Source organism: Callionymus lyra, chromosome 2, assembly GCF_982586985.1.
Source record: "Callionymus lyra chromosome 2, fCalLyr1.hap1.1, whole genome shotgun sequence".
Lineage (NCBI taxonomy): Eukaryota > Metazoa > Chordata > Actinopteri > Syngnathiformes > Callionymidae > Callionymus > Callionymus lyra.
This window is the reverse complement of record NC_141819.1, coordinates 33,015,007-33,082,871: the sequence shown is the minus strand read 5'-3', so window position 1 is coordinate 33,082,871 and position 67,865 is coordinate 33,015,007. Positions and strand designations below refer to the sequence as shown.

Below are 67,865 nucleotides of genomic sequence, written 5' to 3'. Positions count from 1 at the left end.
GTATTAGTTCTATTCATGTATGTATTGGTGATCTTTGATATCGTATACTTCACCCACTGTGTTCTAAAACTGCAAGAGAGAATTTTTTTCTCTTTAAGGATTTCAAAAGTACATCAGATTTTTAACTTGTTTTCTTATCCAGGACAGTTTTTTATAAGCACTTATATAAGGTCTTGTTATTTTGATTACCATCATTATTTTAACCAGTCAGCCAAAGGCTTCTGTTGACAGTCACTTGACTGTATTGATGTTGCTAGTTGTACCTTGTCTTTAACGTATGCTACTCTAAAGCGGATTTTGTTTTTCTTAGGTAATTACAGTGATGGTTCACATTGACTTTTGGTACAATTAGAAGATTTACTTGAATCAACCCTTGTATCATCTCAACGAAACAAATGTTCATGGTATCCCTTGTATTATCTCCTTGACCCAGAGACAACACAGAGATACCACAAACACACTTTGTTTTCGGGACTTCGGGTCACTTTGACCCAGAGGTAACACAAGGGTAATATCTAACAATAAACATAAAATTCTGTTTCCAACCACTCTAGTCTTGAATGTCCCAACATATAACCATAAGTGGAGTTAATAAAATGTCTAAATCTTAGGAAAGTTTACAAGACATGAAAGTTTTAGATGACAGGATGGAATTTAAACTCAGAAGATGTGTCTATCATCTCCCTTAAGACACATATATCTTGAAAAGTAATTATGGAATTTTTAAAAAACGAGTCGGCTTTCAACGAGTTGTGTCCTATTTTAGTCCCAAAAAAATGCTGGAGCGAATGGGAAAACCGGAGCTTCTTCTACCGCATGATGCACTAATTGAAGGCTGCCACTTGCCGCAAAAGCACAATAGACACTTAGACTCCAGTACTTGATGAGCTATCAGAGCACAGCTCAAGTACCCAGGAGAACAGGTGAGGAGGTGACTATCGACCCGATGTGTCTTTTTTCCAAGTGCGCTTTAAATGCTGAAGGCTGTAAGTGTCAGGGTGTTAAGAGTAACAAGAAACGTGCCAGCGCTAATGACAGCAACCATCTCCAAAAACAAGAAGCCTACCGCTGTGCATCTTTATTCAAAATGGAACACTTCTTATATTTTTCAAATAGAGCGAGAAAACAGAATTCATGAATAGGAGAGTGATCAAAAATAGAGATTCATCACATGGCGTCGCTTGAATGCTAAATATAAGATGAAGGCCAATGATTTTAGGGCAAGCCCAGACAGACTTGTCAAACTTTGTGCCATTACTATCCTTTGTCTTAGCACACTTGTCATGTTAGGCCTGTACCCTAATGAAATATTAATTCTGCATAATAACTTTCAAAGGGGAATAAAGCAGTGTTAATTATTAATAGCATGTGTATTCAAGGCATCTCCTTTTTTCAGATGCACCAAAATAATCCCCGACAGTTGCCACTCGAAGGAGGAGAATCCCCATAATACCACGCTAAGGAGAAAGTGACAACTGCTAAACAATGATGCAAGTTCCAGGAAACATCTAACCTACTTTTCACAGGTGTCAGTCGGGAACGTTTTGCATTTTCATGTCATTTCTCCAGCTGGGAAAAGTGAAGTCCCACCTCTTATTTGCATTTGAATACTAAAGTTAAAAAAGGAAGCATGTCAAAAGGCCAAAAATCTATTTTTTTTAACTTTTACTTTTACAAGACGGTGAAGTGATGCCAGAATGTTCTTGTATGTTCCCGTTATAAGACCCGAAGCTACAATGTGCACAACAAAGGTCATTAAAGGAACACCACAAAAAGCCCGTCTTCAAACTGCATGACTTTTTATTGTGATTATTAGGAGTGTACATTCGACAATCATCAGCATAGAAAAAAATGTCATTGGTTCGACGTTGAGACTTTAGAAATGTGTGTGATTAACATCGATTGTTTGTTTTTTTGCTAATCTGAAGTAATTTAGCTGAGATTGTTGTTTTAACCATCCAACCGAAAGGGCATACCTCAGACAGTAGAGTGTCTGGTTTGTAGCTAAACAGTTTTTGGTTTCGATCCCAGTTACCTGGATATGATTGGGCCATTTAGCCTAAAACCTTCTAGTTCTGATTCTTTTATCTGTTCTCCCTTCTCTTTCATTTTCTGCATTCATCAGTTCCCTGAAATACTCTTACCACTCACTTCCCTTAATAAGAGTTTACCATTCCTTTTGTTGATCAACCTAACCTCTGCTGCTCTCCCTGGTGATCCTGAATGCATCGTTCTTTTCTAGCCATCTAGTCTCTAATACAATTTAAATCACGTTAACAGTGGTAGAAGAAAAAAGTTTTAAACTGTACAAACATGAATCGTATGGGATAGGCCCCTCAATGTGAACATGTTGTACATATAGATTGTATTGGTTGAGGAAAAGTCGTGGCTAGTGGGTCTAGGTCAGCTCAGAGCCATAAACCCATCAGGCGTCAGTTAGGGGTGAAATCAAGCTAGCCACTTCTAAAAGAGGAAACATTATCCGCTAGACGATGGATATCTCATTTGCTGCATTTTTTGCCCCCATTTTAACACGATTTGCCTGGAGCCTGTTAATATGCACATTATTCTCCAGGGGGTGGGGCTCATCGGGGGATAGTGGTTTAAGAGAGGGCATCGGAAAACCATTTTAGTGTCAATTTACATCAGTTCTTACCGTCAGAAAAAAAGTGCTAGTACTTCCCATTTTCTTCCCAGATCTCTTTTAGTTTAATTCAATTCGGCCTTTCAACACCTTATTTATGACAGAGGAAGCGTCAGCACAATTGCATTATGGTGAGGGGGTGGAGGGGCGTAAAGACAGTGATTTTTTTAACGCTCTTCAGGACACCGCCAGATAAAACCAGATAAAAAGAGAAAAGTGTTTTTATTGTGTTGAGTGAAGAATTAAAGACACTTCATAACTTCATATTGCCGTTGTTCCAGACCAAACGAACGCTAACATGTTTTTTTGAACCAGGGTTTTCGGGCCAGGGATATGTTTTGTTTCTACTGTATGTGCTTTAGCAACGACCTGATAAACCTGGTCGAATTACAGGTTAGCCCATCACTGTTAGCTGAAGTATAGGTGCAAGAGCAAACAAAACTTAAATTTATATATGTTATTTGTTAAGCAAGTTTTGCCCAACTACATGACCAAAGCGACTTTACATCTTAAATTCATTCATTCATTTTCTGTCACTTATTTCCTTATGGGGATCATGGTGGGGCTGGAGTCTATCCCAGTTTATTAAATGTCATACCTTTGTTTTTCAGGTGTGCAGGTGTTATACAGTTTCATTTAGCAGGTAGACAGATTACAAGGTTACAGGTAACAGAATAGTCTGAGTCTATGTGTGGGTTTACTCCAACCACTCAACTTTCCTCCCACTGTCCCAAGACATGCAGAGTATTATTGGTAACTCTGTAATTGTCCCAAGCTGGGATGGACTCAAACCCACAGGACCCCATAATGGAATCGGCAGCAAAAAATTAAATGCATTCATTAATTGAACTCCGAGTAAGTAAGTAAGTAAGTAAGTAATATTTATTTATATAGCGCTTTTCGAGACCAGGGTCACAAAGCGCTTAAACAATCAAAAAAATACTCAAAAAAGTACATACTTTAAAGATCAAGATAATACTGAGAACAACACAGGAGTTCGAGAAATTCAAGGAAAAGCCTGAACAAATAGAAACGTCTTGTTAATAGTTCCTAGAACCAGGATCAATCTCGAAACCACTAATACGTGGTCACTATCCTTACTAGGGTTTGGTTTTGTCTTCGCTGGACGGGTTATGGACTTGTCTTAGGCTCATTAGATTTTGGTCTCAGCCTTGTCTTCGATTTGGTGGTCAATGTTCTTTTCCTGGTCCCCTATGTTTGGTCGAAATTTGGTCGAAATATTGGTTCTTCGTGTTCTTTTATTGTTCTCAACAGTCTTGGTCTTAGGGTTGGTCTTGGTCTTGGTCTTGGTATGGTCTTGGTCTTGGGTTCTCACCATCTTGCCCGTTCTCTAGCTGCAATAGTTTGCTGTAATTTGTTTACTGCTGGAACAGTCTTGGTATTGACTTGGTCTGTCTTGGCATTGAGTAGGTCTTGGCTGAGGCGCTCTTTACTTCAAGTCTAGTTTCAATAACAGGTAGTAATTCTACAAAAACTGTGACTTATTGTTGTCCCGACAGAAAATGGTAAACAGTGACGATTTTTGATACAATTGTTTTCTTGACAAAGGCAACAATCCCAGTACCCTTGTGACAGGATAATGGTTGAGGATTAATCAAACTGATCAATCAGTGCTGATACTGATTCAGCTTATCTTGTCTTCTCATGGATCTCAATCAATAAACCGTCACTAATGTCTCTGGTTGAGTGGGACGCCTGAATCCATATTTAAATTACAAGAAAAAGGGGAGGAGAGCACGAGCATCGTTTAAGTCACACATACGATTCCAGCTGTATGAAGATTTTAATTAGTTAAAGGATATATTTTCTGTTAATGATATGTAATACTTTCAACCGTGCTGGAATCAGCGGAGAGGAGGTTGCCAGATAAAACATAATAAAGTGACACAATCCCTCGCCGAGCGGCGCTGTCATGATGCCTTCAGGCGCTACCTTTGTCTCCATCACAGCGATGACTCAAATCAAGCATTGTAACATGACACCCCTGATTTCATGCAATATGGCAGATTATGGACTTGAATGGAGTCCTCTGCTATTTTTATTGTGTGTGTGCTCCTATTTCAAAATTAGGATTTTCTGCCTCCATAATGGCATCACGTTATTCTCTTAGTCGAATCAGCGGCAGCTATTTATACCAGCACTAATCCCTCACCCTACACTAAACTGCCAGACGTGAGCGATGGCTCTCAAAGAAACGTCGCTTGAAAAAAGAAAGAAACACCCTGGATAAATGCAGAATGGCTTTTCCGCCTGTTCGCCTCTGAGTCCGGGAGGCCAAGAGACCAAGAGTTTTCGTACGGCTCAGTCGGTAAATAACACGTAAAGCATGCTATCAGTTGAGATTATAATAAAAATGTTAGAATAAGCCTTCCCTCCTCAGTGCCAATTCCTCTCTGTCTTGCGTTTCAACAGATCAGGACATGAATGCCTGACAAGTAGGCTATGATCCAAGAGATCATTAAGCACAAGGGTTGAAGTGCCATCTTCAGTGCCATGGCAACAGGGTTGAGAGATGAGATAAAAACAATGCAAGGCAGGAGGCGGGGCGGGCGCTCCACGATAGCCACTGATCGATGAACCGCTCTCCCTCTCTATCTCCCACACGGCGCTCCCGTCTCTTCACAGAGGCCAGAAACAGGAAAAGCAGCTGGAATTGGACGTAGAGGCGGGAGGGGGGGCTCGGAAAGCGGTTGGGCTTCGTAGGTGCTACAACAGTGGGAACCATCTTTCTTCAAAGCATCAATCGTTTTAACCCTTTACGACCGATCTATTGAATGTGTCAGACTGCATTAACATGGCAATGATTATTTTTACTTTGTAGCTAGAGCTTGCCTGGAGACTTTTGCTAATGAAGATTAGCTGCCGCGTTCATTCTGTTAAAGTGAAACCAAAATATTTGCTGCTGTGTTGACAAACAGTTAACCAACAGTTGTTTCTAATTTGGAGTATATTATCATTACATTGAGCAATATATATCCTGCCACTGTAACGCTGTTTAAACTATTGATGGGTTGATGAAGAGGTCAGTAGGTTTTAAATTAGGAGAGGTTACAATACAATAGTTTCATAGAAAAATTACAGAGCAGAAAGTGCCATCTAGTGGACTGGAAAAAAAAGTACACTGGTTCATAAAGCTCCGTCAACCAAATCACTAGTTTAAATCCATTGTTAAGTAAGTAAGTAAGTAAGTAATTTGTATTTATATAGCGCTTTTCCAGACCAGGGTCACAAAGCGCTTAAACAATCAAAACAATACTCAATAAAATATATACTTTAAAGGTCAAGATAACACTGAGAACCACACAGGAGTTCCAGAAAATCAAGGAAAAGCCTGCACAAATAGAAACGTCTTAAGATCTTTCTTGAAAGAGTCAGTAGACTCCATCAAGCGCAAAGAGAGAGGAAAATTGTTCCAAAGTTTAGGAGCCAACCATTTAAAAAAAATGCTTTTAAAAAACCTGGGTTCCATCAAAGTGATAAACGCACACATAAGGACCTTTGAAACAATTGTTGAAGATTAACATAACAACAGATAATTAACAAAATCAAGGAAATCTATAATTTTATGTGTATTAGCAAATAGTACAAACACAAAAAATCAATACCACAGCATCATATGCCCTATATGGAGCCTCCTTATTGGTCAAGTTGTGCCATCCCAGATTCAATCTATATGTTTATGCATGCTATCAACATTATGTATGTATGTAATATATTTAACCTTAGCAGTGTGTGCTGCCAGTTGTATTGTTAGCTCCAGGTCATTAGCAGTAAAATAAAAAGATTCTTATCTGAAAGGGTTGACTTTTAGAATGTACAGTTCAGGCACTTTAATGTTTTTAATTTTAGTTAAAGTGGAAGACTATCGTTGTGATGATTGAAGATATGCTTGAGTGTTTGTCTACATAATTAAAATATTATAACAAGTTCATGTAAATTGAACGTGTTCATTGTTTTTATGCAGTGTTTCTCCTCTAATTTCAAATGTTCAATTTGCTGTGCAGCATATAAAGGCTGCCCTTATCAAAAGGCAGACGACCGAAGCCCTTTTAAATCGTTTGAGACTTTCCTTTATGTACCAAAAGAAAATTTGAAGCCTCGAAAGCCTCAAAGACAAGACCCTATCAGAGACATCTAGTGGTCGGCTGCAATTATCACAGTCATAAACATCCAACACTTAAGCATGTCAGTCAGTCTTAAATCCGAGAAATCATTCTCCACAAATGAAACTGTTGCATTTTGAAATGTCAATTTAATAAAACAAAATGGTGTCCTGTTTCTGCCTGTGATACTTGCAACATGATTTACATCGACGTGACATTTGGTGTTGTGAGGTGGAAAAATAGGAATTCAACATACGTGTTTTGTAGGTGTTGAGAAGTTATTGCTTTGGTTTGGTAGAAATCATTTGTGGTGATAATAGTCATAAGAACTTTGCTAGATTTGGGAAGAATATATTTTCCCGATTTTTCATTGAGAGATAATGCATCCTATACAAACAGGAAAATATGCAGTTCAGAAATTATCTGAATCTGTCTTGATCTCCATCGTCTATGGTTTCGGTCATGCCTTGGTCTCTAAGCTCTATGGTCTCAGTCTTGCTCTGATTTTCACGGTCTATGGTCTCTCTCATGTCATGTCTTGGTCTTAATGGTCTATAGTCTCTGTCATGTCTTTGCATCCATGATCTATGGTCTCAGTCTTGTCTTGGACTCCACAGTCCATGGTCCTGGTCATGTCTTGTTCTCCATGGTCTATAGTTTCATTCTTGGTTTGGTCTCCACAGTCCATGGTCCTGGTCATGTCTTGGTCTTAATGGTCTATAGTCTCAGTCATGTCTTTGCATCCATGATCTATGGTGTCAGTCTTGTCCTGGTCTCCACAGTCCATGGTCCTGGTCATGTGCTGAAGTCCATGGTTTATTGTATCAATCATGTCTTAGTGTCCATGGTCTATTGCCTCGTTCATGTCTTGGTCTCCATGCTCTATGCTCTCTGTCTATGGTCTCAGTCTTGTTTTGGTCTCCACAGTCCATGGTATTTGTCGTGTGTTTGTCACCATGATCTTTTATCTCCGTCTTGCTTTGGTCTCCAAGCGTGGTCTCAGTCTTGCTTTTGTCTTCGCGGTCTATGGTCTCGGTCATGTTTTGGTCCACATAATCTACGGTCCCTGGTCTTGGTCATGTCTTGGTCTTCATGGTCTAAACTCTCAGTCTTGCTTTGGTCTTCACGGTATATGGTCTCCCTGATATATGTATATCAGTGTTGTTAGTCTATGGTTACAGTCTTGTCTTGTTCTCTTAAGTACATGTAGTCTGGACAGATACACATTTTCCACTCCTAAATGTTATAATAGTAATTTAATTGATTTTCATAAAAGATAATTTATCTTGTGACAAAAACAAGACAAGACTAATATAATTATGTAGATATTGTCCATGGTGCATTCAAAAGCATAGGACAGTTACAATCCACAAGAGAAAATAAATGTTTACTGAATTAAACTCAACTGAACAAATGAACAAGTGATTTTGTTTTACAAATTAAAGCAAAAGACTATCAATTGACAATTGAAACAGCCTGCCAAAAAGATTACAGTGTAACTTTTGTTGTTCATTAAGAAAATGCATTTTATATTCAGGTACAAATCTATTATAAAGATTTTACAAACGCATAAATGCTTAATTTTAAATGGGAGAATCAGTGTACTCTTAATGAAGTGTTAATAAGTTCATTTTTTGTTGATTCACAATCTTGTTGGCTGGAAAAAAAAAATCACCTAGTGGACGAGACAAGATAACAGACCACTAGATAGCGGTCTCTGCACTATTTTTCAATGGTTTTGAACTGTTGTTCTAATGAAACATCACCTATTTTTTTAACTAATGGCGCCACCTACTGACCTCTAAACAACATGACACTGCTTCATTAAGCTTTATCAGCCCATCACTACAGAACAGTGGGAAACATTTGAATAATAGACAGAATGACTCACTTTAGGTTCAACATTGAGGCTGTACTAGAACATTAAAGGGACTATAAAAAGTTTTGACAAACCAGAATTTTTCCAATGAAGACCAAATTAATTCAGGTCTGGTGTTTTGGTTTCTGCAGAGCCAATGGAGAGTAGGTCCTGTAGAGGGGCCCCCGTCTTACAGGGGATTTACTAGAACAAAGTTTCATTGCAGCGTTTCCAGTTGTGTTGTTGACATGAAGCAATATCACTATCAGACATCTCTCGGGGGCCCCTGGCTACAATCAACAGTAATTAAGGGGGCCCACAAGGGGTATTTCTGGCATGTTTTTGTTGCAGTATCAGCACCAAAGATACATACTCATTTCTAATAGCCCTCCTTCAGGTGATGACTTAATACATTAAAAGGTGTTTTGTTTTTTTCCCCATGACCCTGATCACTCTTCTCTTTCCTCCTAGGGTTCAGAAAGTATTTTTGGAAGCTGATGAGTCAAAATTGTTCTGTTAATTTAGCAGTTCATGTCTCAACTTAAAATAAGATTCAAAATTAAATATATATTTTTAGAAACTTTTTATAGTCTTCATAGTTATTTAATCTTATTTTGATTAATTTCTAACAAAGACTTTTCTTCTGTAAAACCACAAAAAAATTATTTGAGAGAAAAACTGCGTTCAGATACGCCTACAGTAGTTTTCTTTCTTTCTCAAAACCCTCTGAGATTCATTTTTTTATGTTGTAATCCAAAACAGATGAGCGTCTATGAACTATCATTTCTGAAGCATAAGCACTTTTGTTGTGCTCGTGTGTGTGTGTTGCTGCGAACAGTATCTTTGCCTCCTCTCTGCCGACACAACAGCCATTTAGAGTGTGATAGAGGTGAGGTGAGAGGCTCTATTATCTTTTGCAGCTGTCAGCAGTGTTTTGTGCAGCAGCTCCACAGGGCTCCCTCTAAATGCCATCAGGTTATAAAACTGCCTTTTTTTTATATATTTTCGGAGGAATGCTTTTTGCGGCGTGTGATAAGTACGCGACACCTCCCGCCCTCGCCGTGGAAGCATCCTCACGGCTACCTGCATTCAGAAACCTCGACCCCGCGTCTCTACACATGCGAATCAATCTGCTGAAAGCAATCTGTCAGGAAATCTTTTGCTTTAAACAGTGAGAAAAGCGAACGCGGGCCTTTCCACGGGGCAGGGCACTGCAGGGACTTAGCTATAGCTGTCTTTACGCATTCCGGCGTGTCAATAAGGATTATGAGAGCAAGCTTTTATCTCTTCAAACACACAGACCAAGTCACTCATTTAAAATGGATGAACAATTCAAGTCAGCTCAATAAATAAAAAAAAGAATATACTTCCATAAATGCATTCAAATCCCAGCTCCATTGAAATTCCGGCGCCATATGCTTAATGTAAGATCTAATCTTCCTTTTTTGTATTCACGCAAGGAAAATCTTTTTACACATAGTTGTTTAAGACCTGGAAGGATAAACACAGACTACCTATTGTTGATGGCAGTGCACCTTTATCCTCAACTTAAGACCCTCAGTTCCTTTGAGAGGGCTGCTGGCAGATGCAGTATGCAAAGCAGGCGCACTGAGGGAAACACGCCCGACAAAGGAGACATTATTGCATTTCGCAACCTCCCAAAAAGACGAGTGCAATATTAGGATGACACGACTGTATTTACACATCGTTTCAATAGACCTAAAATAACCTGGCTTCTGTCTTGCTCCATCAAATAACAGGAGGCAATAAAAAAAACTGCAAAGAGAAGAACAAATAAAAGCAAATTTTGACATTTTGCTTTTTTGACGCCCTTCGTTTATAGGTCAGAGGAAACACCAGCCGACCTCTCTTTGTTTCTTAAATGCCATTTTTCTAGGGCTGGGAAGCAGGAATTAATGAATGCATGCTTAGCTGCCACTGTCAAGAGGCAGCACATTAAAAATCAATGATTAATAAATTCAAAACACACAACAAACTCAGCTGGGAGATGAAAATAGTATTGTGTGCTCCATAGGAAGCAGCCCCAGCACAAGTCCTCCCACCGAACAAGGCGTCCACTCAGATGGCTAATGGAAAGTGGCCGGTGACAGCTGTGTGCCTGTGAATAAAATCACTTTAATTAAAGGAATTACAATAGAAAAGGAACCGGGGATGTGTGGAGTAGTATCGACAGGAAGCTGGCTCTCTCACGTCAGACACGCACACACACACGCACACACACGTTATGAAATCCCATAAAGACTTAAAAGAACAGAGTGCCTTTGTGTTCGCATTATTAAATAGGCCTAATCCACACATGCTCTATTGTACTGAAGATTTACTCCAAATATGTCCTCCTCCGTCTGCTTTATACTGGATGATACAGATATTCTGCTAATGTCTCGGAGCATGACACTCGCTGAAATACGAACAAATAACAAATCCCTAAATACGCTTTATTAAAAAGGTATTTGTTTAATTAAGACGGGCATCAAAATAAGAGACGGGCAAATACTTGAAGCTGTTTGGCTGTCAACAATAAGGAGAGAGATTTATTCGCAATTTCTTCAAGGCTGTACCATCTTTCTCTTACTTGGTTAACAAATTTGGTTTAAGTTTTATTTATTGACTCATCTCCAAGTTTTAGAGGAAGGTTCATTTCTTTCTTCATGTGATACAGTTTATCGAAACTCGGTTGTCTTTCTAAGCACTGTTCCACTTGTACGGAATCAGCAAAGACGATCCCAGATTTGATATTTTCGTAAGTGGACTCACCCTTGGAATCCAGTGAAAATGGAATTGCCGCTGTGCGTTACTGAAGTGTTGCACTGTCACATGATCAATCAAAGTTTCTAGAAGACGAGCCCTGTTGAGTGTCTGGTACTTCCTTACATGTCACTGGATGGTATTTTTGTTGCTGACCACTTTTTGACAGTGAGAGCAGAGCAGAGTGGATCGTCCGGGAAGTGAAACACTTTCAAAGTAAAGCAAACTTTGGTTCACATTCACACATTTATTCATTCAAACAACACATCATATTGTGCGACACGTTCTCCGTACTAAAAGACATTATCACTTCAGGTGATACATGACATCGTGGACGATATGATTTTTGTGCAGGAAAAAAAGCAAAGTGAGCAAGACAACCAAGTGAAACGTTAGATGAACCAGTCTTATAACTACAAGTTAATTGTTCTTCTTGAACTTCAGTAACTGAGTGGTGGTTTCACTTTTGGTATAAACTAGTTTACGGCTCCATGCAATGCTGTGGCCATTGTTTCTGCTCCATAGTCTTTCACTGTTTTCAGCTGAGGAAGAGGACAGACTTTTCATTAGCTTTACAAGGAAAAATAATCAACCCGTTTTAGTGTCAATTTGGTTAAGTTGTAACACAATAATCAAGTCTCTCGTCTCTGACTTGATCGAAGTCTGTAGTAGATTGCGTGTGTGGTCAACCTCTTCTCTTTGTTTCATTTTGGGACTAAACACTGAGACACCACATTAAGACATGCTTCCAATGATGCTAAATCGTCCTTGACCGCTGCAGTACTCTACCGTTCCCGTACATGGCATGCATAGCTTTGACTTCCACTGCCTTTGACGTCCCATGGGATTTATTTTAGACGCAAACTAATATGGGATATTGTTCAGTTCTCAATTGGCCTGGACTGACATCGAGGATTAGTTGGATGCCACTTTTTCCAGCATCAATGGATGGATCTTTTGCAATGGGTTCGTCTTGTTTGCATTCTGGAAGATGCAACGTACACCTGGAAGTGTCACATGCCTGTTTCTTTATTTGCCATCACAGTAAAAAAAAATTTTTTGCGGTAACCCTCGTTTCTCTGTATGTAGTCATCATACTCTAATGAATACACCTACTTTGTTGTGGGTATATTCCAGCCATGTAAGCTGTGAAACCCCATAAAGTAGGGTGGCTAAACCTGATGTTAAGTACCTGAGTGTAGTTTCAAAGCCATTGTTGGCAAATTATCTGTGGGTAAAAAGCAGAAGACAGACTGATACTGACCCTTTTGGTGAACTTCCTCAATGATGTGATGGGTTCAAGGCAAGACCTGCTTGATGGGGTTCTTGCCACATGACACATTCTTGATGTCGATCCATGTCAGGAACGGGCCTGCTCCCCCTGGCTAAAGTCTTCAATTCCATAACTGCCAGATAAACTTTCTGTATTTTGGTACGATGAAAAAAGGAGAGAGAATTTCCCCTCGGTGGACTGTCGAAGGCGTCAACTGGATGATCAAGGGTAAAGAAGCTCTTTTAGAGTTATAAAAATATAAAAATAACTTCACTTTCTAGGCCCTCCAATTGCCTGAACATAGATGTGAAAACAGCAAACGTTAGCAGCATGACCTACAGTTGATCCTTTGATTAAAAAGAAGGTAAAATAAAGGAAATTACTTAGTCGTGTTATGGTTGTTGGGCTTTTGTTCACCAATCCTAGATCCGTCTACTCCCTCAGCAAAGAAAACAAACAAATGGGGTCAATATTTAGCCTTGACCATGGGATGGTCCTCTTGGAGGAACTAAAGAATTGGACAAGTGGTTTAAAAAAGAAATAATAATAATGTGTCATCGTTGATTCTTATTTACCAGAATCTGCTGTACCTAATATCTTGAGCATTAATCAGAATAAAAGCATTCCATTCAACAGACCGATGTTTTTTTTACATGCTTGGTGTCATATGGTGTTGTCTTTAATCTGATCAACCTGAAAGACTAACTAACTATGATCACATGTGTTACCCATGAACACATTGGCGTGTATTTGTTGGTACTCAAGTGCAACAAAACGATTATAAAGTCGATTACCTTCAGTTATTCAAAGATATCGACATTGCAAACAGTGAAACACGTTATTTATGTAATGAATTATTGATACATAACAACGGCAGCATTTTAAACAGAAAGCAGGTTTGCTATGTCAAAAATAATATTTTCGGATGTGAAATAATGTCAGCTCAACAAGAAACATTTCATATCACATAGAAAACTACACATTTAAAAAGGACATGTTTTACTGTCCCACAAGTGAAAGAGTAATATTTTGTGTGCTGTTGTTCCTCATGCAACACAAGAGCGAGAAACAGAAAACCACCGGGGTTTCAACCAGAGTTGCCACAAGGGGGAGGCAGAGGTCAACACGAGTCATGGGACCCTAAGAATCAATTCAACACATTCTGTGTTTCTTTCATGGTTACTGATCTTCATATACATTCCACTGCCTTGTTTGCTCCCCAAGAAGCATAAGACGAAGTCACATTATCAGCATTAATAAGTCAATCAAATATTTAGGAGGAGACATCAAAGTGTGTGCTAATACACAGCGAGGAGGCTTGTTTACATGGGATGGTGGCAGGGCCCTGAGGGAGGTCTGGCCTGGTTCTGACTCTACTCAACACCAAGAGAGGCGTCAACACGGGGAGGAAACCATCCGCTGGAGACAAACAAGGCGGTGGTTGAGAGGAGTATTGGTGTGGTTGTTGGTCTACTTTCTGCCTTGTTTAGTGGAACAACTAGTTCTCCTGACGCCCGGTTTCACTTTTCAGACACATGTTACAAAACACATGTATTAAAGAACATGTCAGGTTAGATTTTTTTTTTTAAAGCAGCCTTCCTGTCGTGATACAGACCCAAGGCACATCTACTGATATTTGTTGGGGGTATTTTACATTTGAAAGTGATGCTGTGAGAATTATTTAAGCTTTTGTAATAATATTGTTCATGGAAAAGGTGTTTTATCCTACGTTTGGAACAGTGATCCATTACTTAAAACATTAGATTACTTATATTGAACTAGATTATTTTTTAACAACTGGAAAAAATATATATGTCTATTTGTATGTATATGTGACATTTTTAAACAGTTTATTTGTAATTGATTTTAGGGAAAATGGCCAAGTCAATTGTCTTAAAAGCGTTTCTTTTATAATTATGATACAATAGTGCTGGTATATCACGCCTTACCATCTCCATTTTTAAAAGCATAATTAAAACAAGCTGAATTTAGTCGGATTAGCTGGAAGAGAAACTAAAGGTCATTGTCTGGGCTTTTGTGTGAGACACACAGAAGTTTATTGTGATGAATTGGTTTGGTCAAAACAGGTTAGACGTCAATTACTAAGTAAACAAAACTGATGGGTATTATTGGTTGAATGTCGAAAAAAAGAACGACTTTGATTTTTGTCGTGGTAAACAACACATTCAACTATTGACTCGTTTATGCTGCTTTAAAATAATTTGTTTGAAATTCAGAGCTGCCAGCTGTCAAGTCTGGATCTATTACTCAGCATTTTCCTGACATCTAGTGGGGGAAGTATGAAGTGCATGTGCAAAAGTAAAATAAAGCGTCTCCAATGGATACAAGTTGAATACAGTCATGCAATAAATGGTAAATGTGATATACAGTATATATATATAAATACACATTTATCATTGATAACGTGACTTGATATCTATTTAATCACAGTTCTAAAAAAATGATTCTAAAAATAATGAAACAAAGTTAAAAATAATAGATCACAAAAAGCCATTAATTCAGCCAATCTAAAAGAAACTGTAAGCAACCATATCAAATGACAACAAAATTATCATTAAAATAATTCCTGTAAAGGTAAACCTGAAGTGGTCAAAAGTGAAGGGGATAATAAGCAAATTCAGGATTATTAGTGTCAAGCTTGTGTGGTCATAATAATTGAATTTCAAATATTAAAATTAACGCAGTTAAACTTTGACATAAAGTCAATGTCTTTATTTCGAAAACAACTTTATTACAAAATATAAAGCAACAATACATTTTACAAGAGAATGGTCTAATGATGGAGGATGAGACGTTAAATACAATCAATACATTAGCTTCTGAAGCCCGGATTGTTTGGAATCCCTGTAGGCAGCACAACTACTGGTCCCTCAGAAATATGGCCTGGCATCGGAAAATATCTCAAAACAAATTGCGGAACCGCAAATATGAACATGCCATCTTTCTCAAACATACACGCACACACACACACACACACACACTGTAAAGCCCACTTTTTTTAGCAGCACAGAGCCTTTATGACTCCAGTAATAGTTTTTGGGCGATAATATCTCTATTTTACAAAAAAAAAAAAAAAAAAATGGGGGGGGGGGGAGCATACCAACTCAGTCAAGTATTAAAACTAATAAAATGCCCTTTTCATCTGCCCTCTGCATAGAATAGAAAATAATGGCTACCACTTGGCAGTGGTGTGTAAAATGAATGCAGGCATTTGGGTGCAAAGTTTTTGGAAAAAAAAAAAAAAAAAAAAAAAAAAAAATTATATTTCCGTCCTGAGCAGTGGCCACCTTGGTTTGTATGCAACTTCCAGGAAATCCATTATTAAAATCGTCTTTGGGAGGTTGGCAAAGTGAGAATTCAGCTCATGCCATCTCAAGACTACTAAACCGAGTTCCAACACTACGCGATTCATCATCTGTTCGCTCTTGTGCCGAGGCCGAGGACGAAAACGCAGGGGGGAAAAAAAAAAATCCAGGTGACCCTCGTGTTACTGCTGCGGAGATGCTGGGCGCATCCTCGGAATGATCCTCACAGCTGCTGCAGGGTCTACATGGGTGGACTCCTCCGTTTTCTCAATGCTCAAGGGGGGAGTCAGCACACCTGACGGGACATGGCAGCTACGTTGGCTCTCCAAATCCACATCCCTGTAGGAATACGCCTTCTCCTGTGAGGACACAAAGATCATATGCTTTAGAAACTTTGTCTCAGTGACTCGTGTAGAGAAAACGAGTGTCACAATATCCGAGAGCAAACTTGTAAAACAACTCCTCTCCCCCTGTGTTTGATGGATCTACCGACTCCTTCAAGAAACATCTTAAGACATTCTTATTTGTGCAGAATTTCCCCTGATTTTCATCTTTTAAAAAGTGTACATTTTAACACTGTATAGTTTTTGATTGCTAAAGCGCTTCGTGACCTAGTTACTTACTCACTTATGCCCATCCGGTGTAGAGAAGGTCTGTGGGATAAGATTAAAGGTCGGACCTGAATAACCCATTAAATCTAGGCTGCTCACTAGCAAATCACCACGTAAATGTCTGTCTGGAGTAGGGGTGTAAAATATGTATACACTTAAATCATACAATTCCTTTTTTCACAAGTCTGTGTAAAAAGGAATCATTTATTTAATAACAAATGACACCACAACAAACGCCATGAATAGTTGCAATTAAACCTCCTGGACCACAAGATGGAATTTATTTCCCAGTTTGTGTGTCATCTTATTTCATTCATTCAGCAAGTGTCAGACCTGGTTCTTTACTCACCAGCCATGTCATGTAGGCAGCGTGGGTCTGAATGTTGTGCATGTCATCCGCAGCAATTCCAGGGAATGTTCTCATGCTGGATGCTTCACGTTCCCGTAAAGCCATGGCAAAAGGCACCATCCACCGGACACATTCCTCCACCTCCGACCTCTTCAGGGCTTTAAAATAAAAGGCGTACATTAGTATACATGCAAGAACAGAACAAACAAACAACACTCAGACATTAGGAATATTGGTATTTACCCGAGACAGTTTCCACTAGCTCCAGCGAAGAGAAATGAAAGAGCGCAGAAGCAGCAAGGACACCATTGGAAAACTCAAAGCAATGTACGTCAAGCATACACAAATCCAACAACTGTGGAAAAAGAACAGGAATATTGTTAGGAGCTGATGAACACCAAGTGGATTTCCAACACTTATTCTCAATACTGCAGGCCAGGGCCAGAACTCTCATTTAATATCAAACAATAGTTTAAAAGATGTTTTCAGCTTCAAAATAAAACATGCAATACATAATAATAATGGAATTAATAAGATACCAAGTTAACCATCTAGCAGCTGAGAAACTCTTCCTATTGAGCCTTCATTTTAAGAGTGTCCTTACAATTAGATTATGGAAGATAGTGTTGAGTTAATAAAATCAATATGCCTTTATTCTTCCCCTATTTGGGAAATTTGAATCTGGCTGCAGATTCAAGGCAGTGCATCACAACGCATCACTACTCCCACAGGCCTAGTTCTTGTTGAGCAACTTCTTCCACATGAAGAAAACATAAACCACCATGTTGTTGAACAAGTACCTCAGCAATCTGTGTAAATGTGTCCTGTGGGTATTTGGGGATGAGCAACTCATTGCTCTCTTTCAGGTAAGCCACTTGCATGTAAACGTTCAGCCAGGAGATGGGAGTTTCGGGGCTCAGGGTCCAATTTAACTCCTGTGATAAAAGAGCAAAATCGGGTCACTTTAGGTCAAACACATCATGAAAACATTTGACAAACAGTGACATATTTAGTCAACCAATGAACCATCCTAAACACAAATATCTATATAAATGACGGCTGCAGTTAAACATATTGATGGTTGAAAATGCGGTGGTTGTCATCATTTTTATTTATTTAAAGTTTCTCTGTAGCCTATCCCGGGGACGCTTGCTCAAGATCAAGCCTTAGTAGCCTTGTAACTGGCGCTACAAACCAGATTAATTTCAACTATAGACTTACTTTTTTTTTTTTTATTAAACAAGTTCTCATGTTGAGACTACAGTACAAGAGACACAGGTATTTGGAAGTTTTGGTTTGGTTTGTCTTTTTCAATGGATAAAAGTGAGCTACGGTCCCTTAATATATATGGATATACATTGCTGCCTGCAACTAAAAAAAAAGGATAACTCTAAAAATAATCCCAATCCTAAATTGCCATCTGAATTTTGGAATCACTATTAGACTTTATAACGCTGAATTTGTGGGCAGGAGCAGAGATAAGGGATGATGTAGTCCATGTGTATCCTTCTAAGATCTTTGATCTTTAGTTGCACTTTGCAATTTCATTTTAACTTGTTCTTTTTGTTTGGGCTTGCTTTTAGGAAACTTGCTGTATCTTCCATCGTCTGCCCTGTACTGGCAATCTAATTTGCCGAAGGAGATCTCCAGAGGGATTAATAGTCCATCTAATCTAAAGGTATGACTGAGCCACGGATGCAGACCCCTGGCCTAGAGTGAAAAGCAGGGGGCATGCTGAACAGGTCACCAACGTTACAGGGTACATGGAGAAACAATCAATGATACTCAAACTACCTATGTATGTGTTTGGACTGTTGGAGAAATCCTAAGAGCAAGTAGGTTACCCATTCAAGAAATGCTAGAACTTATAACCTCGTACAGGATGGATGCAGATCGTCTCGGGTGGAAGTGAACGAGCAACCTTATACCTACGATAGCACCGTACACCCCCAGTTGTATCAGTATATACAAAATAAAAAGAGCATTCATCAAAATTAATGTCACACTTCAAGAGTCAAAGGTGGGCGGCAGTGAAATACGTACGTGTGCAACTGAAATAAAACGATTCTGAATGCAGTTGTGAGCGTCAAAACCAGATCAAAGTTGTTTGGATTTGGCCATTTGAGAATATACGGCAGGAGAAGAATTGAACTACTCAGATTTCGACTGCTATAAGTCATCATTTACCAAGGAACTCTACTGGGCCAGGATCACTTACCTTCATGATGATAATTTCCATGCTGAGAATTTCATCTTCAGTGCAGGCTTCATCAGTAACGTAGGCAAACTGGTGCACCTTGGGTGGATACATTTCCTAGAGGACAAAACCACACACAAGACATGAACATCTTTACGCCGAATGGAAATGACCAAGTGATCACCAGGCTGCCCGGTCTTACCTCCACTTTAGCAGCAATGAAGAGACAGGTGATGCCAATGAGCTGTAGTGTCGACTTAGAGACGTTTCTCTGTGTAGCCATGAAGCGATCGAAGTAATCCTGAGCTAGGTGATACGTCTCCCTGTGCAGTTTGTACACTTCACTGACCTGGAACAAGAAGAGTAGGTTGTGGTCATACTCATGTTAATGTGTGTGAAATACAATCATGATCAAGGAGCGTCAGAAACCCTTCTCCAAGTCTCACCTCCATCAGCCAGTCCAGGAGAATCGCCCTCATCTTTGGCTGCAGATGAGGATGATTTTCCAGCATCTTAACGTCTCTCATATACGTCTTGTCCTTGTTCAGCATGTTTTTCCAGACCACGTCTTTACTTGCCCAACTGATGAGGGGGGGAGTGAAGGGAAATATTGAGTAATTTGGACTTAAACTGTCTCACAAATTACAGTTTGTAAGGTTTGTTGAAAACATACATAGTCAGTCTTTTTAATTATTTTTTTTAAATCTGATTATGCTTTAAGTATATGATGAACATATACATTTTGCTTTTTGGTAGTACCTAGAAGAATGAAAGGCTTTATATGATCAAACACACTCACCACAGAGTCGGCAAGGGGGCGCAGTGTATCGGAGTTGAAAATACATTGTTGAAGTTGTAGTGGGGGAAGCCAGCGTTGATCAAGGTAATCTGTTGCACCTCTTCATGGTCTGGTGTTGGGATCCATCGCTGGGGACTTTTGCACGCAGCACCTTTGCTCCAGACCACCTGAACAAAGAAAAGACGTGACATTAGTAAACCAGATCTACGGAAAGGATGAATGAAGATGTTCAACGTTGAGCAACTTAGTTGAAAAGCCATGACGGAATGACTGACCTCAGATTCGCGCTGCTTTTTCTTTGTCATCTCTGCTACCTCCTCATCAACATCTGTGAGATACTAGAAAACAAAAAAAAATTGTTTATTGCCCAAGTTTAAGAAGACAATGTTAATAAAGAGAGACATTTTATCTAGGGAAAAGTTATTGTTTTAAAATAGATGAATTAAAAAGGAAACCGGGTGCCTATAAGACCTAGTTAAAATGGATCAAATCTAGAAATGTTAAAAGTATATAATTATGACTCATTAGTGATCAATTGGGTTAGCACTGATACTTACAATGGCCACATCTGCCTTCCTCTTTCTCGTTCGTACTGTATTTTCTTTGGGCACATCGGGAGGAGCAGACGTGGGTTCTGTCTCTTCCCTACAAATAAAAAAATTCAAGACGACATTGAGCTTCAAACACACGAATGTTCAGACAAATATAACGCTGTATAAGCTGGGGATAAATCACGATTAACACCACATCAAGGATCTCTAGCATCGGGGCTAACCTAGCAGCTAAACGCTCATCAACTTTTCCTGGAAGTTATAGTGGCAAAATAAATAAATACTGAACTCACCGTCTTCCTAGCATTATCCACAGACTGGTCGGTGATTGTTTCGGAGTTAACCTGGTGAATGAGAATTTGTTTTAAGCTTGCATTTTATGGTTTAAACAAACACTCTTTCACTCCCAACCCCCACTCACACAAACTCCCTCCTGACAAAGCCTCAGCTCGCCCAGGCGCGGGGAAATGGAACGCAATGTTTTAGCCCTTGCTAGTGTCCAAAAGAGAACTCGTGTCAGCCTCAAACTCACTCCAGTCCGAGGGTACATGTTGTTCTTCAATGTGACCAGGTCGTATTGAAATATTTTTCGCGGGAACATAGTTAGTTTCGGTGTTAAACTTCCACAGCTGGCTCAACACATAATGGCCGAACTGGAGTAGCAAGTAGGTCGCCGACTTATATTGACAAATAAAACCACGACATCCGACAAAACACAGACTATACTCACACTTGAGGGGTTTTTATCACCAAAAGCTGTTGGTATTAATATAAAATACGCGCGAATTTAACCAGGAAGAGATAGTAAAGCCGCACTAACTTTGGTATAATGAAAGTAAGCTCGCTTTACTCACCTCAAGATCGCCCCTTGAAGTTCACTCTTATATGCGTTTGAATGAAAATGTGATGTATTGTTGCAAAAGTTCGGGTATATAATGTAGTCGGAGGATTTCGGGTCGTGTGTGTCGAGGCCGGGCGACTCGTCAGACTGAGCTGGCGGGTTCCTGGAGCATCAGAATCAGGGAGGAGGCGATTTAACTTGGCGCTAAAAAAAAAACCCCGATCGACCACCAATGTTGCGATTATATTTCACCGACGTCCACTTGTGTTTTTAACCTCGAGATCACTCTGACACGCTGCGGTGCATTAATTTATTAAAATAGTGGGAAACAGAGTAAAAATAAGTTTAAAATATTGCCGGGTCTACCGGGAGGCGGTGCCGCGCAACTGACAGCTGCAGGGGCGGAGCTTAGCATTAGGAAGCGCGCCGGCACCGCGTGGCTAGTCTGTCAGATGTAAACAAAGCCGATGAACTCGAATTTAAGCCCTAATATCTTTGAAACGCGGTCGAAAAGTGGTAAACCTTAAACGCCATTACCTCCTACACCCCTTCGAGATTCGTATAAATCGCTGTCAGCGATGACGCACCGGTTAGTTTGAAATATATTAACTATCTTAGCTTAAAACCCCGCCGATTCTGGCGCCCATTTCCGCCAAGGTTGCCATATCTGCTCGTATCCTGCATTTTCAACCCCAATAGCGTAACCCAGATAATAATTGAAACAATATAGAAAGAATATGGTATTTTAGTTCCAGTTTTTAATGATGTCCATTATTTAAAAAAAAAAAAATTATTATGTTTTATTAAAACATTTTTTTTGTTAACCTTTGACCAGTCACCCGGTTCCCTTGCATGTCGAGCAAATAAACCCAAAGTCAAATATCGAATAGTCGAATATTCATGTCAAACTAAACTTCACTGCGGTAACTTCGTCCTGATCACTTTGAAAATGAAGTGGTTAAACCTCTTCGGGCGTTTAAAGTCAGTTGTTTTGGGGATGATTCACGTGAAAGCCTTACCAGGTAATGCATTGTTTTCGTATGAGATTTGTAACCTTGGGTACCTGTACTAGTATTCTCACATAGTACAGTCCCCGAAATAACTGAAGAATCTCAGTTAAAATGAATGTTGAATAACATCCTATTCTGTCAATTCTGATGAAGGGACATTTTGTGAATGGAGTCAAAATGAAATACTGATATATTTATTGACGTCCTGTTAACATTTGCATCTCTTCAATGTATTCTTAGGCACACCTTTGTGTCGACTGAGAATATCCCAGATCATTGAAGAAGCATGCAATGAGGCGACGATCTACCGTGATGCAGGGGTTGTAAGTAGATCCTTTGACTATAGATATTTGTTCCCAATGAGTCATGAGGACAATGTTTATGACAGCTAACAATTTGTTTATTATATTGACTCAAAACGCAACTGTCTTAAGCTATTTTGTCCTTGACTTCCTGTCCTTTGTAAATATTTCTTGCCACGAATAAAAATTGAGATTTCAATCAATTATTTGATTTACAAAAGTATTTGATTGGCATATATTTTATCTTTTTTTCCTCACAAAAGTTACAATATATGATGTGGCCCCTGAGGAAATGTTATCGCTAACCCCTTTCCTCAAAAGTTACTTGTTACTGTTTCACTTAATAAAACCCTTCTCTTACAGGATGGTATAATCATCGAGAACATGCACGACATTCCGTACACTTTCTCGGTGGGTCCAGAAGTCTGTGCCAGTATGACGGCTGTATGTACCGCAGTCCGAAGCGTTTGTCCATCAATGCCTCTTGGGATTCAAATCCTGACCTCCGCTAACCAGCATGCAATAGCGGTTGCTCTGGCTTCAGGTGTGTTTTCAATGTGAATAGCATTTAGCAGTTCAGAAACACAAACACATTATGAGTTAACCGCGACATATTGACCCTGTATTGCCACAGGTCTGGATTTCATCAGAGCTGAGGGTTTTGTTTTCGCTCACGTCGCTGATGAAGGCGTCTTGAATGCATGTGCGGGAGAGTTGCTGAGATATCGTCGTCATATTGGAGCTGATCATGTGCAGATCTTCACCGACATCAAAAAGAAACACAGGTGACTGATGAATTGTTTTTACAATCAACATGACTAACTTTTGTGTGACGAGCAGTGTTTTACCATAACAAGCAAGTGTAGGGTGACAGTATTCTGAACCTCCAAAAACAAGATACTACTACTTGGAGTAGAGTTGTTGGAGAATTTGAAGTGTTTTTCTCATAGTGTTTTATTCTAATTAAGGCATATTCCCCAATGGACACTTAAACAATGATGGTAGTTGTTTAGGGTTTATTTCACAGTTGGTGAGAGTTTTATTTAGAGGGATGGCGTTTCACATGCTGTTTGATTTACTAAAGTTCTAATAAATGACTGAATGTGTCTTCACTGAAAGTCAATCTACTAGTCATGGTTTCAGAAAATACAATTATCTATGATTTCAAGATAAACACACACAGCTTTTTTAAACACATAAAAAAAAAGAAGCAAATATACTCAGACTGACATCAGTGAACAGAGAAGTCGTTGGAGCGCAAGAATTATCCTCGTAGATGAAACACTAATGGACTCAAGGACTCATTCCTCCTGCTATTGGAATTTAACTCTGAGTTTGGGTACAGGAGCAGAGAGAATGGATGCTGTAGTCTATGTTAACCTTTGTATCCCTTTTATGATCTTTGTGTTATTTCCTTTGATCTATGCTCTTTATAGTTGCACTTTATCTCTTTGCGCTTGTTCCTTTGATTTGCACTTTGATCTTTCTTTTATGAAACTTGCTGTACCTTCTATCGCCTGCTGTGTACTGGAAATCTTATTTACAGAAGAAGATCTCCAGAAGGATTAATAAAGTCAATCCAATCTAATCTAATATTATGATTCAATAATTAAGGTTGTTTTTTTTTTGTTTGTTTTTTTTTAAACATGCATCTACATCCAGCTCCCATGCCATGACATCAGACGTGAGCGTTGGGGAGACAGCGAAGGCAGCAGAGTTCTTCCTATCCGATGGAGTCATCATTACTGGAACGGCGACTGGAGTGCAAGCAGACCTTTGTGATCTCAGAGGTACATGCATTTATCTTGAATAGTGTTTAGACCTATACGAGTCAAAGCACAGGAATTGCCAATTTTTCCTTTTTTTAACATCTGTGTATCAGTTGCAAAGAAATATAAATATTAGTAAACGCATTTGACAGAGTCTACTAAAAACCCTCACTTGCATGTGACTATAGTGTCCAGCAGGGGGAGCTCTCATTTGGTTGCTATAACCAGCAACGGTCTAGTCTTGCCTGGAGCAGTGATCATAGATACTGTGGTCATCTAAGGACACACATCTTTTGCTGAACAGGCACTTCGTGAAAGCATACAGAGCAGAAGCAAGTCGTCCCATGATGTTGTATTTGTGTGTCAAACTATCATGCTATAGAAAATGCAATTTAAAAGACTCGTCTAGAGTTCTCAAAATAAAATAATTAAAACATATGCATTAAGTAAGCAAGACTGGTCATAAGAACTAATGCAATAAAAGACAAGTGAGGTTGTGATTGATAAAGTAATTTTCTAGTCAAATAGTGAATGATTTAACAAATATTCTGGAAATGCAGCATTGCTTAAGGGGCAACAGCAGAACTCCAGAAAAGCCTAATGGCTTATGATATCTGGAACATCTCTGCCTCACTAAAGCTATTTCTGGTCCTGTCACCAGCTCAAAACTATACCAGCGCACTTCAAATACTTTCAGCTACACAGTGACCAGAAGCTGCAGAAACATACAAGCGAAGTCCCACGAGAGGAAAAAAGAAAGGTCAACACGTATTGTTGTTTTTTTTTCGAACCTGATTGGTCAGTATTTCTGGAAATAAAATGAGCCTTCTAAAACATATTTTTTTCAAAAGTTAAATAGGAAAAGAAAAACAGGTATTTGGTGTAAACCACTAATATAAATAAGAAAAGTTATGCATTTTAAAATGATAAAGCTAATTTTTTAGTCTGAAACTTTGCTGCAATATTGAAATAAAGCATAAAGTTAACATATAGTTGTATAAGTAATATATATATTTTTAGATATAGTTCATTTATTTCTACTTAATTCTAATTAATCATAGTAATGCTTTTTTTTCACCTCCATAACTTAACGCAAACTGTCTATATCAGGACAATGGAAATATTTCATGTTTGGTTGTGGTCTAACTGTTGGTGTGAGTCCACGCAAACAACCATTCACACTATAGTCAGACCTTTGGACATTTTCGTCTCCATTAACCACCAGAGTCTTCGTTTTTCAGCCTTGATGATAGACATTGTTGGTCCCCATGGTCCTGTGTTAGTCTGAGCTGACAAATGTCCCTCTTTGTCTATGTAGATGTTTCCCAGGCAGTACAAATCCCAGTGCTTATTGGCTCTGGAGTGACTCACGAAAATGTACATCAGTACCTGGAAGCGAACGGCATGATCGTGGGATCTCACTTCAAGAAGGACGGCAAGTGGGCCAACGCCATCGACCCCGAACGTGTGAAGCGCTTCATGAGAAGAGTTTACGATCTTCGGCAATGAACCATTTCGAGGAAATAAATCAAGTCTACAAATATTAAAACAAGATTTATTTGCTTTTTTTTGTACATTTTATAAATATAAACAAATAGAAAAACAAATTATTCACTGTATTTACATGAAACATGGCCGCAACATTAAACAGAAAGTGAGAACACACTTATACACTGTACAAGTCAAAAACCTTTACTGCCAAAGAAAACTAAAGCTACAGCACTTCAAAATTAATGGGTAATAAAATAAAAAATATTTCAAATCTCAACCGTCACGCCACATGCTAGCTAGTCTACGTGCTTTTGAGTAAACGGTCGATAGTTACCGTAGTTCTACCCTGAGGGTCGGACAGTGTGATGGTGTCACATTGTTCCAGGGGTGCAGTAGAAATCGAAAGTAGTTTGAAATGTTTTGTGATGTTTTCAACCAGGGGTCAGATCCAAGTATGTGAGGTGAAGACAAAAGACCTGACTGAGGGAAGGCACTCTGGGCTGACGAGCGCCACCACACCTCTCCTCAATAGTTGCACAGACGCTGGGATGGCTGCTTGAAGTGACCAACGCGCTTCTCTGCTGGGAAGTATCGCATCTTGGTCAAGTTCTGCCTTTTGAGGGCGCTGTGGCTCAGCTTCTTGCGTTCCATCTCTGCCCTGGCCCGCTGGATGGACAGCAGCTGCATTTTGTATGGCACCGGGAGACCCCAGGCAGCCAGACGCCAGGAGATGTGACGCCTCACTGTCACCGGCCTGTTCAAACACAAGTGGCACAAAGCATGTTTGAGTTTGTTTGTTTGAGTTTTAGAAATACTGCAGAGTCTTGCGAAGTAATACTGCAGAGTCTTGCAAAGTAATACTGCTGAGTCTTGCAAAGTAATACTGCGGAGTCTTGCAAAGTAATACTGCGGAGTCTTGCGAAGTAATACTGCGGAGTCTTGTGAAGTAATACTGCAGAGTCTTGCGAAGTAGTACTGCGGAGTCTTGCGAACTAATACTGCGGAGTCTTGCGAAGTAATACTGCGGAGTCTTGCGAAGTAATAATGCAGAGCTTTGCGAAGTAATAATGCAGAGCCTTGCGAAGTAATACTACAGAGGCACGCAGAGTAATACTGCAGAGCCTTACGAAGTAATACTACGGCGCCATGCGAGGTAATACTCCGGAGCCACTGCTAGGTAATACTCCGGAGCCACTGCGAGTAATACTCCGGAACCACTGCGAGTAATACTGTAGAACCATGGTGAGTAACACTAAGGGAACCACAAGGAGTAATAATTTGGTGCCTCGCAGAGCTATATTACGAAGCTTTGCGGAATAATATAGAACCATGTGGAGTAATATTACAGAACCTCGCAGAATAATAATATGCCATTCGGAGTAATACTAAGGAGCCATTCAGAGTAATACTGCAGAGCCTCACAGAGCAATACTTCATAGCCTTGCTGAGCAATACTACGGAGTCTCAAGGTGCAGCTTACTAAAGTCGTACTAGACCATTTTGGAGCGCCATAACACATAAATATAGCTCGGGGTCAGCAAGTACAACCAAAATAAATACATAAGGGACAACAGACTAGAAGTTGCCGTTGACGATTACTTTGGAAAAATGAAAAGGATTGTAAGTGCGTCCAGCATTGTTTTTTCATCACAAGAAATGCATTTCAATAGAAACTAACCTGCATGGTGACTCATCTTCTTCACCAAAGCCGTCCTCCTCCAGCTCCTCCTCACCCTCGCTGATCCTGTATCTCATCTGATAGACTGACATGCTGGGGTGTTCGATCAGCAGGTTCTCAAGTGGGTCTACAACATCTAAGAGGGGTCCCGTCTCTGAAAGTGGATTGATAATGTCACATTAATTTGAAACTTTTGTGTGTGTGTGCGCATGTGTGTGTTCTAACCAGGGAGATCCACAATGACCCAGCCTCCATCTTCAAGATCCATCAGGTCCTCAAAGTCATTATCGGTTGATTTACATACATCCTCATCATCGTTGCTTCCAAGAAGGTGAAAAAGAATCTTCCCCAACATATTTGTGTCTGTTGGGCTGTTAAAAAAAAGAAAAAAAGAAAGTTAAGAAACAGTTCAACCACAATTCAAGTCCTTGTAAAAATCACTGAGTTTTAAATGTTTACACAAGACGGAACAGCTCCCTCTAGTGACCAATGAGGTTACTTTGTGAGTGGAAAATTACCTTGTGGTAAATGATAGATATGGAAATTCTTTTGGCACAACAATGGTGGTACAAGAGTAGTCAAACTTTCTTTGAGAAAAATATGAGGTTTAAAATGGCGATGACAATGTACTGTTTAGAGTTTCTGAAGGTTTTCTGCTTTTATTTGCATCATCTGTGTTTCTGTGAGTTTCCAGAAAAAGGGCTGAGCATACTGCTTACAACAGCTGTGGTATTCGTGGAACTTGTATCACATGTTTTTAAAGTACGAGTCGTATCGCAAAAGTAATCTGATCAACATATATGTTTCAGTGACGTCACACACGGGATATTTCATAACACTAACAACACGCACCTTCACGCAGGTTGAAAACAAAGTGTCATTAAGTTACATAACTGTTTATCTTGGACGAGAAACAGAGAATTTTAGATTAATAGATGTATGAACTTGTTTTATGTTGGACATGTAGAAAAGTGTTATCAGGAACTTAACTTTTTGTGAAGAGAAATATATATTCACTATATGTATAATCCATAAACACGGAATTTTTAGATTTTTATTAATAATGAATTAACTTTGATCAATAATATAACAAGACTGAGGTGTATTGTCGATCATAATAGAGAAATAAATACCTTCTATGAGACTTTTGTTGATGCATACGCCAGAAATAGATAACAAACATGTTTTCCAAGAGTGTCTAGTGTCACTTCAACTTCGGCACGCAAACACTCGATATGACATAACACGAACAGCTGAGCTTGGACTTGATCCGGACGGACTTGATGGCAGGTTTTTTTTTGTTGGAGAACAGAAACATCGCAGTAAAAATACCTTGTAAACTAACAGCAGGAGCATCAGACAAAGAGCCACAAAGACTAGCGGAGAACAATAGAGGTAACTTCAAGTCAAGACACCCCCCGTTTATCAACAGTTTGTTCGTTTGCAATCGTGTATAGATAATGTTTTTTATAGTCACCTGAATTAAAGAATATCCGTCGTCGAACCTGGTGGGTGTTGGTAAAGAAAAGAAAAGCGTTTGTCGACGTCTCTGCTTCCAGATTGTTTTGATCCTCTACTTGTTTATCTGCCAGAGCCGTGCCCGTGTCTTCACACGTCACACGCTCTCAGCCAATGAGAGTCAGTCTATCACAGTTAAGTCCACCTAGATTTTTTTTCTGTCAGATCAACGCAAATTATCTAACGAATGTTTCTGCGTCTCTTTATCATAAATACACTAAGAACAAAATAATAAATCTAACCATATTCCACATGCGAAATAAATAATAAGTGAAAGCTCGGACGCTTAACGGACGTTAGTAAACCACCGAAAAGTAGCAATTTCTGACAGAAAAATTCCAAAGCAAAATAGTACCAGCTATCATTTGAACATGTCTAAACATACAACCACCGCTAAAAGTGACCTTTTTTTTAAAATAGCAAATATTATTAATTATTAATTATTTTTAATATTCGAAGCATGTAAAACTTTAAGATAAGCATGTTGATCCGAAAGGGGTCGCCACTAAAAATAAGCCGTGTGTCGTTTAAAGCCACGTTAACCAGTTTAGTAAAAGCTATTAAAGTAACGTTTATTTTCGAAACAAAAACTGTAAAAACGAATAATTACAGGAAACAAAAATTGGTTTCTTTTTGACGTCTTTGACCAACCGGAAGTTTCTGCCGGAAGTCAGTCCAGCAACATCATTCGACGACAGCAAGTTGGATCTACAGGTAAACAAAGTGGTTCCAATGTGATTGACATTTTTTATATAGAACCGTGGAAAGAGACGTCGAGTTTATATAATAAACCACTGTGCGCTACTTAAGCTTAGAAGATTTTGTACAGCACATTCGGTGGCATTAGAAGTATAAGAAAGTTTTGTCAAAATTAACACATTTAAAAGTTATACAAGTTGGTTTATTCCTCTCGAAAGGTCATAGTTGTTTAGCAGTTCATCGAGTTAACGCCGTTTAGTTCCTGTCTGTAAGTATTTGATACTTTTCTTGATCGGAAATGTGAAAGTAAAACTAGAAACTAACTTTTTTTTTCATTACTTTTGTATATAATCTACTTCTTGTGTATGTCAAAATATTTATACAAACATTATTTTTTAACGTTTATACGACAGATTTTGTTAGTTAAGAGTCATCGATCATAGACGAGTTAAAATGATCTTGATCTTGATGATCCTACGCTTCTACTAACTCGGTATAATGATTAATTTATAGTATCATAAATCTGAAAAAGAAAGACAAAGAGATTGAGAATCATTAAAAGAGACAAAATCCTCACCAGGGGTTTTCCACTCGGCCCTCAACGTGTCTGATCGGTAATGGTAGGGCTTGACTGTCAGTCAGTGCTTCTTGTTTCATCTGATTTGTTAAATGAAATTAAATGTGCTTGACTGGCTGGAATAAAAACCTTCACCACAAATGAGGAACGAGTTCAATATCTCTTCCCTACACTATAACTCCAACGTCAGGGTCTTTGTGTTGTTCTTGAAATTGTTCCTCAATGTTTCTCTAGAAATATTACTCTACCGGACAAACGTTTTCTTCTGTTGTTTGCTTGTTGACCTGTTATTTTACTAATATTGGATGAAGAAAGTGGCTCTTAAATGTACCTAATGTGTAAACAAAGAGAAACAAACTTGATACTTGATACTTTTCAGTATGTGTTACCTATGACCCATTGTCATTGCATTCCGTTGCCGGGTACTACTACATTTCCTTGCTGGGTACTTGTGAAATGTCCAATGACAATAAAGTTGAATCATTTTCTATTGTATTCTATTCTAATTAATTTGTATTGCTTATAATCCTAGTGATCAATAGTGTATTTTCTGCCTCCCTTTCATACATTTTGAACTCCAGCAAGTAGTAAATCATTATATTATAACAAAATATATGTTTTTTGTGGTTGAGTTCTCAACTCATAATGATGATCTCTACTTGTCTCTTTTTTCAGTCTCCCTTAGGGGTGTCAGAAAATATTGATACAGTGATACATCACAATTTATTTATTTATTATTAATACTTAATACACTATATTTCCGTTTTCTCTAGGGTTTCAAATCATATTTTTTCATTTATATTTCAATAAAGTATGTATAAAATCATATGATTCATGCTAGATGGCTGCAGTCATTACATCCTCTGAAACTAAATGAACCTTAAAGCTGATGTTTGGACATATTTTGTTTTTTTAAAACAGATGAAAGCAGTTACAAGATTCATGTGGTCTATAAATTCTGCAACACCAGAGTCAAGTACTGGACAATACTACAATAAATATCCTTGTTCCTGCAGTATCACAATATATCTTATCTTTCACCATGTATTGCCAGATTTATTTTTCAATAAACACCCCCAGTGTCCCCCTGCTTTTGTGGGTATATTCTGGTTTCTCCACACAATCCAAAAATGAAAAGAAGTTGATTAGGTTGTCCTTAAGTTTTATGTGTCCTGCGAGAGACTAGCGACTTGAGGGCGTTCTTCTCTTCTCCCCTTAAACAGTCTCCGGCCCCTGTGACGATGATAGTGCTAGAGATTGTTTTTCCAACATTGTTCTCCTTGTGTCCTCCAGTCTTAATACCTGATGGCTCCAAAAATAAATGACGTGATGCGGCTGTGCTGTGAAGTTTCCGATCATAACCAGATCAAGGTGGCAGTGAAAAGCTCAGCTAAAGGAGCATGTATGGCAGGAGGGGGTGCGTTTTTAGGAGGACTAGTAGGGGGACCACCAGGAATTGCAGTTGGTAAGAAATGTAGATTCTCCGATAACATTGACTTCAGCAATATAAACCAAACAGTTGATCGTAAATGCTTGTATTTAAGCCTTTGTCGCATCTCTTCCAGGTGCGTCGTTGGGAGGCGTTCTTGGCGCCTGGATGACTAGTGGTCAATTCAGGCCGCTACCTCAGATCCTGATGGAGCTGCCACCAGCTCAGCGGCAGAAGCTCCACAAGAACGTCATGGCCATCATCAGCGACCTGGACTGGATGGATGCGGCTCAGTTGGTCTCCCTAGTGATGGGAAATGCTACCTTGCAGCAGCAGGTCGCTGCAGCGATAATCAGCTTCATCACCAAAGAGCTGCGGGCTGAGGTGTCTTATGCTGACTGAGTGAAGGAAGCGTGATCAACAATATTTGATATACAGAACTGACTCTCCTGGCAACTATTTATGGAAAGCTTGCCTTTAAGACAAAATCAAGGATTACAAATTGTTGTGTCTCGTTCCTGGGGAGACGGTAATCACTCTGTATCAGGGTGTATTAATGGCACATTAAAACATGCTTAAAGCTATAATACGTTTCTTCTTCTTTCTGTTGAGATACAAGAGAAAATATAGCTTCACATCTGCTCTCAAACTAACTGACATGCAACATCCAATTCATACTCAATACTTTTTTACCTCAACCCTTCCAAGCCTTACATGATTGTCTTCCATCATCACATTATTTTTATGAGTACAGGCAGAACCAGAGGCTCTACTTTGGTTCAATGTCAGATTGTTGAGGAAGAAATAATCACATATATAGCTTGGATTATATAGTTAAGATGGGACTGAAAGAATTCTCAAAAAATTAGAAATTTCCCCATGAAACCATATAAATCGATGAAGCAATAAACAAAATATAAATCTGTCAAAGATAGAGAAAAAAAAAAGGATTAACCTGTTGCCAAGTCTCAAAAATAATATACCACTGACGACTGTAAATCAGTCATCTAATCCGGTGAAATGTAGTTTAAAACTAGGGATAAATTCAGCAGCCATTTGTAAAATTACAGTCAATATTTTATCCCTCCATTACTTACCTGTACCTCCTGATCATGCAACTGTCGCTGCAAAGTCTGAAACCTTCTTTTATATTACACTAAATTCTGCAGTCCATTTTGAACAAAATACAAATACTCTCTTAAAACTCATTTGGAAAAAAAAAACACATACAGGATAGGAGTAAAAACACATTTATAAAATTTGAGTGTTCAGGTTAAAGTTGTCTTTGTCCGACTGACTCTTTGTTTCTGACAGTGGCAAAAGCTTAAAAGGCACAAAAGTGTAATAGAAGAATAGAATGTCATCAAATCCTCCAGAAATAACTTGTTAGCTCAAAATTCAACCTGTTGTTGTGGTTCATTTCCTGAGTGCAACAAGTTCAAGTAAAACACATCAAGATTTCCATCTCTGAGTTGTTAAAATTGTGAATCCATGGAAAGCCTCATTACTGTCATTAAAATACACATCCGATCCAAAACTCTTTAGCCTTTGAGAACACACAAACACACAGACATGAACAGTGCGGTACATATTTAAAGCTGTGACAAAAATACCTTTTTTTCCCATTTACATGTGCAGAGTGTCCAATAAAAAATGTACACTGTACAAAACATTGATAAGGACAGAAGTGAGTCGAGGAGAGTAAAGGTTGCTGCTGCTGGGTCCACGTCTAGAACTGTTGGCCGAGCAGGTCACACAGTCTTTGAGACACGGAGTCCCTGCTGGTTCGCAGTGTCAGGCGGTACATCTGAATAAAACCACAAATTAAGTTAAAGAATGATCTGATCCAAGCTTGACTGCAATGTTTATATATGACGGTAGTTGCATCCGACTTGGATCCTGGGCCTATATTATCAGACTTATTTTTTGTTTTTTGGCCTACTTTTTTTGGATCTTTCTTTCCTTGGTCTCCACTTTAAAAATGAAATGAATCTTTAAGATTTTGCTTCCTTAAAACATTTGAATAGTCCTGCTGAACTAGAATGGGGGTCTCAAACTCAATAATACAAGGTTCCAAAATCCTTGAGCTGTTCAAATCGCAGGACAAACTAAATATAAAGATTATAAAAACAACATTCCATAATAGAAGGAACTGTACGAGTATGATTAGGATATTATTCTTCATTCTCGTACACGCAATATATCATCATTATATTTGTGTTTGTCCACCTCAATCAACAGTTCTTTACTGTAACATAACTTTTACTGGTATTACAAGTCTTTGTATAATTGTTGACATCCATAATCTCTGTAATCGTAGTTCATATTAAACACTGGCATCTCAGGATATCAATATCAACACTAGAAGAATTTCATTTCCACAAAAAAATGCAGTGTGAATGCTGACCCTGAATCATTCAACTGAAATGCTTAAAAGAAGTTAATTAGGAATTTAATGTAAAAATAAGTCAAAAAGTTAAAATGAAGGAATGAAGGAAAAAGTTGAAGGGAGAAGAAGAAGAAGTAATATTAGTATTTATAGTAGTCACAGTAATAGAAGTAGTAATTAACGTAGTTGTAGTAGTAGTATTAGCAGTATTAGAGGTAGTATTAGAAGCAGAAGAGATGACATAGTAGTAGTTTAGGTAGTAGTAATAGAAGCAGTAGTCGAAGTAGAAGTAGTAGAAGTTATATAAATAGTAGTAGTTGAAGTAGAAGCAGAAGCAGTAGTATTAGAAGCAGTAGAGAAGAAATCCTTCCAGACTGTTGCTCCTAAGCTTTGGAACAATCTTCCTCTCCCTCTGTGTTTGATGGATCTACTGACTTCTTCAAGAAACATCTCTTCATTTTCTGGGACTCCTGTGTTTGTCTTATGTTGTCTGGTCTTTGAGAGTTCTAAAATGTGTATTTTTTTTTAACTGTGTATCGCTTTTGATTGTTCAAGCGCTTTGTGACCTTGGTCTAGAAAGACGCTTTACAAATAACTTTTTTTTACTTACTTAGTAGTAGTCAAAGTAGAAGAATTAGAAGTAGTAGTAGTAGTAGTAGTAGTAATGCTTTCATTATTTCACTTTGATTTGAGCCAACCATCTGGCGGGCCACATAGAATGACTTGGTGGGCAGGTTTGGGCCCATGAGCCATGAGCTTGACACGTGATCTAGAGTGTTGCACAATTGCAATTGTTCAAGTACTTGGTCCCTTACTTATGTTTTTTAAAACTGTGACTCCATTATTCTGTTCACTAGGCATGTTATGAAAGACAAAGAAATGACTGCATAAGAGACAAAACATAAGAAATGGTAATACCAAGGTTACATCATTGAATAATCCTATGAAGGAGGAGAACAATAAACATCACTAGTTAAAAAAAAATAGTATCTATAGAGCAAAACCACTGTTTCTCAATCTGAGAGGAAAATCATATGTTAATGGTTGAGCAATTATCTGTAGCGCAAGAATCGTGCTGCGTGTAATTTTGATGTTGTTAATATAACTATTGTTCACAGACAGAAGCAGACTTTGCCTTCGAACAATCACAACAGGGGAGCGTGCTCACTAGCTACACTAGTACATATCTGTTTGTGAGGGCAAGTGTGTGTTTGCCTTTACCTGTGCTTGTATGTTGGGCTCCAGTCTGAGCAGACAGCCCACCTGAGTGCCCTTAGTGTGGATGACACCAGCTCCCACAAAGTTCACAGGGTTTGGATCAACACCGTCCAATAGAGCCACACCAAAGCCCAGAATCTGAACAGGAGTGGATAAATAAAGGATGAAGTGACACACAGCTCATAAATACCACACAGACTATGACACAGAGCATTGCTAGACTCAGAGTCTCGGTGGACATGTGTTTTTTTCTGTGATATTTTACCTTAGCTTTGGAAGTTTCCGTGTCCATCGGCAGATTGGCCTTGAAGATCTTTTGAACCTCCTGCTGTGGACTGAAGAGAAACATTTTCATGATTAAGAATTTGCTTTAAATAAAACATAAAATTAATAAATAGTTGTGATAAAAACAGCCATTTACCCATCATTGAATAACAATGAAAAATCATGACTGATCGGTTTAATTCCTGCACTCTTAGTATTGAAATGTGGCATCTTAACACAAAAGACTTGAAAATGTGACCCGCTTTTGAGGCTTAATGTGATTTGGTTTCCTAATATCCTTACAATTCAGATGAATTAAATCGTGTCCTTTTCAGGGACCTACAGTATATTTGTTAAACTATACTAAGAATAATACACACAGAAACTATTGTTAAATTTCTAACTACAATCAATATGTTTCAACCATAATGAAACAATTTTCTGATGATCACCTTTTTTTTTTCAGAGATTAGAATATATATAGATATTTTTATCAAATATTAACAAGTTTGCAGTCTATCTTTACTGCTTGTTCCTCATGTCTTGATTCCGTTTTTGGAATTCATTAATCGAACTCAGTATGAGATGATTCTTACGCTCCCAGTTGTTTCCAGCGCTGAAAGAATTCCTGCGACGACATCTCAGTGGGCTGGAAGAACTTATTGAGCATCACGGGCAGTTTGACAGCGATGCTCTGGGGGGTGCCAGCGTACCTGTGTAAGAAGAGCATGAGGATAGTTAAAACCATCCCATAGCGTGCAGTTTTAAACCAGGACTGACCTGAATTGGATGTTGAGCACTGGTGCGTCACTGAAGTCAGACACACACTCGATGTTGAAGATCTGCTGCACCTGAGCTCCGGCTTCTATGAGAGGTTCCACTGACTTGGTGTGGATGTTCAACTGTGGAGCAATAGTTAAGGAACAGAACTATAGAAGACTACTCTCAGACTGGAATCAAGAACAAAAGGATATGACTCTGGAGATTTTCCTCACTGCTCACTGATGTGGAGAAGTTGAGAAACTGAGTGGAGGTCTTGTTCCCGATAAAGATATACATGCGACCTGGATAAAACAATCGTTACAATGATTAATATCCGAAACAAGAGCGATGGCATGATGAAATCTTTGGCATTGGTATGGTTCATTTTTCTCTATGGCTCAAGTGAAGCAACAACTGCTGAATTATTCAGAGTAAAAGGTGAACCAGGAATAACTGCAGGACGTTTTTGGTGAAGATGAATCATTCATAGCATTTTAAAGAGCACGCCTTTTTCTCAAGAAGTTATGGGAGATTATTTATTGAGTCTTTCTTTATCTTTTCTGTCTAAAGTTTGGAAAATGTATAAGTTTGTAAATTCAGAAAGTGGTTTATCTTAACATTTCTCTTGGAAGTGAAACAACTTGAAAATAAAAAACAAAGAAATTGAGACAATACTTTACCTAGGCTCTGACGGTACTCAGACTTGAGCCCAATCTGCAGGTGCTGGTTCTCATAGAGAACACCATTGTTCTTACAGACGAACCTGAAAAACACAGAATAACTAAGCATCAGCTGGATCTATTTTGTAATCACGCAAATTATTTTGTGTTAGATTAAATCCTTGAAAAACGTAAAGGAGTTATTTCAGAAATAATTGCCGGATAATATTAATCTATGCTATTAATATTGGAAATATCAACATCAATTTTATTTAGCATACTATGCTTACTTGTTATAGATAATGAAACATTTTAACATGTTCAAACTCAAAATAAGAACACACAGTAATATTTCAGTAAACATTGACAAAAAAAAAGTGAACAAAAAAATGTGATTATAGAGCAACTAATCATTTGTTATCCTGAACATCATCCATTAAATACAATATTTGATGATGATCATAATCTATTAAATACGATATTTGATAATACCTTTATTACTCCCATATTTGAGATGTACATTAAAGAATGCACAAGAGTCACTCAAAACAAGAAGATTAAAACAACATTTGAAAATGATCCAGCCTTAATTCTGTTGCTGTAAAACATGAATTAAGAGCTTTGTAGGACATTTCAGACACATATTTTCTCAGAGTATATACTGTATATATGTGTGAGAGAGGTCTAGAAAGAATAATGTCAAATACATTAATCTTGGATTTTGAACTTGCATTTTCCAAGTGGCCCCATTATTTACTTTGAACAGGAATGAATAAAGATAAATAGCCTTAAAAACAACTGACAAAGACCAAGTATGAAAAAAAAACGTTTTTTTCCCTGAAAGTATCCTCATAGCAAGAAATTAAATATGTACTTAATGTAATCGTGTCATGACAGTGTAAAAACAATTTATTTAGATGGCTGTAAATTACTTTTTTGTTTAATTTATGGATTATGCATAATAATGTATATACTGTATAATATGATGACACTTTGGCTTCCAAATTATTAAAGCAAAATACAAAATGCACCATAAATAGGAAAAGATAAAAATATCTACTAAAAGAATAAGAACAAAATATTTATTAAGATGCATAGATAAAAAAAAAAAAGCTTTCGCAACAAAAACATTTGTGCTTGATCAGTTAAATCGTTATACTCGGACTATATGTAGACTCTTATGAGGTCAAAGGGGCCACATGTGACCTTCAGGCTACATTTTGACCTGGTAGATAGTGTTCTGAAGTAACATTAGGTCTAAGACAGGAAAACTGAGGTTTGATGAAACTGCTGATGAGGTTTTGTCAATGATGTGTCCTAATTTTCCCTTAATAAGTAATTTTTCCTTAAAACTGCTGGATTCCAAAGCATATTTGGAATGAAAAAAAAACTTTCTAAATCCTGATCCGTTTTTTTCCCACCTTGTAAAACTTTCCTCAGAAACCTCAGCGGCAGGAGCGGTGAAGCTATCCGAGAAGACGTCGACCAGCAGGCTGGCTCCCGTTGCAGGAGGAGAGTTTAGATTCAGCAAGTCAGTGAATGGTTGGGTGGTGTTCTAAGAGGAAATAATAAGCAACATTATTTAAAAATTCTATACTGCACAGAAACAAGAAAACAACTTCACATTAAAGGGAGATTTCAATGTGAAAACATGAACGATGTAGAAACAGGTGACCGACAATCTACAGCCACAGTTTTAATATACCAGAGTCCGAGGAGAGGACAAGAAGGAACTAGAGGAGGCGGGGCGGGGTCTGTTGGTGGAAATGTCTGTCATCAATGAAGGAGAGAACTGATGAAAAAAAGAAATATAGATAAAAAAGCCAAGAAAAAGTTAGTAGAAGCTTGAGGAATGGTAAGTAAAAAAAGAGTCAAGGTTGCGGGAAAATAAACAGATCGTATAATAAAAATAAAGAAGGATGATTTAAAGACATACCTGTGGAGGAACTACAGGTGTAGCTTCAATACTTTCTGTGGCCTCTGTAATGCCATTCATGTTCCGCCTGTTTTCATCAATGTCCGCAAGGTTTCCGGGACCTTTCTTCTTTTTCAGCTTTGCCAGAATTGAAGACTCTCTTTCCGGGAATGGAGGCATCTCCTCCAAAACCGTGGCCTGTAAAGATGTTGGGTTTAAGATAAGAGTAAGGGCAAGATTTCCTTTTATCATGAATCAAAAGATTGTGATGAAATGCATTAAACAGTCATGCTAAAGTGTGAGTACCATTGGATTAAATTTAGGAAAGGGAGCAGAAAAAAAACCAACATTTTTCTACCACTCCGCCTTGCATTTACCTAAAAGATAAGAAGCGTTTTCCTTTTTCTAATGTAAACACATCCAACTACATCCAAATTCGGAAAACACTGTGAATTGCCTGTGATCGAGGTTGGGTTAAAGACTTGCCAATATGTCCGTTGTTGCGATGGAGCTTAGCCTCAGGTACTCGACCGCCCGCTGCTGCAGCTCCACATCAGCGTTGCGTAGCTGACTATCAGAACGTAGAACGTCTTGTATGGTGCTCTTGACCTCTGGAAACAAGTTGATGAACTTGATGTATGCCGAGAGCAACAGCGCTCGTGTGGGCACGGAGCAAAGGTGGAACTTGTAGTGCAGAAGGTTGAACTGTACCAGCGGGCTGAAAATAGAGCGCATCAGGTTTGCAGTCAGAACACACTTGGCACTGAACAATCGTGGAAATATTTCAAAACTATTACTAGATAGGAATAGTAAAAATACAGTAGTAAAGAAAAAAAAATACGAAACACAAATTGAAGTGTCAATTTATAAGGAACAAATAACATTCATACTACCATGTTCTGGTCAGACTATATACGTTTATAATGGTATAGTATGGATAATCTGTGCGGCTTATTCGACTATTAAAACAAACAGCTTTCCTTGAATTTGAAGTCATTTCTACTAATAATAGTCACACAACATAGTTCATTCAAAAGAACTGAAAGGTGAATGATACATTGCTTATAATACAAGTGGGCTTCAGAACATTTTTCAAAGAGAAATTTCAGCCCAACAGTCTCAATCGAAAAGCTGACATCAATATACCATGTACTGTAAAAACTTTCGATGGGAAATTTGTAACAAACCTTGAACGTGAGTCACCAGCGATCAGGTTTCCAAACTCTCCCAGGATGTATCCGCCCACCTTCACTAGATTCTCATGACAGGCTGGAGCTTGAAGTGCCTGGAATGTTGAAATGAAAGAATAAGATCATAAATTTGATTTGAGGAATAGATAACTATTGAAAGAAGAATTGGGATGACTTTGTGAGGTAGTCATCAAGAGTATAAGTTGCATTTTCAAGAACAGGAATACATTATAATTGTCTTAAATATTTGTCCCATGCGCTTGATTTTGCAAACTGTTACTTTCCAGCATTATTCCATTATTTGAAGATGCAGACATTTTAACAGGAATGAAAATGCTCTGACAAAAACACAACAGGGGCAAAAATACGTTGGAATAGAGGAATGTGACTTGATCTTCACCTTGATACATGTCCATGAAGGTTTCATGGATAATTAAAGTGCATTAAGAAAGTATTCATAACTGTTGAACTTTTCACATTTTTTCACTTTACTATGACAAATTTGGACATCATTTATTAAGCTTTAATTGGATACAGCAACACAAAGTAGGATACAATTGTGAAGTGGAATGAAAATAATTAAAAAATTGAAAAAGATAATAAAATAAAAGATTTACAAATAATAATTATAATACAAATTACTATATTTCAGCCTCCCTGTGTCAATACTCGTGGTGATTTCAAGACTTGCCACAGACACTCAACGGGATTCAAGTCTAGACTTTGACTGGGTCATTACAACACATGAATGTTCCGTATTCTGAACCATTACATTACAACTATGGCTCTTAGTTGAGGTTCATTGTTTTGCTGGAAGGCTAATCTTCCAGGATTTAGTTCCATTCATCCTCCCATCGACTCTGACCAGCTTCAGACTCCCTTATAAAAAAAACATCCTAGCAACAAGTTGATGTCACCAACAAGTTTCACAGTGGGGATGGTGTGTTCAGGGATTAGCATTTTCTTTTTCCTGCCACACATTTAGCATTTGCATTCGGACCAAAACGTTCAACTTTAGTCTCATCTGCTCAGACTTCAGACTTTCAGAAGTGGTGGGTTTAAAGAGTGTTCCTTGAGATGTTTAAAGCTTGGGATACATTTCTAACAACCTAACCCTGCTTTAAACCTCTTACAAGTTTCTCCCTGACTGGTCTAGCAAGTTGTTCGACTAGTGTTTTCTAACAAAAAAGGCACATAGGCCCTCACAAAAAAATCTGTAATTATATTGTACTGATACTTGTTCATTACAGGTCAACTCTTTTAACCAATGAGGAGACTGCTGAAGTCAATTGATTGAACTGTATTTCTTTTTGTGCTGTCAGAGTACAGGGGCTGAATACTAATGCACAAAAATCTTTTGAGATTTTTATTTGTTAAGAAATATTGAAAACCATATATCATTTGCATTTCACTTCATAGTGATGTTTTACTTTGTGTTGATTTATCACATAAAATAAACATCAAATACATTGAAGTTTGTGGTTGTACATGAAAATGTAAAAAAACAAAGGCAGAAGAACAACTGTCGGTCACCAGAGTAACGCACCTCAAATACCGTCTTTGCAGCATAACCTTGGACATCATCCCTGTTAATGACGATCTGGATAACACGATACCAAACTTCTTCGCTGACGTGGTCTCCTGCTATTCGGATGAGATTGAGGATGGTATCCACGTACCAGGTGTAATCGACTGCGTATTTTTCTGCGAGGATGGCGACTTTAAGGACCTAGGGTAGTTGATATTGCAAGATTTAACAAAAAGTGATATCAATAAAATGTCACAAACGTCAGGACGATGACCTACTATCTCCTCTCTGATGGAATAATCCGCATTCTCCAAGTAGCTGAGCATCTCTGCCACAATCTGCTTGGCATTACTTCGGTCACACATGGCGTAGAGAAGATCCACAGCACGCTGGCGGACACTAACATCGCGTTCCGTCTGCAGGAAAGCAGTTTGGTAACAATTAGATTAGACCTTGCGTTCAGTGAGTGGATTTCAGGAGCATAGAGACAGTTGGTCTGCTCTCAGTGAAACATGTCAGGAGCAAATGACCAGGCATGTATCCAGGAAGCATCCTTACCTCAATTCATCTTTAAAAAAATCCCTCTAGCACATCATCATTTAAAAAAAACGCCATAACTTGAACATTACTGTTATAATAGATTAAAATTACTTTCATTATTGGGTATACAATTCTGCCAGTTCAATTTTCTTATTACCTTGTACTCCTTTTAATTATCCCTTTCTTATTGTTGATTATTGAATTTTTTTATTAGAGTGTAAATCTCCTGTCTTAACTATTAGGTTTGTATTAACGGGTAGATCAACTTTTGTACCAATCAGCTCTATTTTGTGGTGATATATGTATTATTTTGGTTCCATCTCCGATTTACAAATAAACTCTCTACACTGAATGCTACTTTAATTAACAATGTCATTTTATACTCTCCCATATTCTCCTAATAGTTTGGCTCTTTCTGTTGTGTTTTGTGTTCAGAATGTTGAATTATGACAATAAAGACCCTTGAATCTTGATTATCTTGAAAAAAAAAAAAAACGACTGGACTATTATTTGTTGAAATAAGACAAACGTAATTTACACAGACTGATATACATTTTAATGCTAACAATTAACAAAAAACATTTTATTCTTTGTTATGACCATAACATGTACATGTTTAAAATAAAAAATAACTACTATTAATGGCTCAGTACTATCACAAAATACACTCTCTGGACCTTTAAGTTGGACAGGCCAGACGAGATTAGATTCACATGCCAATGACAATGACTCACCTTTAGAGCATTAATCACTGTGTCTATGTGGGTCTTCACTGCCTCGTGAGAGAACTCCGAGCTGGCCAGCGTGCACATGCTTTCCAAGGCCAAATATCTCAGGTTTGTTTCCCTGTGCTGGAGAAACTGTCCCAGTTGGTTGCACGCTCGTACCAAGAGAGTGGGCTCACTGTTGAGGAAAAACAATTTTCATTATCTTTATATTATTCATTTTACAATGGAGCTTTCCCGATTGATCAATATATCTATCTATACAAATTTATTCTTTGAATTTAACCTAGTAAATAACTTCCAAAAGCCATTTTAAATACAACTCGACCCATAGTATGTCAGAACATTGTGACCACTAAGAAAATTATTACTATAAAGCCAAAAACCAGGCTCTTATGACACAAGTCTATTAGGCAAGCATGTGGTAACCATACAATAACAAGACCATGGCAACCCGCCAGCTTTTTAACGTGTGCAAAAGACGAAACACAACAGAAAAGGTGATGATGGCTTAGCCTTCTTTACAAAATAAAAACTACGCTAAACATATCCACGTTGATCAGGCTCGAAATTATATAATTAAAGTAAAAGTTTTTACTTTTTATTGACAAATGTGCTTTGGGTGCATTTAATAATGTTGGAACAGATATGGGGCATTTAATAGCGTTGGACGAATCAAATTCACAGAAAAAATGTTTTAATGCAGTGGCATCAAACTCATTGAAACAATGGGACAAAAATATGAATCCCGGTCCAAGACAGGGTCTGAACTAGTTTTAATCTTTACCATCTGTAACCGGCACAACTAGGAGTGAATACAATGATAATTGTGACGTCAAGTTTTAATTATTGGATGTTAAAAGTAGCATAACCATCGATCTGTGGTTTTAGTTTTTGTAAGTTCCTTTATAATTGCTGACATCAGCAAAATCTGTTTCTTAGCTCATCCTGAACACCAGCATTAGCCAGATTTGGCCTCGAGTTTGACATATGTGGTTTAATAAATAAAAACGAAATAAACACATTTGTTTTAAAAAATAAAAAGCAGTTAAAATCCATCTGAAAATGTGCCTAACAGCACCACCCCAACCCTTAATTTACCCTCATTCTCTCCAAAAGTTCTCTGGGATTAATTTGACTGTATATCTTCTTCCTAATCCATTTATTTCTAATCTGCTGTACAGTTGATGTTTACTCTGCTGCTGTACATTTAAAACAAACATCAACTGGTGACTTGTAAATGGGCATCTTTATATTCTAAATCTCTTATGGCTAATTCTTGTTAAATAAGAGTAAGTGGCTATAATACACATTACACGCTACTGTTGCACTTTGACGTCCAATAAACTCCAAATAGGAAAATAGTCATGTTGTTGGTCAAGGCACGATATTGATCACATGTGGGTACAGTTTAACAGGTGGAATTTGCACAATACGGAACCAATCAGCTTTTGCAGTAAAGTGACAGACCTGTCATGGTGGATGATGAGAGAAATGGCTTCAAAAAGAACAGCATTCTTTGCATTGGAGTGCTGAACCTTCTTGGATTTGGGAGGTTCTTGAGCTTTGTTGAGGATGGTCTCTAGACATTCAGTCAGTCTGCTTCGGAGTGCAGCGTCCTCTGCAACAACAGAAGCAATACCATTTATGTTTAATGAAAGCTGGAATTTCATTTTTTCTATTTATAGTTTGATAGTGAAGGTATTTTTAACAGAACCAAAGTGCTGTTGCTTTTCCTGTATCTGGACCCAACATGTCTGCTAGCCAAAAAAACAGTAGCTTTCTCATCACTTTTAAGCCAATGTGTCAATAATTCCACAATTGGAGATATTTCAGAGAAAGGAAGAAATTGGAATTCAAATATTCGAAATTCAATGCTAAATAATAATAGTAAAAAAGGTCTGATAAAATCCTGAATCTGGCGATATTTTTTAATCTTTAGGAGTAAGAGTTGAAGTTTATGACATACCAGGAGGAGGATAACACTGGAGCAGGCGCAGTAATTTCACCGACAGCCAGGGTGCTGCAACAAAGTAGTAGGTGTAGTCCTGGAGGTCGATGGACGCTGACGTCACAATCTGTCAAAAAAAAAAATAGTTAAACCAAATATTAACCTTTGATGAGGAGATAAAGACATTGTTTGCCAAATTGCCACTCACTCTGCTGAGTCTAGCGATGGATAGCGCTACAGAGGTCTTGAAATCATCAGGATTCTTCTGCGCTAATGTGGTTATGAGGCTTGCCGCTGCCGTCACCACACCCTAGAAACATATATATATGCATATGTACATTAGATTGTGCAATACATTCTCGAGTTGATTCAGATAATGAAAATGTGTATCTTACAAGGTGCTGATCGTTAAGCAAGTGGACCACTCGGGCCGTCCATTCACCCACGGGGACCAGGTCGGGGGAAGTACGATTGAGGCGAAGAAGACAGAGAGCTGCGCTCTGCTTGACACTGTCCATGGTATCCCTGTAAGAGCACAATGGTATGACACTCGTCACAAAAGTATGATATTTAAACCGTTAGGGTCGCTTAAGAACAGTGCCTATTTAGGATTGTCTTTATTGTTATTTGATCATCATAACCACCAGTATTCCAAATCCTTTTTGAACATCATTAACAAGACAATAGTATCATTCTTCTACCTGAAAAAAGGGGGAGGAAAATAGGGGAGATGAAATCATGCTTGGGTGTGGGTATATAAAAAATGTGCTTTAGACAGGAGCTACTGAAGATTGGTTGTGCATATTGTGCTGTAAATGCTAATTTAGAGGGAAAAATAAATCATATAAGACACATTATGTCATACACAAAATGCACAAAAGGTGTTTTCGTGTAGAGGTTATAAAGAATGTATATGAAGTGGGTCTTAAGCAATGTAAAATAAGGCAGTACATCTACAATGAATGGCTCAAAAGAAATGCTAGAATAGGGCATCAAAATTCTTTCATTCATTTTCCTGGGACCGTGTGTAATACCTGAATTCCAATATTGTCTCAAGAAACCCATTCTTATCCATCTTGTTTGATGCATATTTAATTCAGAGGTGACGTGTCGGGTCAACGTGACACAAAATAGTAATCAAATGATTTTAACCTTAAAAAATGTCATGAGGATATTGAGAAAATAACCACCAGTTGTATATACACGATTAGACCTTCTTCTACTAAATAAATATAAAAAAAATGTGTGTACACACCCAGCCACCAAGATGCGAGGTATTTCTATGGCAAAAGCTTCTGCCATTTCTCTACTCCCAACATTAGCGATGCAGTGCAATGCCAGGTTCATGAAGGTAGGGTTGCGGCTGCCCAGGTCATTCTTGATGCCATTGTTTATCAGACGGATCAGGTCACTGTTTGAGTTGACGAGCACCGAGATGAAAAGGTAACCCTGAAAGATGGGACAGATGGTGACACACAAGTAAATTATTCATCATCAGATTTGGGGGACATTCTACTTACGATCTGCTTTTCTGTGTACTTGTTTGAGCTGAGGAGGTTAACTGCCTCCATGTGTCCAAAGTCAATATCATGGCCGAGTAGAAAGATGAAGAGGAGTTTACAGATGTATTTCTTTTTGCTGTAGCCGTCGAGAGCCTTGTCTCCTACACACAAAGAAAATTATAATTAACATGTGCTGTGAAATACTCTTCTAAAGAAGCTCCCACATTTACAAGTAAGAATGATATTGAGCGATGGATCAATGACGTCCACCTTAACCAGCCCATGATTAAGTTTTAAATGGATCAGACAATAGATCAACCTACCCTGTCCTTGAATTTATGTATTGGTTCTTTAATCAGGCTAGTCCAAGGGAGGAATTTTCAGCAATATCTTTTTTTTTTTTTGGAGAAGCTTTCTAGCCATGGGTATATAGAATAAATGGTTTGCAAAATGGGCGATTTAAAAATACCATAACTGCCCCAAACGGTTTTAAAGGATGGTAAAAATAAGAACCACCTTAATCACTGTTAGCTTCTACACTCACCGATAGCGATCCTTACTGCACCGCTGAAAGAGCAAACTTATTTTAGGCACCACTGAACAGGTGGCAGGATAAACAACACCAGCAGAATATACTACAAGAAAGACACTAATCAAGTTTCCATCAAGTACATTTGAGAGTTAGGTCAGTGAAGGATCATCATAAAGATTATTGACCTTATACTAACTAGCTTCTTAAATATCATTATCAGGAGTACCAGATTCCCCAAAAAGCAAAGACATTTTAGAGATTGTGAGATACAAGTTTTGGGAAGAATGGAAATGTGAGGAAAAGAGCATGAACAAAGAATACTTTTGTAAAGGAGGGCAATAGCTGCAGAGATTGACTCACAAAACAAGAATCTTGAATATTTATAATACTTGGCTTCTGTGAATGCAGATTTAAACAGATGTTGAAGATATTTCTCCATCATATTTTCCAAAGAAAATATATCGGTTAATTTGCATTGATTCCAGATGCGGTCAGGAGATTTCATCATGCTCTCTCCCAAACACACAGCCACGCCATTAGTAATCGCTAGCAATGTGATGGACTCACTTTTTTTCTGAATCAACTGAAACTGTTATTTTCAAGTTCTAAAGTAGAACTCATAAAAGCTCGATTTTATTAGGTGTATTTGTATGCATGTCATTTTGTTTTAGGGGAAGATCGACCCTTAATTGTTTCACAAATGTATGCTTGTGTGTCGTTTCTGCATTTGCTTGGCATTATTCAATAATAATAAAAAAACAAACAATCTGCACTTCCATTTAATTTTCCATATCTCGATCTTTGTCCATGTCCAAGTTAAAACAGAACATTTAAACCTAGATACTTAGAAAGAATTATAAACTGAGATTTAAGAATTAGATCTCTCCTTGATGTTGGCCTTCTATAGCTATCAAATAAAAAACGTTTCAGCACTGTTTGGGTAGCCTTTTGGAATCTTGACCTAAAAATGAACCAGGAAATGAGTTCTTTACACAACCGGGAAAAACACATAGACGGAAGTTATTATTGGAAGGCAATAAATGGGAACACTTTTTCTTTACTTACCTTTAAATTTGGAACGGATATTGGCCAGCTCTTTGTTGATTCTCTTAATTTCTGCCTCTTTACTTTTACCTGGGAATGAATCGAGGAAGAACAAAAGAACAAAAACAATTATATAAATAACTTAATTTATATTGCACCTTTCAGGCATCCAGTGTCACAATGTGCTTTGCATAAAATTGAACAATATTATATTAAAAATGTCATTATAGTAAAAACGATATGATATAAAACAGGATGAATTCCATATACAAACGTAAGAGAAAAACACATTAAAATGAGTAAGAGAGTCAAAACACATTAATCAATGCAAGTTAAGACGACATCACGTAAAAAAAAATCTGCTATAAAAATAATCCAGAAACATCTAAAACATTGTATGCTTAAGGTTTCTACAGGTTAATGTCTGAAGAACTTGTCAGGTGAAGGAAAAAAAGCTGCACTAAAAAAATGTAAAATAAATATTTTAATATTTTTAAACGTGTGCCCTTGTTATATTTGGTCATATTGTGAATATTTGTATTCAACGCAGTTAAAAAAAAACCATTTAGACTGCAAAATTTAGATTATATTTTATGTGGTTGTGTCACAAAGACATACATATTTTATTACATACATGCATGTATCCATGTTTTCTATTTCAAAGATCGCTTAAACTAAAGAAAAATGTAGTTCATTTCTCAATACACTGGTTTAAAAGAAAGTGGTTTCTGCTTTAAATAACAAGATGTATATAAAAATAACCCGTTATGTTATATAAACGGTATATCGCAAACCATACAATTGGAAAAAAAAACACAACTAACAAACGGGTATTAGAAGATGCACAGACAATAACTGTAGATAAAGAAAATTAAAAAGTAAAAAGTCAGTTTCTTGTTGTTGGCTCCGGGGACTGGTCCACGCCCTTCTCCATGACGTTAGCAGCTGTAAGCTAACAGCTAACGAGCCACTCAGTGTTTCAATAAAAACTGCATTTGTTCAGATATCAGTCGCTAACTTTACAAACGTGGATCGATGACTATATTTATTTTTGCTGAATCACCTTTAAAGAGGTGCTTCCTGAAAAGATGGCAGGAGTTGTTTTTTTTCAAGAAGAGTTTGACAAATAAAACTTACAGTTCCGGATGTCGGAGATGAACACGGCCAAGCCACGCATCCCGTCTCCTTTAGACACCGCAGGCATGTTTTCTTCCTGACCCTGGATCCGGACCCTGGTCTGCGTCTGTGTGGCCGGACCTGAACCACAGACTTCTAGCAGAGGGAGGTCAGTCCCGCACTGAGACGGTGGCTGCGTTCCATCACGCTTGGCTACACCTTACAATCCGGCTGCGTTCCATTCAAGTTTAGTTTGATCGGTTGCTCTTAAGACTCTTTAAGCATATTTCTTATTTTAATTCGAGCTCATTTTAAAATCATGGGATACAATTACAAAAACAACAATCCTTCAGTTCTATTAATTTATTTTTACAACTGACTCCTTTAGTGTTGTTGTTGTTGGTGACTGTGAGGAACAAAAAAGGCACAATACACACAAAAGAAAAAACACGAGTTTAGCACCAAAATCAAATCGAATAAATAAAAAAAACAGAGATTAAATCCCAATTCTAAAGAAAAACAGAAGTGTAACGATAAGAAAAACACCAACATTTATGGAAAAAAAAGAAGTCCAACCGCACAAAAATAAATCCCATAGAGAAAACAGAAGTGCAACCACCAAAACATTTTTTTTAACAAATAGAACGATCACATGAACAAAAGTACATTTAAAGAAGAGAAGAGCAAACACAAGACCAATAAGAAAAAATCCCAATGATATAAACAGGATGTGCATCCATAGGAACAAAAGTACCACAAGTGAAAGCACAAATCTTAATAATAAGAACAGAGGTGCAACCACAAACTCACAACAACAAATGCAATCATTTAAAAAACAAAATCACAATTACCAAAACAGAGGTGCAACCCCAAAAAACATAATAAAAAAATTTAAAAAAAATTGAAGTAGAAGCCCACTAAAAGAAATCCCATAAGAAAAAATACAAGATACAACAACAGCACTATTTAAGCATGGAGAAAAATACAAATATAAAGAAACAATGAAGGCAAAAAAAGGCAATGAGCAGCAAGTTAGTAGAGCAGGATACTCTTCCTGGCAAACATCTGTGCTCTCAATAATAAGAAAGATGCTTAACAACATCATGCCTAATTTAACCAGATCGATGGTCTGTAGCTCTACAGCTCAGTGTGTGTGGACTGACGCTACTTCCCATCTTTATTCCTTAGGAACAGTGTGTTCCCAAGTGTTTTCATCATGTGTGTGTTTCTATACCTGTGGCCTGTAGGAACAATGCAGAGGTGTTTAATTCCTACAACCCATCTTTCCTCATGTGTTTATATTTCATGGAATTCAAGATGGCGTGGCAGATGTGCTGCCTCAGTACTCAATTCTCTCCCATATGTTTGTTTTGTTTTTGTTGCATATATTCTTTTAGTGATTGGAACGACCAGCAGATGTCAGTAATACTAAGTATCCTGTTCAACTGAGCCTCCTGTGATCAGCGTTTGAGGAACGCTATTGACTGGAATATTCCACCTTCCATTTTCATTTATAACTGTAGATGAAAGGTTTACAAAAAAAAAGCTTTCTTCACTGCTGATAATGATTTTGTTGAAAATCTGAAAATATATATTCTCACAATCAATACGTAAGTAATTAAGTAAGTAATAAGATTATAGGCGCTATATAAATAGAGATTATTATTATTATTATTATATTTGTAGGGCGCTTTTCTAGACCAGGGTCACAAAGCGCTAAAACAATCAAAACAATACCCAATAAAATATATACTTAAAAGGTCAAGAAATAATTAATATAGGTTGGTAGAACTTTATTGATCAACTCCTTAGTTTCCACATTCATTATGATTTCTTCATTATTATTGCATGTGCATGTAAATATTTCAATTAAAATAGTTATGTTCAAACAGACACATACTGATGAGTACAATAGATCCAAGATACATTTAAGAAACACTTAAATCAACACATTAGTTAAACATTAAGACTGACAGACTAAGAAGTACAATTGTAGTGCCAGTGGGCTGTGGGTGAGGAATTATGGTAAAAATCACCATTGAACCAATCGACGAATTCAATGATTTATCACAAGATTAACATTTTAAGAAAATAAAAGAAAGGAAAAAAATTAACACAAAAAAAGCATTTTAATTATTATATAATATGCATTATACAGCTTGTCGAGTTTGTTTAAAAATGCATCTTCATACTATAGTGCAGTAGTTCTATCACTCATCATCTATCTGATGATATTTAATTGATAGATAAAACTTTATTGATCCCTCTGGAGGTCTCCTTCGGGAAATGGTTTCAGTTGCATCATAGAATGAAAATGAAATCAGTGATGTCCATATGTTTCTCGAATGAACCCTGAGCAGACCACGCCATGATGACGGCTGCAGAAAACCAAGGCCTGGTTTCTCTAATTGTATAAAGGCAGAGCAGATGTATCACACTCTTGAGATTGGTTTTCATTAAGCTTCTCAAAGTAGCAGAGCTGCATCAAGGGCACCTTTACCACAGTGGAAATCCTGCTCGCAGACTACTTATGAACCTGCATCCCTGCTGCTCTTCTGAAAAGGTTGCTGAGGGCCATTTCCGCCTGATAATGCTTTTACGTATGTCAAAACTCGTATGACTCCTGCAGAGATGGCTTAATGTTTACAATTAAAGAATCTCATTGACAGACATCCTGCCTCTTTCATTGAATCAGTCGTCATCAGGTCAAAAGGTGGGAAAATGGATGGTAAGAACATAACCTCGTACCACTTTATAGATCTTGCTTTTAAACATGTCTTAAAAACAAGAGCTTAAGATGTGCTCATGGAACCTTTTTCTAGTTACGATTTATGTTAACTTAATACCCTCACTGACAAATCATAATCCCACCTAGGCCCTTCTTTTTTATCCTCCAGTAAGTCTCCTTTGGTAAACAAAGCCTGTAAAGGGAAACAGACCCTGATAAGGGAATCCTCAATAAGAAATGAATAAACAAATGAATGAATGAATGACTGAATGAATGAATGAATGAATGAATGAATGAATGAATGAATGAATGAATGAATGAATGAATGAATGAGATAAAAAATCAATCTTTTTTGTCTAAAATAAGTGATCAAGATGGGTTTATGTAGTCAGTATATAGTAACAGTGAGCCTTTAGGTGCTACAATTGCATAGAAACATCTTAAGACTTTCTTATTCCTGAAGGCTTTCCCCGATTTTCTGGGACACCTGTGTTTTTCTCGGTGTTATCTTGATCTTTCTAGTATATATTTTTTATTATTTCGTTTTTTAGTTTTTTTTTATTGTTTAAGCGTTTTTTGACCCTGGTCTGGAAAAACGCTCTATAAATATAAATTACTGAAGATATGTAAAATCACTAAGAATGCTTGTTTGGGTTACAACCTTTTTTTAAAATAAGTAGCAAGTTCGACACAATCCAGTGCGTTATTTTTCACTGTGTGTGCAGCTTGGCTGGATTATGGGAGAGCGAGATAAAAATCTGTGACATAAAACTAAACTTGTATAAGAGTTCTTACTTTGAGCCTGCGAATGTGCTATTGATGTATAATTCCACTTTGTCGTTCTTATTTCAAGGATTATGGAAGTTTATCAATGCCATCAGAATATTGAATGGTTTCATCTATTTTCTTCAAATATTGAAAGGTTGAATTCATTTAAATTCTTCGATATTTGTTATATTTTAATTTCGATTATTCAATATTTGTTGTATTTTAATTTCGATTATTCAATATTTGTTATATTTTAATTTCGATTATTCAATTTTTGTTATATTTTAATTTCAATTATTCAATTTTTTTTTCTAAGCGTTTTAAATTCAATATTAAAAAATAAAAAGAGTACCAAGATGTCAAAGGATTTAAACAGAAACGATAGTTTACTCTGATGGTCTGATCCTTCACTATAAGACAGTTTGTTGAAGCCCCGTCCACAACATTTGTTTAACTCATCTGATATCTCATCTTTTGGAGTCGTGGTTCGAAACCTGCTCTAGAACTTTTGAAGAATTATCTCATATCTGGTGAGACTGACTCTCCTCTCCAAGGTTTGTTCCGTGAAAAAAAATGCAATTTCTTCTGGTGAATTCTAATGATTTATGTAGGGATATAAAACTGCAAATCACCTTCAAACCTGTCGAAAAGTTCACACATTTTCATAATCTGTTAATTCTTGATACATATGGACGTTGACAAGTCAGTCTCACCAGATATGAGATAATTCTAAAACATGACAATATGCATATAACAAATATTGAATAATTCCAATTAAAATATGAAATATGAAATTATTTCAACATTTCAATATTTCAAAAAATAAATTCAACCTTTTAATATTTGAAAAAATAAATTCAACCATTCAATATTCTGATGGCACTGAATCCGTAAAGGGTTGTACGTTAAAACATTACTCCGAACCTGGAGGTCACATGTTCATCTAGTCATCCGTCTATTGTATAGTAATTCAGAAATACGGTGCTGAGAATCAACGTTTTCTCGGTTTTGTTTTGAAGCATTTGAGATATTTGGGGAAAAATATTAAGTATAAACCTTCAACTCAGCTGATTTCTGAACTATTAGTGTTTGTGGTGGCAGGATGGGCCCAGAAGAAAGTAGAACACACAGCAATGACGGGATGAGCAGGTGTCTTTCTTGAACAGATCAATCGTTTATTGAGAACACCACAGCATCATCGAATACGTCTCAGTCTCAGCACATTTTATAGCATTGTCACAGAGGGCAGTCCTCTTGACGAGAAGTTACATTTCTCTGTAATCGAACAATACGTCAGCAGTCCAGATGTTTCCTCTCTGTTCCCTCTAACTATGAACTTGAAGTCCCTTACGTTAGTTTACATCTTATTTTCGGGTCTTAAATCAGATGAATTCTTCCACATGTTCAAATTCAACAGAAGGTACTTTGTGGACAATGTATAATAATTTAATTCTAGATATTATACATAGTACCAACATTGTGTCACAGGCACATGTTTAATCAACGACTGATTCAGGAAAACAGCTTAATACTCATTTTATTTTTGCAAATGTGAAATGATGACAAGGAATTAACAGGCTTGTTAAGATTTTTAGTAGCTTTTACAGTCAGCAACGTTGGGGTTGCCAACCTTTTGTTGTGAAAGGCTGACTCAGAAATTACAAGGTTTTTTTTTCTTTTCAGTGTTCCCTCTTAAGAGGAACCATCCTTGACGCAATTTAGACTTCCCATCATCCAAACATCCCTGACTAATTGTTTTATCCAATGAACCAAAAATATGACGTGAGGAATTAGGAGTTTATAAGGAATTCCATGGTTAAGCGGGACTGTAGCTGCTCACGTGACTCAGACTAAGAGGATATGGCTCAGAGATTTCCTTCCACACAGAGATTGCGGTCAAGTATTAAAGTGCTCCATGAAGGTGAACCTCAACTTTTACGACTTGTTACCTCCCATTCAGGCGTTCTTCATTAAAAAAAAAACAACCTTGCTCTAGCAGGACAGTGTAATTAAACATCACTTTTTAGGCTCTTTCTGGAAATTAATGGTGTATGTGTCATGAAGCACCCCCTGAGTTTACAGTTAGCAAGATGGAGCAAATCCTTATTAAATCGAATTAAACTAAACCAACAGGATGAAAAAGTCTGGAGAAAAGTGATGGCGGTTACATGCCTTCAACTTAATTTCCAGGCAACAAGCTCAAAGATGCATTCTGGCTCAGCTCTTCTGCTTGTGTTGAAGCGTTTACTGTTTACTAATCTACGATTACGAATTTAAAGTTGGCTCACCCTGCAAAGAAGACCAGAGACTCTCAGGACTATCAGAATTCCGTTGTCATGCCCTTCTTCTCTTCCATCTTACAGATGGATTAGCTCTGATAAGAAAAAAGAAAGCGGAGGTTTTTGATACGTGGAGAAGCAACAGCTTTCATCAACGGCTAAGCAAAGAAAGTACTTTATTTCTTGTAATCACGATATCAATTACATTTATTTCCATGAAATGCTACTGAAAGTTAATACAGGATACAACAGCTTATCATAGAAGTAGAGTGCTCATCCATGTGAGTACAGGTGATAATCATGACCTTGCCTCTAATTTCGACCTTGCTGCAGGAAATGAAGCGTACTTTCCGGCCCCTTCGGCTCCTTAGCCCCCTCCCTCTACATCCTAGCTGCTGCTTAAATACACCAGATCTTCACACTGATGTGGAAACAGTTCACTCAGACTGTTGAAAAACATCCTCACCATCAAGAGCATGTATAGCCAGAGGTCTGTTGAGAGGGGACCCAGGACCAAATCTGTTGACTCTGTCAACTTCAGCTTTGAGGAGAAGAAAATCAACGATGAGGTATGTGACTGCGTGTGTGTTGGTGTGTGTAAACAAACATTCATTCCCTGCTCAAAGTTGGCTTACCTAGCCAATGGTGCATAATCTCGACCAAGCAAAACGAAGATCTTTTCTCAAAAATATACCATCATTGGTCATTTTTTTAAGTTTCAATTCTTTCTCCCGGAATGAACAAGTTGACTCTGAGTAAAGCTGGGGGGATTCAAGACAACAAGAGAGAGTCCACAGAAAGATCCCAGAGCTTTGAGAGAAGTGGAGCAACGATAATATTCTCACTCAAAAATGAAGTTGGAAGTCTCATCAAGGCACTGCAGAAGTTCCAGGTAGGTGGACATTTTCAGAAATATTCTGGGATATAACTTCTATTCAGCATATTAGAATTCTGGTATATTATTCATATTGCTAGGATTGCATTGTTTTATGGAATGGTGCCGTTTAGCAGATAAAATGCATGTTTGAGACACTTATTCTGTAAATAGTTTTAAGGGAAATTCATTTTAACAAAAACTTGAAAAAGAACATTAAGAGTATCCTGAATTTTGCATAAATATATATACATATATATGTTTCAACAATTTATCCACACAAGTCGTCTTACAAAGCCTTGGTTTAAAGATATATATACACGTTTCAAATGAGCTTTACAGTACACTTTACAACCACGAGAGGACGCCCCTGACCGTGAAATGGACTAGGTTCAGAATAGCGTATTTAATAGACCACAACCCGATTAAAATTGTACTTTTATATTTAATTTGCAGCCAATTTCATAACCGTTTGTTTTCCGCGTGTGCGTTGGCTCCAATATCTTACAAGCCTATTAGTGCTTTATAACATATCCAATTCATTATTTAAAAAATATCTATACATTTGTAATTGAACTCCTGTCTCCGTTGAGTTTTTAGGTTGTAGGTTGATGTGTATTTCCCTGAGAAACCTCACACGCCATAGAAAAGAAACTAGGCAACAACACCAGATTATCCCAAAGAGCCGAGCTAGAAAAAAAAAAGTAGATTACGTTTCTGGAGTGGCTTCAGAGCTCGGTCTGATTTGGAATGTGCAGATTACAATTTCCTTACTTTATTTATTATTTATTATCTGCCCACTTGTGCGGGTGAAACTATAAATATGTCACATATTTCAGCATCTTTGAGGTTGTGCCCAACTGTCTTGTCCAGTTTATGATAATCATTTTGTTTTAATTTTTTGACATGGATTTCAAGTCTTTTCTTTTTTAATGTAACTTGTTTCATATATTGTTTTTACTTTTATAATGAATGCACTTTCCATTTATTGTTTTCCCCAATTGTTTTGATTCTATTTTTATATATATTTAATTTGAAACCAAGTAAACACTTTATTCAAATTATTTTTTCTTAACCCAAATCGGAAATCAGAACGCTTTATTTAGTTTAGTAAAATCATTGTTTGTCTTTTTCATGTCTTCTCCATTTGTCTGTCCGACCTGTTGCTTGGGCAATGAGCTGTTAAAAAAACAACCAGATACTTTGAGGACGATGCAATACAATTTCATTCTAGATATCAGACATAGTACCACCATTGTGTCACAGACACATTTCTTTTGAGATGCAACAACTAATTCAGGAAAACAGCTTGATACTCGTTTTAGTTTTGCAAATATGAAGTGATGACATCGTCTTAACAGGCTTGTTAAGATGCATAATATATAAAGATCAAATACCCCAAGTTACCCTGGTTTTAGGAGTTGGTACAATGTCTGACTGATGCAATGAAAGTCAGATTGACAGATTGTCAGATACAGAGGCCTTTTATAGCGGGTCTAGGTCGCCCCCTGCTGGTGTCTGATCTTGCTCAGTTTTTTGTAGTAACATGGTTCTTGTGATTACCCTAAAAAAAAAAAAGCGGAGTATGCCGAAATAAAAACACGTATGGAAAGTCAGTTTTCCGTATAATAATTAGCTGAATACGGGCAGAATCGTTGAATGTAAAATATAATATCTTTCTTATATTATGAGAGTGGATGAGGTACAAATCATTGTTTTTTTTTAACCTTGTTAAAATTAAAATAAAAACAGTTCCTATACCCTATATGAAATGAGTCCTTACATGCTCAACAGAGAAAAGAGAACATTTAATTAGACACACTGACATATTTCTCATTGTGTGTTCTTATGACCCGATCTGTGTTTTTCTGCAGGAGAAACACGTCAATCTTGTTCCCATCGAGTCACGCAAGTCCAAACGCAGGAATTCCGACTTTGAGGTGTTTGTAGATTGTGAGAGTGAACACGAGCAGCTTAAAGAGCTGACTCAGCTGCTGAGGAGGCACACAGATGTGATGGAGAGTACTGCAGGAGACCAAACAACCGCGACGGATGATGGTACAAAGCACCATCATTTGGATTTGAATTAAATATATAATGTATAATGAGAGGATAACTAAAGATACATGTTGAAAAAGCAAGTCATGCATGTTTGAGTAGGACATTAATACAACAATTTTTCGCTATTTCAGGGCTGCCGTGGTTTCCACAAAAGATTTCAGATCTGGATCTCTGTGCGCAGAAGGTTTTGATGTACGGCTCAGATTTGGATGCAGATCATCCTGTAAGAATGTTGACAAAAGAGCTAAAGGAAGCTGCACAAACATTGAATCTATTGTTTTGTTTGATTTTCTCTCGTTTGTGTGTGTCTTTCGTGTTGCAGGGATTTAAAGACAATATATACAGGAAGAGAAGAAAGTATTTTTTTGACTTGGCAATGATCTACAAACAGTAAGTCAAGATGTTTCTCTAGCTTCATCCCTCCATTTGGCTCTGGGAACAACTGTTTTCAACAGATTGGGACTAGAGAACCAGCCAAGAATATAGAAGACATTGTTGCTAAACTCCGGGCCTTTGGGCTGAATCCCGCCATATTATTTAAAGTGGCCGATGAGAAGTGAAATTATGGCAATTATGCCTTAAGCTACTCTAGCTAATTTATTTTATGGGACTTGCCACAATTAACTAACAGCGCATCCCCTTAAGTCTGCTTTTATTAGGATGATTGACGGAAAAAAGGCAAAAAATCAGTCATTAGAAAAGCAAATTTCTTACAAAAGTTAATTTTGTTTTAAATCAACAAGAGCCGGCCTGCCTAAATTTGGCCCTCTAACAGGAAGGCTTAAATTCTGAAAATGAAACAGATCAATCAGAAAATGTTTTCTTTTTCACTGTTTAATGTAATATTTTTAAGTTGTTATTGTGTTTTATGTTGTTTTTTTGTTATTTCCTTTCTTAACATATTGTAAGATAAGTTTGACATTAAATGTGTTTTAACAATAATTACAATTATTGATTTTCTTTTTTACAGTGGTGACACAATTCCTCGCATAGACTTCTCACCAGAAGAGGTTCGCACCTGGGGTGTTGTGTTCAGAGAACTTAACAAGCTATATCCTGCATACGCTTGCAAAGAGTACTTGAAGAACCTTCCTCTGCTGAGGAAGTACTGCAACTACAGTGAGGAAAACATTCCCCAGCTGGAGGACGTTTCTCGTTTTCTCAGGGGTACGATTTTCAAGACACTTTGATTGTGCCTGATAATAAGGTTCCAGGGTCAATCAGTACTTGGGTGACTTAGGCCAGTCTGTCAAATTTAGCCTGAGAAATTTGGTGTTGTATTTGATAAAGACATGTCTCTTGTTCAAAACTGCAGAAAACTGACCAGAAACTGTTTCCTTCAACTGAGAAAAGTCTCTAAACTTAGGAAAATGATGTCACGACACGATCTGGAGCTTGTAATCCATGCGTTTGTGTCTTCTTGTTTGAACTATTGTAACAGTTTATTTTGGTGTCTGAACAAGAAGGAGCTGTCTCGCCTGTAGTTAATACAAAACTCTGCAGGGTGAATTCTGACCTGCTCTAGTAGAAGAACTCACATTTCTCTGATCCTTAAAACTCTGCATTGGCTGCCAGTTTCTTTCAGGATTAATTAAAAAATTCCGGTTCTTACTTTCAGAGATATTCCTCTGGGCTGTTCTTCCTAAGCTTTGGAACGATCTTCCGCTCCCTCTGTGTTTGATGGAGTCTACTTTTGTGTTTGTCTTATGTCTTGGCCTTTTAGAGTTTTTATATTTGTAGATATTTTCAAATGTGTTTTGCTCTTGATTGTTCAAGCGCTTGTCTAGAAAGCCACTTTACAAATAACTATTACTTACTTACTTACTTATTTACTTACGGTCTATTTTAACATGGAAATAATTGCTATGTTAGTTATAATAGTAACAATTAGCTCTTTCTCTCAATTTTTTATGTCATTAGACAATTCTAGACTTTGTTACTTCAACAGAATCTCTGTTGTAAGAATTGAAAAAATAATCTGGAAACACTTCCTTTGAAGGTTTCATGAATAATTTATTTAACTATGTCCACAATACATTATAACATAAGTCATCAAAAGATGACAAGTTTACACTGGCAGGGTTGTTTGGAACGATGCACGTCATTTATTGTGTATCTGTGTGTCTTTGAGCAGAGCACTCAGGCTTCACAATCAGACCAGTTGCAGGATACCTTTCCCCCAGAGACTTCCTGGCTGGTCTAGCATTCAGAGTCTTCCACTGCACCCAGTATGTACGCCACAGTTCCGACCCTCTATACACCCCTGAACCGTGAGTATATCCCCTCTCAGGTACAGTATAAACACCATTGTGAGAAGTAAACACATATTTTGATATCTATTCTGCACAGAGACACGTGTCATGAGTTGCTGGGTCATGTTCCCCTGCTGGCTGAGCCCAGCTTTGCTCAGTTTTCCCAGGAGATCGGCCTGGCTTCGCTAGGGGCCTCAAATGATAATGTGCAGAAACTAGCCACGGTGAGGACGGATGGAAATTGGTATGAGCTTTGCTGTCCATTGGACGGACCGGCAACCGGACATGGTACTGTCCAGCTTCTGTGTTGTTGAGTTTCCCCTGCTGTAGGTGCAGAATACCTACTGCGTCGCTTGTATGTTGAGGCTAAAGTGGGGTTGTTCTGTAGAATAATTTTGCACAGCCACTTAATAGAATACAATAAACTTAAATTTTAATAACTTCAAATACACATAAAAAAAGTGGCACTAAAAATACATATTGTAGGTACAGACATACTGTACATGCTGCAGACGAGAGTAAACTGAAGATTCAACTGTTAGCTGTGGAGGCATAACAAAACTTAACAAAAAATGCGTTGAAGATAAAGTTTTATGTTTAAAAAAATAAATAATTTATACTTCTTTGCATTTTCCAGTGTTATTTTTTCACAGTGGAGTTCGGCTTGTGTAAGCAGGATGGCAGACTCAAGGCATATGGAGCCGGACTCCTCTCCTCCATCAGTGAGCTTAAGGTGAAATCCAAACACCATCAGTGTGACACTTATATGTGCAAATTATTGATATTAATAATGTCCATCAGCATGCTCTGTCTGGCAAAGCTCACATCCTTCCTTTCGACCCGATGGTGACCTGTAACCAGGAGTGCATAATAACTGCCTTTCAAGACGTTTACTTCGTCTCAGAGAGTTTTGAAGACGCAAAGAACAAAATGAGGTCAGTTAAATATTATTTTTGACATCTCATTAACAACATGTCTACAACATGTCATCTTTCCTGAATCTCAAATGAATCACTTCCTGGCAAGGAGGGTCTAGAGTTCACTTGTATTCCAATGTGAAACCGTTAAAGGGCAACTAATGTGTTGATTTAAGTGTGTCTTAAATAGATCTTGGACCTCTATTGTACTCATCAGTATGTGTCTTTTTGTAAAAAACTCTCTTTTCATTGAAATATTTACATTAGAAAATGTGTTTAAGATCCTGCCCACTGAAAACGTTTCATTTTTCCGGACATTCAATGTTGTTTATCATAACCACACCCACTCTGCTGTTATTGGTCAAACATTGAGGTTTGTGGGAGCGTATTGTAAATCCAGGAAGTCTCCACCTCTAAGAGACAAGTTGTACAAACAAAACAGGGCTTGATTGGCATTATCTGATCTCTAGGCCAGGGGAACAAATCTTGCCCGCCAAGTCGTTCTTTTTGGGTCCACTGGATGGTTACCTAAAAATCTAAGTAAATAAAATGTTCTATTATTATATTTTAACTTATCAAGACATCAGTGTTTCAACTCAGCTAAGTTTTAAACCTCAACAATAATAACTAGACTTTTAATATCAGTAAAACCGATGCTGAAGCAAAGGATTTTGATTGAACTGCTTGCTACAACAACAACAAACAAAGAGGAAATCAGAATAGAATGGTCCTCCTAAAGTACAATACAAAATCAGACACATGGCCTCTTAAACCTTGTTTTATCTCATGGTCAAGGTGACCTGAAGGCCCAAAAACAATGTTTTTTGGAGAAAAAAACAGTACTAGTAACAGTAGTACAGTTGAATACACAATGGTAAAATGGTACAATGGTTGAACCTCCAACACTGCATATGTATTATGATATGGTATGATAGAAGCCAGGGAGGTCGTTTACCTTGACCCAGAGTCAACAAAAGGGTTAAACCAACTGTATGATTGAGTTTGACACTATGAAATATATAAATACAAATATATAAAAATAAATTTTCTTCAAAGAAAACTGTAGTTCATAAGGATTTGAGCCAAAAGAGCTTCAATCATTGGCTTTATATGCTTTTTGGCTTGACTCTCCTAACAAATACAGTATTTAGCATAACATTTTTATTTTATATGAAGCAAAAATTCAAAGCAAAAAAATAAATAAAAAATTAGTTTGGATTATTGTAATAAATTGGAAGACAAAAATATACAGCTGGTTATAATAAAACATAACCTAGTAAAAACATTTGTTTAGGTTAGCTAGGCCTTGCATCAATTGCTTTGTTAACATAGATATAAAAAATATTAAACATTTCACTGAAACAAACTCTTTCACGTGAAAAATAAATTTACGGGGGTGATCATGATTCAATAATGTTTTTCTAAAATAATGATGATTTACATTTGTTTTCTTTATGGAATCCTCAGGGAGTTTGCCAAGACCATCAGTCGCCCTTTCTCCGTACGCTACAATGCCTATACACAGAGTGTGGACGTCCTAAAAGACACTAACTGCATCAACGACATGGTGAAAGACATTCAACATGAAATAGACATCGTGGAGGATGCTCTCAATCGTCTAAACCACTACAAAAGAGTCTAACCTTGACGACACATCAAGAAATCCAAAGGTGTAATGCTTTAATAGTTTAAACAGCAACAGCAAGTAAGCATGACAACCTATGCCTACTGTACTTGGTTCTTCATAGCATAACATTTGCAATTGTAGTAGCTGGTCTCAATATGCCGCCATGTTGGTAACTCCTCCAAATATATTTATTTGACTTCTAACACACTTTTCCTCATCCCAAATTTCTTTGATTTTGTTGTACAATTGTTGCTTCTGTGTAACTCGGAGTATTTTTGGTTCATTTATTTGCTACTAAATAGACATTTTAATAATGATAATAATGTCTTTAGTAGGTGTAAACCAATAATAAAAGTCATAGCACATTAAAAAACAATTCATTATTTTGAGGGAATTTAAATACTTTTTGTTTTGTCTGTTTGGTTGAAAGAAACACCCTATGGAATTAAATCCCCACCTGATTAATGTTTTTTTTGTAAATGTCCAAAACAGGAAGCCATTATTAAGTCTACCCAGACTGTTTAATTTCATCAATAATCAATTCTGGATTTTTAAATTCATTGCTGGAATGGTTGTTGACAGAAAATGTAAATGTAAAAATAAATCGAAATAAAATTCGGGATAAAGTGTGAGTATTAAATAAGCCCGACTTATTACATTTGTTGGGTGTTGTAGTACCAAACAATTGTTTTTTAACACAGAAATAAGGCTAATTTTGACCCTTTTTTTTATTTTTTAGCCATGACCCTGTATATTCTATTATTCCTTGAGCACATGCAAAACATTTTGTTTCAAACAGGGACTACATATGTGTTTTGTCTGGTAAAGTCACTAAAAGACTGTGAATGTCTAACCAATAAATCTGCGTAGGAGTGGGGAAATTTAGCAATGCACTAAAGAAGCGTGACTGCCCAAAATTTTATTTTGAATGCAGAACTGTTTGTTATCTATCATGTAAGAAAGGGTGTGAATTTATTTATCTATTCCCTTATCATGATATTCCTTTCTTTTTTCTATGTCTATATAATAATAAAAATCTTAAGTGGCAGATGATGCATCTTTGTTTAAACATTGACAACACTAAACATCTGAATGTATGCTAATCCAGGATGAAGGTGTTTTTAGTGACTAACACTAAATAAATCTCACAGAGACATTCAGCAGGAACCTGTCACTCAAAGGGCAGTCAACTGCGTAAGAACCACATCCTGCTACGCAATGTAATCTTCCAGCCTTAGGTAAGCAAATAAACGATTGCCAAAGATCTTGTCTGTGTTGATTTGAAAAAGCATGAACGCCGTGAGTCAGTTTTCTTTTTGAAGTGGCACTGAAGATGTGACAGGGGTGGAACAAGCAAGTATTAAAGATGGTAAACAATGATGTTGATTTGATTTAACTTTAATCCTGGTGTTTATTAGATAAGATTATATTTTCTCTGAAAAGAGAATTCATGTGCTGTCATTTTGTTACGAATAAAGTGTTTACAGTTCATTGGTTTGTCACATGGTTGTAATTTACAGCACAGAAAATATTTTAAAAAAATCTAATCCTGTGCAAAGGTTTTTCAAAGGAAGCAAAACAGAGTAAAATGGTTAATAAAGGATATAAAATGTATTACATATAAATGATAGGAGCATATACTACGTAATAACGGTTAGAACTTTGTATTGCTTAATAAGGGATAGAATGATGTTTTCAGTTGAAAATAATGACAGAAGCTGTATATCTTTAAAAGAAGGAAAATATGCATAAATTGAGAGGAATATGCATACGTTTAACATAATAAAGGATAGAAATATGTATTCAGTAAAAAAAAAAGAGGAAGCTGTATAATTTTATAAATGAGAGAAATATAGACAAGAATGACATATGAAGTATAACGAGAAAGATGCATTCAATAAGAACAATGAAAGAAATATACATATGTATTTATTATAAAAATAAGAGAAGCATGCACCCATGAAAATAGTTTTTTTTTTATGAAGTATAAAAACAAGATAAATATATAAAAAGGTTATAGCCACATTTGATGTCTCCGTGGCGTGGATATTTTACATTAAAACAACACCAGATTAAACACTTTTTATGTTTATTTGTCTTATGTCTTATCGGATACGTCACGCTCTACAAGCAGATTTCAAAGGTATCTCGAATAAGTTAAAAGACATAAAAATACACTAGCAAACTCACATAAGAAGTTAAATTTACTGCTCATATTTCCCAGCTTTGGTATAAACTAACAGGGATAGTTCCATGTTACTAAAACATCAGTAGATTTTACACCCAAGGTTAGACATCTAAATTAATACATCGTTTTGAACACAATCTACGGTGTATATCACGTTGCTTAAAAGCCAGAAACGTTTGAACATACAAGCTCTACAGTGATGTGTGGCAAACAGGGAAACATTCTACACCAAGGCTACTTATAGACTTATAGATATAGACATAGATATAGATTTTCGGAAGGTTGTGCAGCCTGGTGCCTGGTCAACCACTACTTTCTGTTGAATGACAAATAGGTTAAAAATATTTACTCAATGTAAAATTGATTGAAAGTGTCTTCGCACGTTATATGGTACAGTCCACAAGTTTGTACACACCTTCTGGGCTCATTCTTTTTTTTTTTTGTTGCAATTTTTCAGACTGAATAAACTTGATCTCTTAAAGTCAGGATGTTTACTCATTTCTCTTAACTTAGCCGATTGGTTTCATAAAATGAATCATGTCCAATATTGTCCGATAGGGTTGTATCAACCTAAACACAACCAATGGTCCACCATTTATAAGGCAAAAAATTCCATGAGTAAAGACACACATGTGGAGTGTTTTTCTATTTAAAAAAAGAAATGTCAAAATCTTAATAGCATTTATCAGAGAGAGGGAGGCTACTTTGAAAAAAACTTGAATATAAGAGAAGCTTTCAGTTATTTCACACTTTTTTTGTTAACCCATGTGTTATCTCGGGGTCAAGGTGACCCGAAAGCCCGAAAACAAATGTGTTTATAGTATCCCTTGGGTTGTCTCTGGGTCAAGGTGAATTACCCCCCTGGCTTCCATAAATACATATGCAATGGTGGAGGTCGCTTAGATAACAAAAGGATTAAGTACATGATTAATTGTCATTCATAGTTTTAGCGTATTGAGAATCAAAACATGAAAAAAGCATCGAATGAGAAGGTTTCTTCCAAACATGTGGTCTGTACTCTACTTCTTATTAAAGGCGCACACATCGTGACACAAAGGAAAAGGGGAATGTCTTGAGAATTTCTTCTGTATAGATTATTTAAAGTCTTTTTGTCCATCCGTCATATTTCTGATGCCGGCAGTGTTGCATTATCCTAACTGGAGCTCCAGGGATTATTGTAAAACGGCATTGGCGGAATAAAGTGTTGCAGACGATCCTGACCGATGATCCTAATTAGATAACATTTGGGTGCTAAACAGACAAAATCATCTCTATTAAAACCTGGTTATTTCGTCAAGATTCCATGACAATTCAAAGATACTCCATAACTTTAGCAATACTATATATGGCAATATGTCAAATATAAAATAGCTCAATTATTGACAAAAACAAAATGAATAATAAACCAATAAAGACAACAATAACATCTGGGACCCTCTGTTGCAAAAACAAAAGGTAGAGTAGTGGAGAACTATCCCTTAAGATCAATGGTAGGATCATTTTGTCAAATCCATGCCAATCATTTTGGGTTTAAGACGCTCTGACCTTTCCTGTCTTGTTACAAAGTGTTGTTCATGGATTGCACAATATTATCAGGCGCCTAAGAAATCAACCAATACGACTTGATCTGTTAATCCCTGTTTAGTAAATGAACAAGGCATTGTAGAGAAATAAATATAACATAAGATAAACAGAGAAGTAGTAAAAAAATTTACAATTTAAAAAAATGAATGAATTATCGTCCTACTTCAACTGTAAAGTGTCTCGAGATAACTTTGTTATGATAAGACACTTAAAATAAAATCGAATTGAATTGAATGAAGGGGATAAGAATGACCTACTAACCATCTACTAACAACAGCCAATCAAGACTAAAATAAGTGAAATACTTAGGTTAAAGTTATACGAATGATTAAATACTGAAAAACATAAAACATAGTGAAAGAAATAAAACTATTAGGGCAAATATTGCATTTTAACTATGAGCTTGAAACGTAACGACTTGTAAAAGCCATGAAGGATGTTCCAAAGCAACTGAATGATTGGACGAATATATTACATGACAACTCTTGAATCCAATAGAAAAAGGTCATATTTTTGTTGGAGTGTTTTTAGTTTGTTTACTCGGAGAGAGCTGTCCCTCACCACGACCCTTAGGTGCGCAGAGAACTATAAGGAAGTTGATTCTGAGCTTTGTTGACATACAATGATAGATGTACGTTTTATGTATCAGAAGGTCTGGAAAAGTTCTTTTGTGATAGCAGTGCGCTAGCATTTGGTTATGTTAGTGGGTGAGGTTAACACGACGTTTGTAATTTCTTTAGTTTTTAAATTTCTTCATAAGAAGGCGCAGTACTGCCAATATGATACTTTTTTTTTGACACTGCTTCTGGTTTGAACGTATTGTCAAACACGTTTCAATGTATTTCAAACACGTTCAAACGGAATTTGAAAGTAAGTGCCACAGTTCCACCCTCCATCTCAGATTTTTTAAATCACACTGTAAAACAAATGATTATTAGCATATATAAAAGAAGTAAATCACGTAAATATCATTGAATTATCACACTCACTTCACGACGGTTCGTTTAAACATGTTTGGAAATAATTTAAAACGCATTTGTAATAACGTTAAAACGAGTTTCGAACTAAGTTTAAATGTATTTGAAATACGTTCAAATGTGTCTAACAATACAATAAAACTTATTTCAAATACGTTAAAACGTGTTTGGATTACGTTAAAATGTGTTTGAATATAAATGTCAACAAGAAGCACAGTCGAAAAAAGTTAAATCACCTTGGCAGTACGCGCTAACGTATCTTCAAGCACAACAAACCTGTGGAACTTCAAAAGTCGTTGTGTGTGTTGAGAGGGGAGTTAAGCTGGCTGTCACCACTAGAGAAGGAAGACAGCACTGTAAAACCACAAGCTTCAATCAGGTGGAATGGAAAAAGGCTCAGAAGTTAGTTTTTCAGCTACATCCAACACGTCGTCGACATGTCCTGCTGCAGCGAGAGCAAGAC

General features: G+C 37.3%; 6 protein-coding genes across 10 annotated transcripts; 3 read left to right on the top strand and 3 right to left on the bottom strand.

The window, feature by feature from the left end:
• Window positions 1-16,146: 16,146 nt before the first annotated feature.
• ccne1 (cyclin E1) lies at window positions 16,147-23,962 on the bottom strand. Of its 2 annotated transcripts, none has more exons than XM_087784791.1 (12): window positions 23,882-23,962; window positions 20,792-20,842; window positions 20,505-20,592; window positions 20,223-20,285; window positions 19,948-20,114; window positions 19,595-19,730; window positions 19,351-19,497; window positions 19,170-19,265; window positions 17,752-17,886; window positions 17,195-17,306; window positions 16,952-17,109; window positions 16,147-16,350 (listed from the first exon to the last, which is right to left on the bottom strand). In XM_087784791.1, coding segments are annotated over exons 1-12 (1,332 nt in total). In that variant the 5' UTR covers window positions 23,884-23,962; the 3' UTR covers window positions 16,147-16,173. The 2 variants fall into 2 exon arrangements, with proteins under 2 accessions (XP_087640917.1, XP_087640918.1); XM_087784792.1 differs by lacking the exon at window positions 23,882-23,962 and adding an exon at window positions 21,353-21,544.
• Window positions 22,248-25,966, top strand: LOC148086623 (uncharacterized protein F13E9.13, mitochondrial). Its single transcript, XM_087784793.1, has 6 exons — window positions 22,248-22,361; window positions 22,590-22,672; window positions 23,015-23,195; window positions 23,286-23,436; window positions 24,314-24,441; window positions 25,739-25,966. The coding sequence occupies exons 1-6, from the start codon at window positions 22,289-22,291 to the stop codon at window positions 25,927-25,929; spliced, it is 807 nt and encodes a 268-aa protein (XP_087640919.1). The 5' UTR covers window positions 22,248-22,288; the 3' UTR covers window positions 25,930-25,966.
• On the bottom strand, window positions 25,959-29,206 carry LOC148086622 (tumor protein p53-inducible nuclear protein 2). Its single transcript, XM_087784796.1, has 4 exons — window positions 29,067-29,206; window positions 27,815-27,960; window positions 27,590-27,743; window positions 25,959-26,665 (listed from the first exon to the last, which is right to left on the bottom strand). The coding sequence occupies exons 2-4, from the start codon at window positions 27,942-27,944 to the stop codon at window positions 26,437-26,439; spliced, it is 513 nt and encodes a 170-aa protein (XP_087640922.1). The 5' UTR covers window positions 27,945-27,960; window positions 29,067-29,206; the 3' UTR covers window positions 25,959-26,436.
• LOC148086621 (protein C19orf12 homolog) lies at window positions 27,982-32,920 on the top strand. 3 transcript variants are annotated; one of them, XM_087784799.1, is made up of 3 exons: window positions 27,982-28,984; window positions 31,677-31,848; window positions 31,949-32,920. In XM_087784799.1, exons 2-3 carry the CDS (start codon window positions 31,689-31,691, stop codon window positions 32,212-32,214), a joined length of 426 nt encoding a protein of 141 aa, XP_087640925.1. In that variant the 5' UTR covers window positions 27,982-28,984; window positions 31,677-31,688; the 3' UTR covers window positions 32,215-32,920. The 3 variants fall into 3 exon arrangements, with proteins under 3 accessions (XP_087640925.1, XP_087640924.1, XP_087640926.1); XM_087784798.1 differs by lacking the exon at window positions 27,982-28,984 and adding an exon at window positions 29,342-29,821; XM_087784800.1 differs by lacking the exon at window positions 27,982-28,984 and adding an exon at window positions 29,873-30,074.
• Window positions 32,921-33,046: 126 nt separating this feature from the next.
• LOC148086620 (AP-2 complex subunit alpha-2-like) lies at window positions 33,047-50,101 on the bottom strand. Of its 2 annotated transcripts, XM_087784783.1 has the most exons (23): window positions 49,169-50,101; window positions 48,053-48,121; window positions 46,474-46,616; window positions 46,209-46,402; window positions 45,349-45,478; window positions 45,162-45,263; window positions 44,972-45,080; window positions 44,473-44,623; window positions 43,012-43,180; window positions 42,016-42,153; window positions 41,756-41,938; window positions 40,207-40,304; window positions 39,506-39,737; window positions 39,041-39,217; window positions 38,810-38,896; window positions 38,526-38,659; window positions 37,126-37,208; window positions 36,659-36,747; window positions 36,464-36,588; window positions 36,280-36,396; window positions 35,685-35,754; window positions 35,423-35,557; window positions 33,047-33,619 (listed from the first exon to the last, which is right to left on the bottom strand). In XM_087784783.1, exons 1-23 carry the CDS (start codon window positions 49,233-49,235, stop codon window positions 33,542-33,544), a joined length of 2,880 nt encoding a protein of 959 aa, XP_087640909.1. In that variant the 5' UTR covers window positions 49,236-50,101; the 3' UTR covers window positions 33,047-33,541. The 2 variants fall into 2 exon arrangements, with proteins under 2 accessions (XP_087640909.1, XP_087640911.1); XM_087784785.1 differs by lacking the exon at window positions 38,810-38,896 and having other exon boundaries at window positions 49,169-50,100.
• A 7,655-nt stretch (window positions 50,102-57,756) lies between these two features.
• LOC148086619 (tryptophan 5-hydroxylase 1-like) lies at window positions 57,757-62,668 on the top strand. The gene is made up of 9 exons (XM_087782950.1): window positions 57,757-57,854; window positions 57,989-58,080; window positions 58,180-58,247; window positions 58,828-59,024; window positions 59,992-60,127; window positions 60,207-60,333; window positions 60,747-60,842; window positions 60,911-61,044; window positions 62,494-62,668. The coding sequence occupies exons 1-9, from the start codon at window positions 57,812-57,814 to the stop codon at window positions 62,666-62,668; spliced, it is 1,068 nt and encodes a 355-aa protein (XP_087639076.1). The 5' UTR covers window positions 57,757-57,811.
• The last annotated feature ends 5,197 nt before the right edge of the window (window positions 62,669-67,865 follow it).

Excerpts from the sequence above, each read along its gene's own strand:
- LOC148086623 (XM_087784793.1), top strand. The coding sequence starts at position 22,289 with ATGAAGTGGTTAAACCTCTTCGGGCGTTTAAAGTCAGTTGTTTTGGGG. Across the intron at positions 22,673-23,014 it reads TCTACCGTGATGCAGGGGTT|GATGGTATAATCATCGAGAA; the intron begins GTAAGTAGATCC and ends CTTCTCTTACAG. Across the intron at positions 24,442-25,738 it reads AGACCTTTGTGATCTCAGAG|ATGTTTCCCAGGCAGTACAA; the intron begins GTACATGCATTT and ends TTGTCTATGTAG.
- ccne1 (XM_087784791.1), bottom strand. Across the intron at positions 20,286-20,504 it reads GGAAGGCAGATGTGGCCATT|TATCTCACAGATGTTGATGA; the intron begins GTAAGTATCAGT and ends TTTGTTTTCTAG. Across the intron at positions 17,887-19,169 it reads TGGAAATTATCATCATGAAG|GAGTTAAATTGGACCCTGAG; the intron begins GTAAGTGATCCT and ends CTTTTATCACAG.
- LOC148086622 (XM_087784796.1), bottom strand. The coding sequence starts at position 27,944 with ATGTTGGGGAAGATTCTTTTTCACCTTCTTGGAAGCAACGATGATGAG. Across the intron at positions 27,744-27,814 it reads GGTCATTGTGGATCTCCCTG|AGACGGGACCCCTCTTAGAT; the intron begins GTTAGAACACAC and ends ATCCACTTTCAG. Across the intron at positions 26,666-27,589 it reads GAAGATGAGTCACCATGCAG|GCCGGTGACAGTGAGGCGTC; the intron begins GTTAGTTTCTAT and ends GTGTTTGAACAG.
- LOC148086621 (XM_087784799.1), top strand. The coding sequence starts at position 31,689 with ATGGCTCCAAAAATAAATGACGTGATGCGGCTGTGCTGTGAAGTTTCC. Across the intron at positions 31,849-31,948 it reads ACCACCAGGAATTGCAGTTG|GTGCGTCGTTGGGAGGCGTT; the intron begins GTAAGAAATGTA and ends CATCTCTTCCAG.
- LOC148086620 (XM_087784783.1), bottom strand. The coding sequence starts at position 49,235 with ATGCCTGCGGTGTCTAAAGGAGACGGGATGCGTGGCTTGGCCGTGTTC. Across the intron at positions 46,403-46,473 it reads AGTACACAGAAAAGCAGATC|GGTTACCTTTTCATCTCGGT; the intron begins GTAAGTAGAATG and ends CCCATCTTTCAG. Across the intron at positions 36,589-36,658 it reads GTGAGGAAAATCTCCAGAGT|CAGTTGAACATCCACACCAA; the intron begins CATATCCTTTTG and ends ACTATTGCTCCA.
- LOC148086619 (XM_087782950.1), top strand. The coding sequence starts at position 57,812 with ATGGAGAGTACTGCAGGAGACCAAACAACCGCGACGGATGATG. Across the intron at positions 58,248-58,827 it reads TTGGCAATGATCTACAAACA|TGGTGACACAATTCCTCGCA; the intron begins GTAAGTCAAGAT and ends TCTTTTTTACAG. Across the intron at positions 60,843-60,910 it reads CCTCCATCAGTGAGCTTAAG|CATGCTCTGTCTGGCAAAGC; the intron begins GTGAAATCCAAA and ends AATGTCCATCAG.